This window comes from Bufo gargarizans, chromosome 3 (genome assembly GCF_014858855.1).
Source record: "Bufo gargarizans isolate SCDJY-AF-19 chromosome 3, ASM1485885v1, whole genome shotgun sequence".
NCBI classification, from domain to species: Eukaryota; Metazoa; Chordata; class Amphibia; order Anura; family Bufonidae; genus Bufo; species Bufo gargarizans.
Window position 1 is genome coordinate 18527899 of NC_058082.1, and position 72089 is coordinate 18599987.

A 72089-nucleotide genomic window follows, 5' to 3' on the forward strand; every position below is an offset into this window, starting at 1 on the left:
TACAGCAAGACTTAATTTCTTATTAAAACATTTTCCACATTCAGAACATGAAAATGGCTTTTCCACTGTGTGAATTCTCTGATGTTGAATAAGATTTGAGCTATAGGTAAAACATTTCTCACATTCTGAGCATGAAAATGGCTTTTCCCCTGTGTGAATTTTCTGATGTTGAATAAGATTTGAGCTATAGGTAAAACATTTCTCACATTCTGAGCATGAAAATGGCTTTTCTCCTGTGTGAATTTTCTGATGTTTATTTAAATAATATTTCTGTGTAAAACATTGTCCACACTCTAAGCATGAAAATGGCTTCTCTCCTGTGTGAATTCTCTGATGTCCAAAAAGAACTGATTTGTGGGTAAAACATTTTCCACATTCAGAACATGAAAATGGCTTCTCCCCTGTGTGAGTTCTCTGATGATTCACAAGCTTTAATTTATGAATAAAGCATTTTCCACATTCAGAACATGAAAATGGCCTCCCTCCTGTGTGAATTCTCTGATGTCTTGAAAGAGCTGATTTGTGGGAAAAACATTTCCCACATTCAGAACATGAAAATGGCTTTTCACCCGTGTGAGTTCTCTGATGATTCACAAGCTTTAATTTCTGAAAAAAACATTTTCCACATTCAGAACATGAAAATGGCCTCTGCCCTGTGTGAATTTTCTGATGTCGAGAAAGAGCTGATTTCTGGGTAAAGCTTTTCCCACATTCAGAACATGAATGTGGCTTTTCCCCTGTGTGAATTCTCTGATGCTCTCCATCTCTTTGAATTTTCTCATTTACAGAGAGATTAGAATTATTTTTAAAATACTTTCTGTGTTCGGAATGTTCATACATGTTCTCCGATCTGTCTAGTTCCATTTTTCCCCAATCATCAGAGGCAGATATAAGATAATGTTCTTGGGAGCCTCTCGTACTGTCTTCACCTGGAAAAAGAAGCACAAATTTTTCCAAGAAGACTATTGATATTCTAACATATGAATGCAGAAAATCTATACAATGTTCAAGACATATCAGGATACAGCCAAGAAATCAACACGAGAGATTCTCTTTTTCCTAATTACAAATAAATTACTATCCCAAAAAGAGTTATTTATAAAAAAAAGCCAATAAACATGGCAACATACATTAATTAAAACTGTCCGCAGATTCTGTTTGCCACATTTATTTGCCACTATGAAATGGCATTTAATGTTCCCCAAGTCCTTAGAAACTCTATCACCATCTAGAACTAAAGGGAATGTGTCATCAGAGACATCCCCTTTTGGAGCCATGTCTACCACCCATCGCAAACAGCAAGGTCAGGGCTCCAGATGGCGACCAAAATGGTCGCCAATGCGACTTAGAATTTACAAATGGCGACAAGACTTTTTAGTCTTGTCGCCATTTGCGACTAGACCGGCCGCCGCAGCTCTGCAATTGAATACAGCGGCGGGGCACAGGAGATGATAGTTCTCTGCCCCGCCGCCGATGTTCTTCTCAGCAGCGCAGTGGAGAAGGAGTCTCTCCCTCCCCCCTGTGCTGCTGCTGCCTGCGCCAATAAGAAGAGACGGGAGGAGGAGGAGAGGGGCCGTGGCCACTGCGCCACCAATGAAGAAAACTGACCTGTAATACAAATACAGGAGGCGGGTGCCGGAATCAAATAGCCGGCACCCGACCTCTATGACAGGGAGCTGTGATCAGCGGCAGTTGAGTTAACCCTTCAGGTGCGGTACCTGAGGGGTTAACTGCCGCTGATCGCAGCTCCCTTTCATAGAGGTCGGGTGCCGGCTATTTGATTCCGGCACCCGCCTCTTGTATTTGCATAAGAAACATTGGTGGCACAGTGCACCCCCCCAACACCCCAGAATAAGAAACATTGGTGGCTCAGTAGGAAGTGCCAATGAGGGTTAAAAAATAATAAAAAAAAATTAACTCACCTCCTCCAGTTGATCGCGTAGCTGCCGGTCTCCTGTTCTTTCTTAAGGACCTTTGGTGACGTCACTGAGCTCATAACATGGTCCATTACCATGGTGATGGATCATGTGATGTATCATGTGATGAGCACAGTGATGTCACCACAGGTCCTTTGACAGGTCCTGAAGAAAGAACAGGAGACGATCAATTGGAGGAGGTGAGTTAATTATTTTTTTATTTTTTAACCCTCATTGGCACTGCCCACTGCGCCACCAATGTTTATTATATTGAGGGGGGGCGCACTGCGCCACCAATTTTTATTATATTGAGGGGGGGGGCACACTACGCCACCAATGTTTATTATACTGGGGTGTTGGGGGGGTGCACTGCGCCACCAATGTTTATTATATTGGGGGGGCGCACTGCGCCACCAATGTTTATTATATTGGGGGGGGGGCGCACTGCGCCACCAATGTTTATTATACTGGGGTGTTGGGGGGCGCACTGCGCCACCAATGTTTATTATATTGGGGGGGCGCACTGCGCCACCAATGTTTATTATACTGGGGTGTTGGGGGGTGCACTGCAGAAAATTCAGGGGTTGGCAGCACTACTCATCCCACTCATTTGGGTACTGACCAGGAAATGGCTTACAAGCCAAATGGTGCGCGCAGATAGGGATCCTGGCTGGGGGTCCCAACTCATCCAGACAATTCAATAATCCGCAGCACTCGCCGGTAAATGATGAAAATAGTGGTGATTTATTCACTCAAGCAGCCAGTATACAGCGACGTTTCGACCTCAGTTGGTCTTTATCAAGCAGTGAGTGACCATATCCCAGTGTCCCAGTACTATTTAAGGCACACTGGGATATGGTCACTCACTGCTTGATAAAGACCAACTGAGGTCGAAACGTCGCTGTATATTGGCTGCTTGAGTGAATAAATCACCACTATTTTCATCATTTACCGGCGAGTGCTGCGGATTATTGAATTGTCTGGGGGGTGCACTGCGCCACCAATGTTTATTATACTGGGGTGTTGGGGGGGCACACTGCAGCCACCAATGTTTATTATATTGGGGGGGGCGCACTGCGCCACCAATGTTTATTATACTGGAGGGGCGCACTGCATTGGCATCCGTGTCCGTGATCCGTGGCCGTAGGTTACTTTCATACAGATGGATCCGAAGATCCGTCTGCATAAAAGCTTTTTCAGATCTAAGTTTTCACTTCGTGAAAACTCAGATCCGACAGTATATTCTAACACAGCGGCGTTCCCATGGTGATAGGGACGCTTCTAGTTAGAATATACAACGAACTGTGTACATGACTGCCCCCTGCTGCCTGGCAGCACCCGATCTCTTACAGGGGGCTGTGATCCGTACAATTAACCCCTCAGGTGCCGCACCTGAAGGGGTTAATTGTGCGTATCATAGCCCCCTGTAAGAGATCCGGGGCTGCCAGGCAGCAGGGGGCAGACCCCCCTCCCTCCCCAGTTTCAATTTCATTGGTGGCACAGTGTGCGGCGCCCCCCCTCCCTCCCTCTATTGTATTTATAACATGGTGGCACAGTGTGCGCCCCCCCCCCCCCTCTATTTTATTTATAACATTGGTGGCCAGTGTGCGTCCCCCCCCCCCCGTCCCCCCTCCCTCCTTCTATTGTATTTATAACATTGGTGGCCAGTGTGCGGACTCCCCCCCCGATCATTGGTGGCAGCGGAGAGTTCCGATCGGAGTCCCAGTTTAGTCGCTGGGGCTCCGATCGGTAACCATGGTAACCAGGACGCTACTGCAATCATGGTTGCCATGGTTAATTAGCAATATTAGAAGCATCATACTTACCTGCTGCGCTGTCTGTGATCGTTCAGGAGCTCCTCCTACTGGTAAGTGACAGATCATTAAGCAATGCGCCGCACAGACCTGTCACTTACCAGTAGGAGGAGCTCCCGGCCGGTCACAGACAGCGCAGCAGCCAGCAGGTAAGTATGATGCTTCTAATATTGCTAAATAACCATGGCAACCATGACTGCAGTAGCGTCCTGGTTGCCATGGTTACCGATCGGCACCACTGTGCCACCAATGTTATAAATGCAATAGAGGGAGGGGGGGCCGCACACTGTGCCACCAATGTTATAAATACAATAGAGGGAGGGAGGGGGGGCCGCACTGGCCACCAATGAAACTTAAAATGGGGAGGGAGGGGGGTCTGCCCCCTGCTGCCTGGCAGCCCCTGATCTCTTACAGGGGGATATGATACGCACAATTAACCCCTTCAGGTGCGGCACCTGAGGGGTTAATTGTGCTGATCACGGCCCCCTGTAAGAGATCGGGTGCTGCCAGGCAGCAGTCATGTACACAGTTTGTAGTATATTATAACTAGAAGCGTCCCCATCACCATGTGTTAGAATATACTGTCGGATCTGAGTTTTCACGATCTAACTCATATCCGACAGTATATTCTAACATAGAGGCGTTCCCATGGTGATGGGGACGCTTCAAGTTAAAATATACCATCGGATTGGAGAAAACTCCGATCCGATGGTATAAAAGGGACTCCTCACTTTACATTGAAAGTCAATGGGGACGGATCCGTTTGAAATTGCACCATATTGTGTCAACGTCAAACGGATCCGTCCCCATTGACTTGCATTGTAATTCAGGACAGATCCGTTTGGCTCCGCACGGCCAAAAATCAAGGAAGACCCACGGACGAAAAAACGGTCACGGATCACGGACCTACGGACCCCGTTTTTGCGGACCGTGAAAAAATACTGTTGTGTGCAGGAGGCCTAACTACATAAAACCTATAGAACTACTCAGACCAGCAATGCATTACGCAAGGTGAACTCTGACAACATTATTAAGTTGTTCTAATATATTACAAACCAAACAGAACAATACAGCGGATTCACCGCTACATGTCTGATTCCCACCGTACATGCGGTATGACAGAAAATCCCAGGAGAAAAATCCCTCGAATTATGATCTTTGGTTTGACCAGCAAATCTCTATAGACATTATTTGGGACATTTGAAGAGTTCTTATTGACTTCTTTTTGTACACGATCTGTTTGTATATTGTTATTATTTCTTATACTCTTTTATTATGATATAGGTACCATATTATATGTGCAAAATAGCATCCAATAAATAGCCACGTTATCGTAGTATATCTGCACGACACTCGATATAGAATGCCTGTCTATACCACTATTCCTACACACAGTACATACCTCACACATATTACATACACACGGTACATACCTCACACATATTACATACACACAGTACATACCTCACACATATTACATACATACAGTACATACCTCACACATATTACATACAGTACATACCTCACACATATTACATACACACAGTACACACCTCACACATATTACATACACAGTACATACCTCACACATATTACATACATACAGTACATACCTCACACATATTACATACAGTACATACCTCACACATATTACATACACACAGTACATACCTCACACATATTACATACACACGGTACATACCTCACACATAATACATACACACAGTACATACCTCACACATATTACATACATACAGTACATACCTCACACATATTACATACAGTACATACCTCACACATATTACATACACACAGTACACACCTCACACATATTACATACACAGTACATACCTCACACATATTACATACACACAGTACATACCTCACACATATTACATACACAGTACATACCTCACACATATTACATACACACAGTACATACCTCACACATATTACATACACACAGTACATACCTCACACATATTACATACACACAGTACATACCTCACACATATTACATACACACAGTACACACCTCACACATATTACATACACACAGTACATACCTCACACATATTACATATATACAGTACATACCTCACACATATTACATACACACAGTACATACCTCACACATATTACATACCTCACACATATTACATACACACAGTACACACCTCACACATATTACATACACACAGTACATACCTCACACATATTACATGTACAGTACATACCTCACACATATTACATACACACAGTACACACCTCACACATATTACATACAAACACGTACATACTTCACACATATTACATACACACAGTACATCTCACCATATTACATACACACAGTAATACCTCACACATATTACATACACACAGTACCTACCTCACACATATTACATACACACAGTACATACCTCACACATTACATGTACAGTACACACCTCACACATATTACATACACACAGTACACACCTCACACATATTACATACACAGTACACACCTCACCATACTACATACACACAGTACACATCTCACACATATACATACACACAGTACACATCTCACACATATTACATACACACAGTACATACCTCACACTATTACATACACACAGTACACATCTCACACATATTACATACACACAGTACACACCTCACACTATTAATACACACAGTACATACCTCACACATATTACATGTACAGTACATACCTCACACATTACATGTACAGTACATACCTCACACATATTACATACACACAGTACACATCTCACACATATTACATAACACAGTACACATCTCACCAATTACAATACACACAGTACACATCTCCACATATTACATACACACAGTACATACCTCACACATATTACATGTACCAGTACATACCTCACACATATTACATGTACAGTACATACCGCACACATATACATACACACAGTACATACCTCACACATATTACATACACACAGTACACACCTCACACATATTACATGTACAGTACATACCTCACACATTACATACACACAGTACATACCTCACACATATTACATACACACAGTACATACCTCACACATATTACATACACCACAGTAACATACCTCACACATATTACATGTACAGTACATACTCACACATATTACATACACACAGTACACCCTCACACATATTACATACCACGGTACATACCTCACACAATATACATACACACAGTACACACCTCACACATATTACATACACACAGTACATACCTCACACATATTACATACACACAGTACTACCTCACACATATTACATACACACAGTACATACCTCACACATATTACATACACACAGTACATACCTCACACATATTACATGTACAGTACATACCTCACACATATTACATACACACAGTACACACCTCACACATATTACATACACACAGTACATCCTTCACACATATTATATACACACAGTACACACCTCACACATATTACATACACACAGTACATACCTCACACATATTACATACACACAGTACACATCTCACACATATTACATACACACAGTACATACCTCACACATATTACATACACACAGTACATACCTCACACATATTACATGTACAGTACATACCTCACACATATTACATGTACAGTACATACCTCACACATATTACATACACACAGTACACATCTCACACATATTACATACACACAGTACACACCTCACACATATTACATACACACAGTACATACCTCACACATATTACATACACACAGTACACACCTTACACATATTACATACACACAGTACATACCTCACACATATTACATACACACAGTACACACCTCACACATATTACATACACACAGTACACACCTCACACATATTACATATACACAGTACACACCTCACACATATTACATACACACAGTACATACCTCACACATATTACATACACACAGTACATACCTCACACATATTACATACACACAGTACACACCTCACACATATTACATACACACAGTACATACCTCACACATATTACATACACACAGTACACACCTCACACATATTACATACACAGTACACACCTCACACATATTACATACACACAGTACACACCTCACACATATTACATACACACAGTACATACCTCACACATATTACATACACAGTACACACCTCACACATATTACATACACACAGTACATACCTCACACATATTACATACACACAGTACATACCTCACACATATTACATATATACAGTACATACCTCACACATATTACATACACACAGTACATACCTCACACATATTACATACACACAGTACATACCTCACACATATTACATACACACAGTACACACCTCAACACTATTACATACACACGGTACACACCTCACACATATTACATACACACAGAACATACCTCACACATATTACATGTACACAGTACATACCTCACACATATTACATACACACAGTACACACCTCACACATATTACATACACAGTACATACCTCACACATATTACACACACACAGTACACACCTCACACATATTACATACACACAGTACACACCTCACACTATTACATATATACAGTACATACCTCACACATATTACATGACACAGTACATACCTCACACATATTACACACACCACAGTACATGCCTCACACATATTACATACACACAGTACATACCTCACCCATATACATGTACACAGTACACACCTCACACATATTACATACACACAGTAACATACCTCACACAATATTACATGTACACAGTACATACCTCACACATATTACACACACACAGTACACACCTCACACATATTACATACACACAGTACACACCTCACACATATTACATATATACAGTACATACCTCACACATATTACATACACACAGTACACACCTCACACATATTACATACACACAGTACACACCTCACACATATTACATACACACGGTACATACCTCACACATATTACATACACACAGTACATACCTCACACATATTACATACACACAGTACATACCTCACACATATTACATACACACAGTACATACCTCACACATATTACATACACACAGTACACACCTCACACATATTACATACACACAGTACACACCTCACACATATTACACACACACAGTACACACCTCACACATATTACATACACACAGTACACACCTCACACATATTACATACACAGTACATACCTCACACATATTAATACACACAGTACATACTCACCACATATTACATACACACAGTACACACCTCACACATATTACACACACACAGTACACACCTCACACATATTACACACACACAGTACACACCTCACACATATTACATACACACAGTACACACCTCACACATATTACATACACACAGTACACACCTCACACATATTACATACACACAGTACATACCTCACACATATTACATACACACAGTACACATACATACACAGCACAGTACACACCTCACACAGGAGCACTTACCTCTGGAGCAGTTCGGGGGGTGCTCTGTGCAGGAGGCTGTAGAATAGTGATGGCGCCGGACACTGAGCCAAAGAGATGAACCGGATTCTTCTAAACTCTTCTTCTCCACCTTAAAAGCAGGAAGAGGGGGCGGGGCAGTGAGGGGGAGGGGCGGTAACTGAGCAGTGGAGCCCCCCCCCTCCATGTCTCCGGCTGCTGAGTTGACAGGACAGTGAGGAGAAGAACAGCTGAGGAAGAGGGAAGATGGAGGAGACACCGGGTTATTAGGAGGGGCCTCCTGCAGCTGTTACCAAGCCCGGGGGATATACATGGGACTGTATGTTCTAGAAGACTGGGGGAGGGGAGTGATGGTATTTACATGGGACTGTATGTGAGAGAAGACTGGTGGGAGGGGAGTGATGTTTTTTACATGGGACTGTATGTTATAGAAGACTGGAGGGAGGGGAGTGATGTTTTTTACATGGGACTGTATGTTAGAGAAGACTGGAGGGAGGTAGTGATGTTATTTACATGGGACTGTTTGTTAGAGAAGACTGGAGGGAGGGGAGTAATGCTATTTACATGGGACTGTATGTTAGAGAAGACTGGAGGGAGGTAGTGATGTTATTTACATGGGACTGTATGTTAGAGAAGACTGGAGGGAGGGGAGTGATGTTATTTACATGGGACTGTATGTTACAGAAGACTGGAGGTAGTCATGTTATTTACATGGGACTGTATGTTAGAGAAGACTGGTGGGAGTGATGTTTATTTACATGGGACTGTGTGTTAGAGAAGATGAGGAGGGAGGGAGTGATGTTATTTACATGGGACTGTATGTTAGAGAAGACTGGTGGGAGTGATGTTATTTACATGGGACTGTGTGTTAGAGAAGACTGGAGGGAGGGGAGTTATGTTATTTACATGGGACTGCATGTTAGAGAAGACTGGTGGGAGTGATGTTATTTACATGGGACTGTACCTTAGAGAAGATGAGGAGGGAGGGAGTGATGTTATTTACATGGGACTGTATGTCAGAGAAGACTGGAGGGAGGGTAGAGATGATATATCCGTCTAGTGATAACATCTACATGTAGTTTGTGTTCTTTCCGTGTTTCTGTGTCTTTCCTCTCCTCCACCATACTGATAGGGATTCTGAGCCGCACTGGGGACACTGGGTGATGACACTGGGGGAATTTTATCAAAACTGGTGGAAAGCAGAACTTATCGCCCACAGCAACAAATCAGATTCCAGATTTCACTTTTTTGCTCCTTATAAAATCTAAGTCAGTTTTTCTTTCCACCAGTTTTGATAAATCTCCCCCAATGTCTGTAGAGCGCCGCGGAATATATAGGCAGGAGACATAACACGTGACAGAACCGGCCACAGCTGAGGACCTTTCTGCAGGACACATGATGCCTCCTTCCATGTCTGTGTCCATTTGATGTTCCCAAAAAAATGTACTGTATGTTTGTGTTTTATCTGTGAAGGATCTGTGTTGGTCCGTGCGTCCTCCGTGTGTCATCTGTATTCCATGGACGCTGCTCAGGTTCGTGCGTCCTCCGTGTGTCATCTGTATTCCATGGACGCTGCTCAGGTCCGTGCGTCCTCCGTGTGTCATCTGTATTCCATGGACGCTGCTCAGGTCCGTGCGTCCTCCGTGTGTCATCTGTATTCCATGGACGCTGCTCAGTTGAAGTGCGTCCTCCGTGTGTCATCTGTATTCCATGGACGCTGCTCAGGTCTGTGCGTCCTCCGTGTGTCATCTGTATTCCATGGACGCTGCTCAGGTCCGTGCGTCCTCCGTGTGTCATCTGTATTCCATGGACGCTGCTCAGGTCCGTGCGTCCTCCGTGTGTCATCTGTATTCCATGGACGCTGCTCAGGTCCGTGCGTCCTCCGTGTGTCATCTGTATTCCATGGACGCTGCTCAGGTCCGTGCGTCCTCCGTGTGTCATCTGTATTCCATGGACGCTGCTCAGGTCCGTGCGTCCTCCGTGTGTCATCTGTATTCCATGGACGCTGCTCAGGTCCGTGCGTCCTCCGTGTGTCATCTGTATTCCATGGACGCTGCTCAGGTCCGTGCGTCCTCCGTGTGTCATCTGTATTCCATGGACGCTGCTCAGGTCCGTGCGTCCTCTGTGTGTCATCTGTATTCCATGGACGCTGCTCAGGTCCGTGCGTCCTCCGTGTGTCATCTGTATTCCATGGACGCTGCTCAGGTCCGTGCGTCCTCCGTGTGTCATCTGTATTCCATGGACGCTGCTCAGGTCCGTGCGTCCTCCGTGTGTCATCTGTATTCCATGGACGCTGCTCAGGTCCGTGCGTCCTCCGTGTGTCATCTGTATTCCATGGACCTGCTCAGGTCCGTGCGTCCTCCGTGTGTCATCTGTATTCCGATGGACGCTGCTCAGGTCCGTGCGTCCTCCGTGTGTCATCTGTATTCCATGGACGCTGCTCAGGTCCGTGCGTCCTCCGTGTGTCATCTGTATTCCATGGACGCTGCTCAGGTCCGTGCGTCCTCCGTGTGTCATCTGTATTCCATGGACGCTGCTCAGGTCCGTGCGTCCTCCGTGTGTCATCTGTATTCCATGGACGCTGCTCAGGTCCGTGCGTCCTCCGTGTGTCATCTGTATTCCATGGACGCTGCTCAGGTCCGTGCGTCCTCCGTGTGTCATCTGTATTCCATGGACGCTGCTCAGGTCCGTGCGTCCTCCGTGTGTCATCTGTATTCCATGGACGCTGCTCAGGTCGTGCGTCCTCCGTGTGTCATCTGTATTCCATGGACGCTGCTCAGGTCCGTGCGTCCTCCGTGTGTCATCTGTATTCCATGGACGCTGCTCAGGTCCGTGCGTCCTCCGTGTGTCATCTGTATTCCATGGACGCTGCTCAGGTCCGTGCGTCCTCCTGTGGTGTCATCTGTATTCCATGGACGCTGCTCAGGTCCGTGCGTCCTCCGTGTGTCATCTGTATTCCATGGACGCTGCTCAGGTCCGTGCGTCCTCCGTGTGTCATCTGTATTCCATGGACGCTGCTCAGGTCCGTGCGTCCTCCGTGTGTCATCTGTATTCCATGGACGCTGCTCAGGTCCGTGCGTCCTCCGTGTGTCATCTGTATTCCATGGACGCTGCTCAGGTCCGTGCGTCCTCCGTGTGTCATCTGTATTCCATGGACGCTGCTCAGGTCCGTGCGTCCTCCGTGTGTCATCTGTATTCCATGGACGCTGCTCAGGTCCGTGCGTCCTCCGTGTGTCATCTGTATTCCATGGACGCTGCTCAGGTCCGTGCGTCCTCCGTGTGTCATCTGTATTCCATGGACGCTGCTCAGGTCCGTGCGTCCTCCGTGTGTCATCTGTATTCCATGGACGCTGCTCAGGTCCGTGCGTCCTCCGTGTGTCATCTGTATTCCATGGACGCTGCTCAGGTCCGTGCGTCCTCCGTGTGTCATCTGTATTCATGGACGCTGCTCATGGACGCTGCTCAGGTCCGTGCGTCCTCCGTGTGTCATCTGTATTCCATGGACGCTGCTCAGGTCCGTGCGTCCTCCGTGTGTCATCTGTATTCCATGGACGCTGCTCAGGTCCGTGCGTCCTCCGTGTGTCATCTGTATTCCATGACGCTGCTCAGGTCCGCGCGTCCTCCGTGTGTCATCTGTATTCCATGGACGCTGCTCAGGTCCGTGCGTCCTCCGTGTGTCATCTGTATTCCATGGACGCTGCTCAGGTCCGTGCGTCCTCCGTGTGTCATCTGTATTCCATGGACGCTGCTCAGGTCCGTGCGTCCTCCGTGTGTCATCTGTATTCCATGGACGCTGCTCAGGTCCGTGCGCATAAGTGTGTCCATCTGTCATGGCTCTCAGGTCGTCCTCGTGTGTCATCTGTATTCCATGACGCTGCTCAGGTCCGTGCGTCCTCCGTGTGTCATCTGTATTCCATGGACGCTGCTCAGGTCCGTGCGTCCTCCGTGTGTCATCTGTATTCCATGGACGCTGCCTCAGGTCCGTGCGTCCTCCGTGTGTCATCTGTATTCCATGGACGCTGCTCAGGTCCGTGCGTCCTCCGTGTGTCATCTGTATTCCATGGACGCTGCTCAGGTCCGTGCGTCCTCTGTGTGTCATCTGTATTCCATGGACGCTGCTCAGGTCCGTGCGTCCTCTGGTGTCATCTGTATTCCATGGACGCTGCTCAGGTCCGTGCGTCCTCCGTGTGTCATCTGTATTCCATGGACGCTGCTCAGGTCCGTGCGTCCTCCGTGTGTCATCTGTATTCCATGGACGCTGCTCAGGTCCGTGCGTCCTCCGTGTGTCATCTGTATTCCATGGACGCTGCTCAGGTCCGTGCGTCCTCCGTGTGTCATCTGTATTCCATGGACGCTGCTCAGGTCCGTGCGTCCTCTGTGTGTCATCTGTATTCCATGGACGCTGCTCAGGTCCGTGCGTCCTCCGTGTGTCATCTGTATTCCATGGACGCTGCTCAGGTCCGTGCGTCCTCCGTGTGTCATCTGTATTCCATGGACGCTGCTCAGGTCCGTGCGTCCTCCGGTGTCATCTGTATTCCATGGACGCTGCTCAGGTCCGTGCGTCCTCCGTGTGTCATCTGTATTCCATGGACGCTGCTCAGGTCCGTGCGTCCTCGTGTGTCATCTGTATTCCATGGACGCTGCTCAGGTCCGTGCGTCCTCCGTGTGTCATCTGTATTCCATGGACGCTGCTCAGGTCCGTGCGTCCTCCGTGTGTCATCTGTATTCCATGGACGCTGCTCAGGTCCGTGCGTCCTCCGTGTGTCATCTGTATTCCATGGACGCTGCTCAGGTCCGTGCGTCCTCCGTGTGTCATCTGTATTCCATGGACGCTGCTCAGGTCCGTGCGTCCTCCGTGTGTCATCTGTATTCCATGGACGCTGCTCAGGTCCTGTGCGTCCTCCGTGTGTCATCTGTATTCCATGACGCTGCCTCAGGTCCGTGCGTCCTCCGTGTGTCATCTGTATTCCATGGACGCTGCTCAGGTCCGTGCGTCCTCCGTGTGTCATCTGTATCCATGGACGCTGCTCAGGTCCGTGCGTCCTCCGTGTGTCATCTGTATTCCATGGACGCTGCTCAGGTCCGTGCGTCCTCCGTGTGTCATCTGTATTCCATGGACGCTGCTCAGGTCCGTGCGTCCTCCGTGTGTCATCTGTATTCCATGGACGCTGCTCAGGTCCGTGCGTCCTCCGTGTGTCTCTGTATTCCATGGACGCTGCTCAGGTCCGTGCGTCCTCCGTGTGTCATCTGCTATTCCATGGACGCTGCTCAGGTCCGTGCGTCCTCCGTGTGTCATCTGTATTCCATGGACGCTGCTCAGGTCCGTGCGTCCTCCGTGTGTCATCTGTATTCCATGGACGCTGCTCAGGTCCGTGCGTCCTCCGTGTGTCATCTGTATTCCATGGACGCTGCTCAGGTCCGTGCGTCCTCCGTGTGTCATCTGTATTCCATGGACGCTGCTCAGGTCCGTGCGTCCTCCGTGTGTCATCTGTATTCCATGGACGCTGCTCAGGTCCGTGCGTCCTCCGTGTGTCATCTGTATTCCATGGACGCTGCTCAGGTCCGTGCGTCCTCCGTGTGTCATCTGTATTCCATGGACGCTGCTCAGGTCCGTGCGTCCTCCGTGTGTCATCTGTATTCCATGGACGCTGCTCAGGTCCGTGCGTCCTCCGTGTGTCATCTGTATCCATGGACGCTGCTCAGGTCCGTGCGTCCTCCGTGTGTCATCTGTATTCCATGGACCTGCTCAGGTCCGTGCGTCCTCTGTGTGTCATCTGTATTCCATGGACCCTGCTCAGGTCTGTGCGTCCTCCGTGTGTCATCTGTATTCCATGGACGCTGCTCTGTTGAAGTGCGTCTCCGTGTGTCATCTGTATTCCATGGACGCTGCTCAGGTCTGTGCGTCCTCCGTGTGTCATCTGTATTCCATGGACGCTGCTCAGGTCCGTGCGTCCTCCGTGTGTCATCTGTATTCCATGGACGCTGCTCAGGTCCGTGCGTCCTCCGTGTGTCATCTGTATTCCATGGACGCTGCTCAGGTCCGTGCGTCCTCGGTGTCATGGATCCTGGACGTGCTCCGGGTCCTCCGTGTGTCATCCTGTATTCCTTGGACGCTGCCTCGGTCCGTGCGCCTCCGTGTGTCATCTGTATTCCATGGATGCTGCTCAGGTCCGTGTGTCCTCCGTGTGTCATCTGTATTCCATGGACGCTGCTCAGGTCTGTGCGTCCTCCGTGTGTCATCTGTATTCCATGGACGCTGCTCAGGTCCGTGCGTCCTCCGTGTGTCATCTGTATTCCATGGACGCTGCTCAGGTCCGTGCGTCCTCCGTGTGTCATCTGTATTCCATGGACGCTGCTCAGGTCCGTGCGTCCTCCGTGTGTCATCTGTATTCCATGGACAGGCCAAACACAGATGTCATCCGTGAATTTTAATGGACCCACAGACTTCAACGGGCGTGTTTGGTCCAAAAGCAGATAAAGCCTAAATTTGCTTACTGAAATGTATCTTTACTTGTGTCTAAAGGCAGCACACACAAAGGGTTAATGTCTTGCTCTTCCCGTCACCCACCAGGCAGACATGTCTTTTTCAGGGAGGGATATACTGTATGTGCTGCCTTTGGACTCGAGGAAAGATACATTTCGGTAAGAAAATTTAGACTTTCCTCAACGTTCTTCAGGCAGCACAACACAAAGGGATCTGAAAAGCAGCATTATATGGGGGGGGGGGGGGGGGGAATCACAGACTTAGGCCTCATGCACACGACCGTTGTCGTGTTCCGTTCCGCAAAATGGGGTTCCGTTGTTTCGTGATCTGTTTCCGTTTTTGTTTCCGTGTGTCATCCTTTATTTTTGGAGGACCACCGGACATAAAGGAAAGTAAAAGAAAAGTCTAAAGTCAAGTTTGCCATGCAAATGAAAGGAAAAAAAAAACGGACGCGGATGTCAATCTTGTGTGCCTCCGCGTTTTTTCACGGTCCCATTGACTTGAATAGGTCCGCGAACCGGTTTCCGTGAAAAAAATAGGACAGGTTATATTTTTTTTACGGACTGGAACCACGGATCACAGATGACAAACGGTGCATTAGCCGAGTTTTCAATGGACCCATTTAAAGTCAATGGGTCCACAGAAAATCACGAAAAACTGAACCGTGAACAACGGACCGCAAAACACTGCCCCCAGCGGCATCCATAGCCATACAGTAATGTGAAAGAGGCCAAAAGGGAGAGATCTGCTCCTGTTCTGTGTTTAGAGCCGCACCTGGTTTTGGCTTAAAATCACTGATGGAAATCACTGACCGAACACTGAAGGTGAAGATGGCCTAAAACAGCATATTTAGTCTAAAAACAGGTGCAAGCACTTTAGTGAATGTGCCGCAGAGTAAGGCCTCATGCACACGACCGTTGTGTGCATCCGTGGCCGTTGTGCCGTTTTCCGTTTTTTTTCGCGGACCCATTGACTTTCAATGGGTCCGTGGAAAAATCGGAAAATGCACCGTTTTGCAGCCGAGGCCGTGATCCGTGTATCCTGTCCGTCAAAAAAATATGACCTGTCCTATTTTTTTGACGGACAACGGTTCACGGACCCATTCAAGTCAATGGGTCCGTGAAAGAACACGGATGCACACTAGATTGGCATCCGTGTCCATGATCCGTGGCCGTAGGTTGCTTTCATACAGACGGATCCGAAGATCCGTCTGCATAAAAGCTTTTTCAGATCTAAGTTTTCACTTCGTGAAAACTCATATCCGACAGTATATTCTAACACAGAAGCGTTCCCATGGTGATGGGGACGCTTCTAGTTAGAATGCACTACAAACTGTGTACATGACTGCCCCCTGCTGCCTGGCAGCCCCCGATCTCTTACAGGGGGATATGATAGCACAATTAACTCCTCAGGTGCCGCACCTGAAGGGGTTAATTGTACTATCATATCCCCCTGTAAGAGATCAGGGCTGCCAGGCAGCAGGGGGCAGACCCCCCCCTCCCCAGTTTGAATATCGTTGGTGGCACAGTGTGCGCCCCCCATCGGGGCCCCCCCTTCCTCCCTCTATTGTTAGAAATCGTTGGTGGCACAGTGTGCACCCACCATCGCCCCCCCTCCCTCCCTCTATTGTAATAAATCGTTAGTGGCACAGTGTGCACCCCCCATCGCCCCCCCTCCCTCTCTCTATTGTAATAAATCGTTGGTGGCACAGTGTGCGCCCACCATCGCCCCCCCTCCCTCCCTCTATTGTAATAAATCGTTGGTGGCACAGTGTGCGCCCACCATCGCCCCCCCCCTCCCTCCCTCTATTGTAATAAATCGTTGGTGGCACAGTGTGCGCCCCCCATCGGCCCCCCTCCCTCTATAGCAGTAGCAACATTGGTGGCAGTGTGCGGCCTCCCATCTCCCCCCCCCCCGATCATTGGTGGCAGCGTGGTTCCGATCGGAGTCCCAGTTTAATCGCTGGGGCTCCGATCGGTAACCATGGCAACCAGGACGCTACTGCAGTCCTGGTTGCCATGGTTACTTAGCAATAGTACAATAGTAGAAGATTCATACTTACCTGTTGGCAGCTGGGATGTTCGTGTCCGGCCGGGAGCTCCTCCTACTGGTAAGTGACAGGTCTGTGCGGCGCATTGCTAAAGAACTGTCACTTACCAGTAGGAGGAGCTCCCGGCCGGACACAGACATCGCAGCAGCAAGCAGGTAAGTATGAATCTTCTACAATTGTACTATTGCTAAGTAACCATGGCAACCAGGGCTGCAGTAGCTTCCTGGTTGCCATGGTTACCGATCGGAGCCCCAGCGATTAAACTGGGACTCCGATCGGAACTACGCTGCCACCAATGATCGGGGGGGGGGGGGGGGAGATGGGAGGCCGCACACTGCCACCAATGTTGTTACTGCTATAGAGGGAGGGGGGGCGATGGTGGTTGGCACACTGTGCCACCAACGATTTATTACAATAGAGGGAGGAAGGGGGGGGGCGATGGTGGGCGCACACTGTTCCACCAACGATTTATTACAATAGAGGGAGGGAGGGGGCTCGATGGTGGGCGCACACTGTGCCACCAACGATTTATACCAATAGAGGGAGGAAGGGGGGGGCCCGATGGTGGGCGCACACTGTGCCACCAACGATATTCAAACTGGGGAGGGGGGGGTCTGCCCCCTGCTGCCTGGCAGCCCTGATCTCTTACAGGGGGATATGATAGTACAATTAACCCCTTCAGGTGCCGCACCTGAGGAGTTAATTGTGCTGATCACGGCCCCCTGTAAGAGATCGGGTGCTGCCAGGCAGCAGGGGGCAGTCATGTACACAGTTCGTAGTATATTCTAACTAGAAGCGTCCCCATCACCATGGGAACGCCTCTGTGTTAGAATATACTGTCGGATATGAGTTTCACGATGTAGCTCATATCCGACAGTATATTCTAACATAGAGGTGTTCCCATGGTGATGGGGACGCTTCAAGTTATGTTCGGGTGTCCGCCTGGCCGTGCGGAGGTGCGCGGATCCGTCCAGACTTACAATGTAAGTCAATGGGGACGGATCCGTTTGAAGATGACACACTGTGGCTCAATTTTCAAACGGATCCGTCCCCCATTGACTTTCAATGTAAAGTCTGGACGGATCCGTCTGAAGCTACTTTCACACTTAGAAATGTGTTCACAATATAATGCAGACGGATCCGTTCTGAACGCAAGTGTGAAAGTAAAGGGACTCCTGACTTTACATTGAAAGTCAATGGGGACGGATCCGTTTGCAATTGCACCATATTGTGTCAACGTCAAACGGATCCGTCCCCATTGACTTGCATTGTAATTCAGGACGGATCCGTTTGGTTCCGCACGGCCAGGCGGACACCAAAACGACTTTTTTTTCATGTCCGTGGATCCTCCAAAAATCAAGGAAGACCCACGGACGAAAAAACGGTCACGGATCACGTACCCCGTTTTTGCGGACTGTGAAAAAAAACTGTCGTGTGCATGAGGCCTAAGGCTACATGCACACAACCATTGTGTGTTTTGCGGTCCGCAAATCGCGGATTCGCAAACCACGGATGGTGTCCGTGTGCGTTCTGCAAATTGCGGAACGGCATGGACAGCCTTTAATATAACTGCCTATTCTTGTCCGCAAAGCGCGGACAAGAATAGGACAGGTTATATTTTTTTTGCGGACCACAGAGCAACGGATGCGGACAGCACGCGGGGTGCTGTCCGCATCTTTTGCGGCCCCATTGAAGTGAATAGGTCCGCATTCGAGCCGCCAAAACTGCGGCTCGGATGTGGACCAAAACAATAGTGATGTGCATGAGGCCTAAGGCGTCTTGCACACAAATGTTTTTTTTTCTGTTTACATTCAGTTTTTTGCGTTCCGTATTTTTTGCGGATCGCAAAATTCTGAAAAAGCCATACGGTTGTGTGCAAGAGGCCTTAGGCTGTGGTCGCAGCTGTCCGACACGCGGTTCTTCACAGGTCTGATGACTATGGGACGAGGACAGGTGGCATCTCATTAGGTTTCCAGTAGAGTCCACCATGTGACATCGTGACTTGTCTTCTAAGACCAGTGATATGGACACTGGGGAACAGATCGGATCTTCCAGATCATGTGAAGGACACGGAAGAGTTAGAATTAGGTCCCCAGTGGATCCCTATGTGAGCTGACAATCTAGCAGCCCCCAGTAGAGGCGGGGGAGGGGGCACAGCCGGAGTTCTGCTCCTGTCCGCCCTCCTCACCCTCCACCTGTGTGAAAAACGGACGACATCCGGATACAGTGCTGCTTGGAGATGTCAATTGTTTTCTTTACACACAGGAAAAACACATCCTGCACAATCCGGACAGAGAGAAACGCACGCACTGAACGCAGGCGCAGGAAAATAATTAATTAAACTTGTGTGCAAAATCATCAGTTTTCCCTGAACAGATCCTGACGCCGGCCTCTTTCACACGGTCAGTATTCGGTCAGTATTCGGTCAGTATTTGTAAGCCAAAGCCAGAAGCCGGTCCGAAACACAGAAGAGGCGCAAATCCTTCTATTCTACCTTTTCTCTGTAGGATCCACCTCTGGTTTTGGCTTACAAATCCTGACCAAATACTGACCATATACTGACCGTGTGAAACCGGCCACAACCCGTATCGCTCGTGTGAATGAGGCCTTAGGTCTGTATCACATACAGTGGGGAAAATACGCATTAGATACAGCGGAGATTTCGCACGTTTTCCCGCCTACAATGAATGGAGAGTCTGTAATGTTTATTGTACGTGCAGTTCATCTGTGAGAGACAGAATCTACACAACATCCAGAAAATCTCATTGAATGAATATACCGCCACACACTGTTCTCCTAAATATACCGCCACACACTGTTCTCCTAAATATACCGCCACACGCTGTTCTCCTAAATATACCGCCACACGCTGTTCTCCTAAATATACCGCCACACGCTGTTCTCCTAAATATACCGCCACACGCTGTTCTCCTAAATATACCACCACACACTGTTCTCCTAAATATACCGCCACACACTGTTCTCCTAAATATACCACCACACACTGTTCTCCTAAATATACCGCCACACGCTGTTCTCCTAAATATACCGCCACACACTGTTCTCCTAAATATACCGCCACACACTGTTCTCCTAAATATACCGCCACACGCTGTTCTCCTAAATATACCGCCACACGCTGTTCTCCTAAATATACCGCCACACGCTGTTCTCCTAAATATACCGCCACACGCTGTTCTCCTAAATATACCACCACACACTGTTCTCCTAAATATACCGCCACACGCTGTTCTCCTAAATATACCACCACACACTGTTCTCCTAAATATACCGCCACACGCTGTTCTCCTAAATATACCGCCACACACTGTTCTCCTAAATATACCGCCACACGCTGTTCTCTTGAATATACCGCAATGCACTGTTCTCCTGAATATACCGCCACACACTGTTCTGCTGTATATACCTTCACTTGCAGTGTTCTCCTGAATATATCACCACACACAATTTTCTCCTGAATATACCGCCACACATTGTTCTCCTGAATATACCGCCACACACACTGTTCTTCTAAGTACACCACAACACACTGTGCCTCATCACAGTATAACGAGGAGAAATGTGTGTGAGGCGGTATATTCAGTAGGACAGTGTGAGGCGGTATATTCAGGAAAACATTGTATAGTTTTATTTATACAGTGTGTGTGGCGGTATATATACTGTATAATTTTTTCCTGCGATTGCGTTCAGTGCATGCGTTTTTCTCTGTCCGGATTGTGCAGTATGTATATCCGGATGTCGTCCGTTTTTCACACGAGCCCCATTCACTTCTATAGAGCCGGACCTGGTGAGAAACGCACAATACAGAAGATGCTGCGATTCTTCTGGACACAGAGATGGCGAGTGAGAAGTGATGTGCACAGACCTGGCGCGATGAATGGTCAGGACGCTACGTGTTCACAGCGCGCATCACGTCCGGACAGAAAACTCACTTATGTGACAGAGGCCAAAATGTCCACATCACTAAACGCTGCCATTAGAAAGTACAACTTGTCCGCCAATAAGAACGAGCCCTCATCCGGCTGTGAGGCGAAAAATAAAAACGTTACGGCAAATACAAGACAAATATAGAATAAAAGAGTCAGAACAGCGAGAAGAAGAAAGGTGAAGAGGAAGCGGAGCCGGAGCCGTGTCCTCATGTGTCACACATAGTGGAGGGTGAGGAGGGCGGACAGGAGCAGAACTCCGGCTGTGCCCCCTCCCCCGCCTCTACTGGGGGCTGCTAGATTGTCAGCTCACATAGGGATCCACTGGGGACCTGATTCTAACTCTTCCGTGTCCTTCACATGATCTGGAAGATCCGATCTGTTCCCCAGTGTCCATATCACTGGTCTTAGAAGACAAGTCATGATGTCACATGGTGGACTCTACTGGAAACCTAATGAGATGCCACCTGTCCTCGTCTCATAGTCATCAGACCTGTGAAGAACCGCGTGTCGGACAGCTGCGAACACAGCCTTAGGCTGGGTTCAGACCTGAGCGTCCTGACCTGAGCGCTGTGTATGCGCGATTCTCCGGCGTCTCACCTACGCGGCTCCAGTAGTATGCGAACGCCCATTGTCGCGCGTTCCCGGAAGTCTATGTACGGGAACGCGCGACAAGACGCCCCAAAGAAGCTCCTGTACTTCTTGGGGCGTCGGGCGTTTTACAGCGCGATCGTACGCGCTGTAAAACGCTCAGGTGAGAACCATTCCCATAGGGAATCATTGGTTCTTGCCTGTTGAGCGTTTTACAGCGCGTAGGAACGTGCTGTAAAACGCTCAGGTCTGAACCCAGCCTAAGGCCTCATTGAGACGTCCGTGTTCGTGCTCAAATCTGTGAGCAGGTGTTCAGTGACAGTGATGGTCGGTTCACAGTGTTCGCCATCTTTAGTAAGGTAGACTCACCCGTCCGGCGATGCACAGGTAAGCCCTTACCTGTGCCGGGAGCTGGTCTGAAATCAAACGCAGTCACCGGGAGCAGGCAGTTCCGAGAACAGCCCGATGAAGACCCCCAGCGGCATCCATAAAGCTGTCTGTGAAGGATCCGTGTTGGGTCCGTGTGTCCTTTTTTTGCTGTCCGTGTTGCATCCGTGTTTCACTGACACTGAACAGCTGAAAAATAATTTTCAAAGCATCTCTTCTTATTGATCCATGAAACACGGATGAAACACGGATGGCATCCATGGTTTTCACGGACTCATTGACTATAATGGGCGTGAGGGATCCGGGAACACAGATTAAGATGGGACATGCATCCGTGATGAAAACACACATTAAAATGAATAGGGAGGTGTGCGGTCCGTGGAGAACACGCACAGCACACGTCAGTGAAACACTGACGTCTAAATGAGGCTAAACTCTGCGGCACCTTCACATTGCAGCTGTTTTTAGTCTAAAAATGCTGTTTTATGTCATCTTCACCTTCAGTGTTCGGTCAGTGATTTCCATCAGTGCGGCTCTAAACACAGAACAGGAGCCGATCTCTCCTTACACCTGATGTCTGTGGCGGCTCCAATCCTGGTTTAGGCCTCATGCACACAGAAGTTTTTTTTTGCGGTCCGCAAAAACGGTTTCCGTTGTTCCGTGATCCGTGTCCGTTTTTTCTTCCGTGGGTCTTTCCTGATTTTTGGAGGATCCACGGACATGAAAAATGAAAAAAAAGTCAAGTTTGCCTTTGAAATGATAGGAAAAAACGGATGCGGATGACAATCTTGTGTGCATCCGTGATTTTTTACGGACATATTGACTTGAATAGGTCTGTGAACCGTTGTCCGTGAAAAAAATAGGACAGGTCATATTTTTTCACGGCCTGGAAACATGGATCACGGACGCGGATGCCAAATGGTGCATTTTCCGATTTTTCCACGGACCCATTGAAAGTCAATGGGTCCGCAAAAAAAACCTGAAAACGGAACGGCCGCGGATGCACACAACGGTCGTGTGCATGAGGCCTAAGGCTCACAATCACTGATGGAAATCACTGACCAAACACTGAAGTGTGAACGAGGCCTTAGACAGTCTTATTTTGTAGTCGCATTCACACTTTTCGGATCCGCAATACACCCGGCCGGCACCCCCATAGAACAGCCTATTCTTGTCCACAGCGGAAGTTTGGGGGAGAACTCCAGAAATGCGGATGCATTCCTGCCCTATAGAGAATGAATGGGTCCGCACCCGTTCCGGATAATTGTAGAACGGGAGCGGGCCCATTGTACGGACGTCTGAATGGACCCTTACTGCTGAAATTGCACCGGTTTTGGAGGCTTTTGCTATTTAGATTTTTTTAGACTATATCAGAAGTTTTCTGCCTTTTGTGACTTTTTCCGACCTATTTATGTAGATGCACCTTTTTTTACGCCTGAATTTGTCACGTGAAGTGAACACCTCGCCCCCGCACTGAATCCTGACCGGTCAGTTCTCTGGGTCTGTGCAGATGAGCGACGTTTATTATGTATCATTTCTGCGTTCAGGAAACATGGCGGCACGTTCTATGTTCTAGGTTTTCCACGCAGCCCCGGCCCCACAGAAGTGAAAGGGGCTTTAATGAAAAACACATTACATACATTATCACATCATATTCAACAATTACACAGAAAAAAACAAGACAAAAAGTAAGTAAAGTAAAGACGGAACAGAACAGAACAGCGCTCGCCAACTCTGACTGCGACATATACAATACAGAATGTACGGTAATAACTAATATCACATTTGATACGATAAAAGATATAAGGTCCTTAGCAAATATATAGAGATGAGCGAATCAAAGCTGACGAAGTGGAATTTGATCAGAATTTCAGGAAAAATTTGATGCGCGCCGAATGCGAATTTCCTCGCGCTTTGTGGTTGAAAATTGCATTTTTTCCTAAAATGGCTGCTAGTGCTGCTACACGTGCGAGGACATGGGGCATGGAACTCTGGGAAGGCGGGATGACCCATAATGCCATGAAAACCGCAGGTGATTGGAGGCATGGAACAAGAGAGTACAAGCCCCGACAATCCTTTTTCCTCACATAATAAAAATCCCACCCAAACATGGGTAAATATATTTATATATGAAAACTAGAATATGTAAAACACAATTGTCAATAAAGGGAAAACCTGTCAAATCTAGAGAAATATTGAATAAAAGCGCTGTGTAATAAGGAATAATAAACGCTGTGCGCACTTCTCGTTATAGTAGGAAAAAAAGAAAAATAGAAAGGAAGGGAAAACGGAACAGTGAACCTGGAAAATGGGAGCAAATGAGAAAACGTAGGTAACGTCAGACTCAAGTAAAACCCCATAATTCCAACAATAAACCAGACACCGGCAAATATAACCAAAAACACTTATGTTTGAAGAGAATAATTAACAAAAATGCATAATTTCCTTTTTAAGGCCAAATGCACATGGCCGTGTTCCGCGGCCGAGAGCGGTCCGTGGTATGGCGGGCTGGATTCCTGTTCAGAGCAGGAGCGCACGGCGTCATTGGTTGCTATGACGTTGTGCGCTTCATGCCGCCGCTGGACTACAGTAATAAACTATACGAGTGTATTACTGTAGTCCAGCGGCGGCATGAAGCGCACGGCGTCATAGCAACCAATGACGCCGTGCGCTCCTGCTCTGAACAGGAATCCAGCCCGCCATACCACGGACCGCTCTCGGCCCCAGAACATGGCTGTGTGCATTCGGCCTTAGGTTGAGACCACGTGGAACTCTAGTTTGGAGTCGAAAAATCCAGTAGGCTCCCCGTAGTAAAATCTTCTTTTTCATGTCGCCCCCTCTCACCGGTGATTTGACCTTTTCTATACCGTAAGTGCGCAGACCATCAATATTCCGATTATGAGATCTGATAGTGTCGGGCCACATTAGACAGCCCGGGGATTCGAGATGTAATTAAGATGTTCTCTGAATCTTATGTGAAATTGGCGCCTGGTGCTTCCCACATACAGCAGGTCACATACAGTGTAGACAACACCTGAGGTATTACAGGTGATATAATCTTTAATAGAAAATGTGTCAGTATGTGAGGAGTTATCAAACTCCGTCGTTTTGCGGGTAAGTCCACAGGTCTTACAGGGGTGACCCCCACATTTACTGAACCCAACAAATTTGAGCCATGTATCACTAGATGTTGTGGGGGTGCGGGAAAAGAAAGATGGTGATAAAATGTCAGCTACAATTCCTGGCCTCCTAGATACAGTACGACATCCATTCTTGAGATAATGTTATCGTTATAGAGTATGGGAAGGCATTTTCTAATTGCTTGCTGTAATTCAGGATATTGGCGACTAAATGTAAGTACCAGGGTGGGTATATCCTTCTTGTTGGTCTCGGTTGTTATACACCTGATATTTTTGCTTTTACTTTTGCTGGCATTAATGGTATTGGCCAATCGACTTGGATATTTTCTGTCTTTTTTAAAAAGTAAATCCTCCCTATTTTTGGTGACAGCAATATTATAGGCCCTTCGTAGGGATAACCCCTACTACCCAGGCGGTCCCCGAAGGTATTGCACTCCGAGGCAAAAGCCGCAGGAGTGCTGCAATTGCGACGGGCACGAATAAATTCGCCAACGGGGATCGCCCTGATAGTATGAGGAGGGTGGTGACTAGAAGCCTTGAGAATGGTGTTACCTGACATAGGTTTATGGAAAGTTCTAGTATTTATAGCTAAACCCGGAATACCAGTCAGATTAAGATTTAGAAAGGAAATAGTGCGTGGATCGGTATAGTAAGTGAACCTTAAATTATAAGGGTTGTCATTGACAGTCTGGTATGGCAGACACATCGGCACACCATACAAGTAGCAGTATCTGCCATACCAAAACACGCACTCCAAAAATGGAGGAAAAAATAAAACGCTCCTCCCAATAAGCCATGACAAGGTTCGCTAGAGAGGGGGAGTATTTAGCCCCATTGATACACCTCTTATTTGCAGGTAAAATTTACTGTCAAACCAAAAATTATCATGGTTCATAAGAAAAGTGGTAACTTCAGAAACGTAATCAACATATTCTGTCGTATAGCCGGTGTATCTATGGAGGTGGTACTCCAAGGCCCAAATTGCCACCCTATGGGGGATGGAGGGATATAACGAGACCACAGCAAGTGTGAGCCACGAATGACCGTTGCACCATTCCTTGTTGTAGAACGCTCGCAATACGTCCGCAGTATCTTTGATAAAACCCGGGAGTCTCCTAACCAAAGGCTGGAGGAGCGAATCGAGCCGCTCCCCCAGACGTTCAGTAAGAGAACCAATGCCGGTAACTATCGGACGTAATGGAGGCGGGTTTAGGTTTTTGTGTGTTTTGGGAGCGCATGTATAGTTAGGGGTAATGAGTGACTCCACACACAAAAAATCATATTCCCTCGCACTGAAAAAAACTGAATCTCTACCCTTATTAATAATGGACATGTACTCCTGTTTAAATTGAGACAAAGGGTTTTCTGGGAGTTTTCGGGATGTGGAGTCATCAGACAGCATAGAATTTATTTGCTCACAATACAAATCCTTGCTCATAACAACCACAGAACCCCCCTCGTCAGACATGTTAATGACAAGGTCGGATCAGTGGTTAAGCTGTATCAGAGCGTTGCGTTGTCTACGACTGAGATTGGAATGTACATGTTTAACTGAACCAGTTCCCCTTTTGATACTATCATGGATGTTAGTGAGCTCCTTCTCCAAAGTTTCTTGGAACACATCCATACTACGGGTGCGCGAATGCACAGGATAATAATTGGGATTTCTAAATTCGAATTCATGCGCATGAACAGTGCAATCTGAGTTTGGATCAGGTGACTGGAGATCTAATTTACCAGGGAAACCTGTTCCCGGAATGTAAAGTCAGCGAATTCATTCACTACAATGGAAGACACTGTCATGCGCAGAAATCGGATCAGAAGTGAGATTCCTGACAAACTTATTCACATTCAAAATAGAACCAAACAAATCAAAATCATTGATGGGAGCAAAATTCAAACCAAGTGACAAAATCTCTAACTCTTCATTAGAAAAAACAACATCTGTCAGATTAATAACATCTAGAGTTTGGTCGGGCAAAGTGGAAGCCTCCAGGTCTTGTGAACTCTGGTAGTCATAGGATGATGTTTATTTCTTATGTTTGCGTCCAGCTCGTCTTGGTTGTTTTTTGGAACATCATTATCCTTTTTATTGTTCTTATTGGTATTTTTGTTTTTTGTTTTTCTGAAATACGACAGATTAGTATGTGAAATCTCATGGGAATCAACAGGCAGTTCATCCGCCGATTCCTGGGAATCACTGGTCATTCGTGAGTCATCCAAATCTGTGGAAGTAAAGCTGACCCTTCGTGTGGCTCTCGATTTAGAATATCTCCTCCGTGATCCACCTGTGCGATTTTTCTGAATGGATTTCGGCGTGCAGTGAGGATTCTCCCACCTGCCCCACTCATAGACCCGATTGATGGAATAGTCAAATAAATCTCGCTGAAACTTTCTGTGTTTAGAGTCCATAATATTATCATCTTAATTGTTGTTAACATATTCTCCTCCAACATTTTGTATTCCGGCATATTATCATACTTTGCAAGAAAGTTATATGTGGTAAAACCTTTAATGACGTATTTCAGCAGAAAATGAAAAATATATTCAGCGTTCAGCGCTGCAATTATATGTGGTAAAGCCTTTAGTGGCGTATTTCGGTAGAAAAACAAAAGATATTCAACGTTCAGCATTGCAGTTATATGTGGTAAAACCTTAGGGATGTATTTCAGTAGAAAACAAAAAATATATTCAGCGTTCAGCGCTGCAGTTATGTGTGGTAAAGCCTTTAGTGGCGTATTTCGGTAGAAAAACAAAATATGTTCAGCGTCGCAGTCACAGTGGATATAAAAAGTCTACACGCCCCTGTTAAAATGTCAGGTTTCTGTGATGTAAAAAAATTAGACAAAGATAAATCATTTAAGAACTTTTTTCACTTTTAATGTGACCTATAAACTGTACAACTCAATTGAAAAACAAACAAAATCTTTTAGGTGGAGGGAAGAAAAAAAAAACTAAAATAATGTGGTTGCATAAGTGTGCACACCCTCTTATAACTGGGGATGTAGCTGTGTTCAGAATTAAGCAATCACATTCACAATCCTGTTACATAGGAGTCAGCATACACCGGCCATCATTTTAAAGTGCCTCTGATTAACCCCAAATAAAGCTCAGCTGCTCTAGTTGGTCTTTCCTGAAATTTTCTTAGTCGCATCCCACAGCAGAAGCCATGGTCCACAGAGAGCTTCCAGAGCATCAGAGGTGTCTCATTGTTAAAAGGTATCAGTCAGGAGAAGGGTACAAAAGAATTTCCAAGGCATTGGATACACCATGGAGCACAGTGAAGACCGTCATCATCAAGTGGAGAAAATATGGCCCAACAGTGACATTACCACGAACTGGACGTCCCTCCAAAATTGATGAAAAGACGAGAAGAAAACTGGTCTGGGAGGCGACCAAGAGGCCTACAGCAACATTAAAGGAGCTGTAGGAATATCTGGCAAGTACTGGCCGTGTGGTACATGTGAAAACAATCTCCAGTATTCTTCATATGTCTGGGCTATGGGGTAGAGTGGCAAGACGAAAGCCTTTTCTTACCAAGAAAAACATCTAAGACAGGCTACATTTTGCAAAAACACATCTGAAGTCTCCCAAAAGCATGTGGGAAAAGGTGTTCTGGTCTGATGAAACCAAGGTTGAACTTTTTGGCCATAATTCCAAAAGATATGTTTGGCGCAAAAACAACACTGCACATCACCAAAAGAACCCCATCCCCGCAGTGAAGCATGGTGGTGGCAGCATCATGCCGAGGGGCTGTTTTTCTTCAGCTGGAACTGGGGCCTTAGTTAAGCTAGAGGGAATAATGAACAGGTCCAAATACCAGTCAATATTGGCCCAAAACCTTCAGGCTTCTGCTAGTAAGCTGAACATGAAGAGGAACTTCAGCTTTCAGCATGACAACGACCCAAAGCATACATCCAAATCAACAAACAAATAGCCTCACCAGAAGAAGATTAAAGTTTTGGAATGGCCCAGCCAGAGCCCAGACCTGAATCCGATTGACAATCTGTAGGGTGATCTGAAGAGGGCTGTGCCCAGGAGATGCCCTCGCAATCTGACAGATTTGGAGTGTTTTTGCAAAGAAGAGTGGAGAAACCTTGCCAAGTCAAAATGTGCCATGCTGATAGACTCAAACCCCAAAAGACTGAGTTCTGTAATAAAATCAAAAGGTGCTTCAACAAAGTATTAGTTTGACCCTGCTTTCACACCTGAGCGTTTCCCAAACGCGCGTCAGACGCGCTTTTTGACGCGCGTTTCTGACGCGCGTTTTTTGTAATAGTAAACGCGCATTTGACGCGCGTTTGTGTCATTGACTGCAGTGTCCTATGGCCACAAACGCGCGTCAAAACGCCCCAAAGAAGCTCAAGTACTTGTTTGAGCGTCGGGCGTTTTACAGCGCGATCGTACGCGCTGTAAAACGCCCAGGTGAGAACCATTCCCATAGGGAATCATTGGTTTCTCCGTGTTGAGCGTTTTACAGCGCGTAGGAACGCGCTGTAAAACGCTCAGGTCTGAACTTAGGGTAAGGGTGTGCACACTTATGCAACCATAGTATTTTATTTTTATATTTTTTTCTTCCCTCTACCTAAAAGATTTAAGTTTGTTTTTTTAATTGAGTTGTACAGTTTATAGGTCACATTAAAGGTGGAAAAAGTTCTGAAATTATTTATCTTTGTCTAATTTTTTTACAGCACAGAAACCAGCCTTTAGTGGCATATTTCGGTAGAAAAACTAAATATGTTCAGTGTTGCAGTTATATGTGGTAAAGTCTATAGTGGTTTATTTAGGTAGAAAAACAAAATATGTTCAGAGCTTCAGTAATCTGTTGAAAAGCCTTCAGTGGCGTACATCGGTAGAAAAAGAAAAATATATTTGGCGTTCACTGTTGCCGTTATATGTAGTAAAACCTTTAGTGACGTATTTCAGTAGAAAACTAAAAGTATATTCAGCGTTCAGCGCTGCAGTAGTTATATGTGGTAAAGCCTTTAGTGGAGTATTTCAGTAGAAAAACAAAATATATTGAGCGTTGCAGTTGTATGTGGTAAAGCCTTTAGTGGAGTATTTCGGTAGAAAAGCAAAATATATTCAGTGTTCAGCATTGCAGTTATATGTGGTAAAGCCTTTTAATAGCGTATTTCGGTAGAAAAACAAAATATATTCAGCGTTGCAGATATACACTCACGTAAAGAATTATTAGGAACACCATACTAATACGGTGTTGGACCCCTTTTTGCCTTCTGAACTGCCTTAATTCTACGTGGCATTGATTCCACAAGGTGCTGATAGCATCTTTAGAAATGTTGGCCCATATTGATAGGATAGCATCTTGCAGTTGATAGAGATTTGAGGGATGCACATCCAGGGCACAAAGCTCCCGTTCCACCACATCCCAAAGATGCTCTATTGGGTTGAGATCTGGTGACTGTGGGGCCATTTTAGTACAGTGAACTCATTGTCATGTTCAAGAAACCAATTTGAAATGATTCGAGCTTTGTGACATGGTGCATTATCCTGCTGGAAGTAGCCATCAGAGGATGGGTACATGGTGGTCATGAAGGGATGGACATGGTCAGAAACAATGCTCAGGTAGCCCGTGGCATTTAAACGATGCCCAATTGGCACTAAGGGGCCTAAAGTGTGCCCAGAAAACATCCCCCACACCATTACACCACCACCACCAGCCTGCACAGTGGTAACAAGGCATGATGGATACATGTTCTCATTCTGTTTACGCCAAATTCGGACTCTACCATTTGAATGTCTCAACAGAAATCGAGACTCATCAGACCAGGCAACATTTTTCCAGTCTTCAACAGTCCAATTTTGGTGAGCTTGTGCAAATTGTAGCCTCTTTTTCCTATTTGTAGTGGAGATGAGTGGTACCCGGTGGGGTCTTCTGCTGTTGTAGCCCATCCGCCTCAAGGTTGTGCGTGTTGTGGCTTCACAAATGCTTTGCTGCATACCTCGGTTGTAACGAGTGGTTATTCCAGTCAACGTTGCTCTTCTATCAGCTTGAATCAGTCGCCCATTCTCCTCTGACCTCCAGCATCCACAAGGCATTTTCGCCCACAGGACGGCCGCATACTGGAGGTTTTTCCCTTTTCACACCATTCTTTGTAAACCCTAGAAATGGTTGTGCGTGAAAATCCCAGTAACTGAGCAGATTGTGAAATACTCAGACCGGTCCGTCTGGCACCAACAACCATGCCACGCTCAAAATTGCTTAAATCACCTTTCTTTCCCATTCTGACATTCAGTTTGGAGTTCAGGAGATTGTCTTGACTAGGAGCACAACCCGACATGCATCGAAGCAACTGCCATGTGATTGGTTGACTAGATAATCGCATTAATGAGAAATAGAACAGGTGTTCCTAATAATTCTTTAGGTGAGTGTATATACAGCACCAGAACCAAGCTCAGCACATAAATACAGCACCAGAACCAAGCTCAGTACATATATACAGCACCAGAACCAAGCTCAGTACATATATACAGCACCAGAACCAAGCTCAGTACATATATACAGCACCAGAACCAAGCTCAGTACATATATACAGCACCAGAACCAAGCTCAGTACATAAATACAGCACCAGAACCAAGCTCAGTACATAAATACAGCACCAGAACCAAGCTCAGTACATATATACAGCACCAGAACCAAGCTCAGTACATATATACAGCACCAGAACCAAGCTCAGTACATAAATACAGCACCAGAACCAAGCTCAGTACATAAATACAGCACCAGAACCAAGCTCAGTACATAAATACAGCACCAGAACCAAGTTCAGTACATATATACAGAACCAAGCTCAGTACATAAATACAGCACCAGAACCAAGCTCAGTACATAAATACAGCACCAGAACCAAGCTCAGTACATAAATACATCACCAGAACCAGGCTCAGTACATATATACAGCACCAGAACCAAGCTCAGTACATAAATACAGCACCAGAACCAAGCTCAGTACATATATACAGCACCACAGAGCCGTGGTGCCTATGTTTGGATGCTAATCCCTGGTAGATATCCCTGCATATTCCTCTATGTATACTACTTTATGCAAGTGTAATATCAATGTGTTTAGCCCCATAGATGTTCTCCCAATTGACCTGATGTGATTTATGTGACTGTTGTTCTGCTTGTGATCTGTAGTGATTTTATGGCCCATCCAGATCCTTAGCTCTGTTTGTTTACCTACATAGAGCATCTCTTCTCCTGTGTCTTGTTTAAGTGATTAACCCTTTCAAGACCAAGCCATTTTTCACCTTCGTGACCACGTCTAATTTTGCAAATCATCTAAATCTTTTATACTAGACACCACCAATTTTCTCACAAAACTGAAGGGAACAACTATCACACCAGGAAGCATCCTCCTAACCCTAGCTGTTAATAGCCTTTACACATCTATAACACATGACAAGGGGATACAAGCCACAGCAAGGTTGTTACAAAACCAGTTTACTCTGGACAACTTACAACAAGAACTTTAGAGATCATACTCACTAAAAATGTCTTTTTGTTTGGGGACACATTTTATGGCCAGAAAAGGGGTACCACGATGGGGTCCAACGTGGCCCCGCCCTATGCAAATGCATTCATGATTGCGTTTGAAGAGGACCACGTATACACGAACCCCTTGTTCCAACAATATGCTGACATTTGGTATTGTTTTATAGACAATATTTTTTGTATCTGGAGAGGACCCATGTCCACTATACAACAGTTGGTAACTGATCTAAACCAGATCTACGATGAATTAGACTTCACCTCCCATACCAACATGGAGGAGATAAGTTTCCTTGACACACTGGTCAAAATTGACCCAACAGGCCAACTATCTATAGACTTGTACAATAAACCAACCGACCGTAATAGCTTGCTCCATTACAAGAGCTGCCATCCCAGGGCCACAAAACAGTCTTTACCCCGATCTCAGTACACACGTGTCGACCGCATCGTTAGCAACGACATGATAAAAGACACACAATTCAAGGCCATGACGAGAAAACGACACAACACATACGGGACTGTATAAGCAAGCACAAGCCGACCATCAGACTTGGGCACACTTTTTTACCCATACCACATAACTTCATTGACAAAAAACATCAAATCTCACAACTGAGTTTCCAAATTTTGGACCAAATTGACCCATCCAGGAGAGGAGGCAATCAGATACTCCTCTTAAGACAGCAGGAGGCATTTTGGATCCACAAACTAGGGACACTTTCGCCCAATGGACTGAACCGCGAATGTGACTTTTTTTTATCAATGTATGAATTAATTAGATGATGATGGTAATATGGTCTTAACATTCCTTTGTTTTTCTTCCTACAGACCCGCTGAGAAAAAATATTATGTCTACATCTGGTGAGGGTGAGATTATCTCTTCCCCTACTCTTCTTTTATTCCCATAATCCATATATCTCTTTCATTTCTTCCCTGTTTGTTCCTGTATTGCTTATCCTTCATTCCCCCTCTCCATGTCCCCCTTTTCTGTCTATAAATCCCCCTCCATTTAATCTCCTATAATGGTTCAGGGCCATATATCACAGAGCGAAATATACACCACTTTTGTCTCCATAGAGAAGTAGAATGACAAGATGATCATGCCTGATATCATAAACTGTACTCCTCGCTATATAAATAGTGCCAAGTATACATTGTGACAGGAGAATCCTACAGTGGAACACATACCGTCCCCTTTCCAATCACGTGATGCCCCTGTGGAACGCATACTTGTGTCCCAGCCGCCACGTGACTTCCGGTCACATGACCGGAACTACAGAGAGCCAATACATTTAGGGCACGGATGGGCGCAATACAGATGCCACACATCCGAGCCCTGATGACCGAATCTCCCCACCAGAACGGGTAAAGAGCTAACTATATGTCTTTTTTAGGTGATGAAAGACCCCGGCATCCTCCCTATAGACACCTGCTATCTAATGAACCTCAGCTTGGGAATTATTATATAATAGAATGTGGCCTCATGTCTGTGGTAATACCGATTGGAGCACTGCCTTTATGTTTATGTTGTTATACCTGGCATATATATACACTCACCTAAAGAATTATTAGGAACACCATACTAATACGATGTTGGACCCCCTTTTGCCTTCGGCCTTCGGCATTGATTCCACAAGGTGCTGATAGCATTCTTTAGAAATGTTGGCCCATATTGATAGGATAGCATCTTGCAGTTGATGGAGATTTGAGGGATGCACATCCAGGGCACGAAGCTCCCGTTCCACCACATCCCAAAGATGCTCTATTGGGTTGAGATCTGGTGACTGTGGGGCCATTTTAGTGCAGTGAACTCATTGTCATGTTCAAGAAACCAATTTGAAAGGATTCGAGCTTTGTGACATGGTGCATTATCCTGCTGGAAGTAGCCATCAGATGATGGGTACATGGTGGTCATGAAGGGATGGACATGGTCAGAAACAATGCTCAAGTAGCCCGTGGCATTTAAACGATGCCCAATTGGCACTAAGGGGCTAAAGTGTGCCCAGAAAACACCACCACCACCAGCCTGCACAGTGGTAACAAGGCATGATGGATACATGTTCTCATTCTGTTTACGCCAAATTCGGACTCTACCATTTGAATGTCTCAACAGAAATCGAGACTCATCAGACCCGGCAACATTTTTCCAGTCTTTAACAGTCCAATTTTGGTGAGCTCGTGCAAATTGTAGCCTCTTTTTCCTATTTGTAGTGGAGATGAGTGGTACCTGGTGGGGTCGTCTGCTGTTGTAGCCCATCCGCCTCAAGGTTGTGCGTGTTGTGGCTTCACAAATGCTTTGCTGCAGACCTCGGTTGTAACGAGTGGTTATTCCAGTCAACGTTGCTCTTCTATCAGCTTGAATCAGTCGGCCCATTCTCCTCTGACCTCCGGTATCCACAAGGCATTCTCGCCCACAGGACGGCCGCATACTGGAGGTTTTTCCCTTTTCACACCATTCTTTGTAAACCCTAGAAATGATTGTGCGTGAAAATCCCAGTAACTGAGCAGATTGTGAAATACTCAGACCGGCCCGTCTGGCACCAACAACCATGCCACGCTCAAAATTGCCTAAATCACCTTTCCTTCCCATTCTGACATTCAGTTTGGAGTTCAGGAGATTGTCTTGACCAGGACCACAACCCTACAAGCATCGAAGCAACTGCCATGTGATTGGTTGACTAGATAATCGCATTAATGAGAAATAGAACAGGTGTTCCTAATAAATGTATTCACATCAGCGAACCTCGGTTTTTGGCGCTATCATGCAATGCGGCTTTGAGCCTGTTATACCCAATAGAGCACTGTCCTTTTGCTGATATACCCGGCGTGTATATATATATAATTTTCAGATATATTCAGAGCATGTACCTGGCATGTATTGTACAATGCATCCAGAAAGTGCAGAGAGCCATTAACTTCCCTTGACCTTGTTGTATGCCGCCGTCCATGGAGGCCATATATACCATTCCGGTACTGCTGTTTGTATATAAGCTATATTTAAAACAAATCTCTTGAATGTACGCCACATGTGATACCTTGTGATGCTTATGTGTCTATATAGCCATCTATTGATATAATGCGACAATATTCTCCTATGTGTCCAGCAGATCCCATCCAGACGCTATTACTTACCCATATATGACAGACTCTGTATAGGATACACGGATAGACGTGGTCAATAACCCAGTATATACACAATTGCGCTAAGTGCATACACTAAATCCACTCATGACCAAGATGGATGTCACTAACATACCCTATTGAGATACCCTATATGGGATTTTCTGACAACATCTATCTGACCATATTCTGTACAGAAACACCTCCGTGCACTTTCTGTTCTATATATCCTGACTCTCATCAACTCTGCATGATTTAACTCCCCTCCATAACTCCCCTCCCCTCCATTTTTTTTTTTATTTCAGTTTTTTCATCCCAACTCATTTTGTACTATATATTGTTACAGATAAAAAATGTGACCACTGATGAAGGTCTGAAAGGACCGAAAACACCTGGTCGAAATACTCTGTTTGTACTAAGGATAAATATTGGGCTATTGGCTGAAACTACTGCAAAACTTAAAAATAAAAAGTTTGATTGCAACACTTTAAATCTGTGGGCCTCAATTTTTGCTATATGTACATTGGCTGTTCTCAGCCCTTGATTGGCACCAGAATCTACTGAATTGAGTGCGGTTCTCCATTCTACTAGTTACTGTTTACCTACATATAGCATCTCTTCTCCTGTGTCTTGATTAAGTATTTAACCTTTTCAAGACCAAGCCATTTTTCACCTTCGTGACCACGTCTAATTTTGCAAATCTGACTTGTCACTTTATGTGCTATTGTTTTCTCGTGACACACTGTACTTCATGTTAGTCATAAAATTGAGTCAATATATTTCACCTTTATTTATGAAAAAATCCCAAATTTACCCAAAATATAAAAAAATTTGAAATTTTCAAAATTTCTCTGCTTTTAAAACATAAAGTGATACCTCGTAAAATATTTATTACTTAACATTCCCTATATGTCTACTTTATGTTGGCATCATTTTCTAAATGTCATTTTAATTTTTTGGGACATTAGAAGACTTTGAATTTTAGAAGCAGATCTTAAAATTTTTTAGAATTTCCAAAACCCACTTTTTTAAGGACCAGTTCAGGTCTGAAGTCACTTTGTGGGGCCTACATAGTGGAAACCCTTATCAATGACCCCATTGTAGAAACTACACCCCTCAGGTTACTCAAAACTAATTTTACAAACGTTGTTAACCCTTTAGGTGTTCCACAAGAATTAAATGAAAATGGAGATTAATTTTTGAAATTTCACTTTTTGTCAGATTTTCCATTTTAATCCATTTTTTTCTTTAACACATCGAGGGTTAACAGCCAAACAAAACTCAATATTTATTACTCTGAATCTGCGGTTTACAGAAACACCCCACATTTGGTTGTAAACTGATGTAAGGGCACACCGCAGGGCGCGTAAGAAAAGGAATGCCATAAGGTTTTTTGAAGGCAGATTTTGCTGGACTGGTTTTTGTATGCCATGTCCCATTTGAAGCTCCCCTGATGCACCCTTACAGTAGAAACTCCAAAAAAGTGACACAATTTTAGAAACTAGGGGATAAGGTGCCAGTTTTACTATTTTGGGGTACATATGATTTTTAATTGCTCTATATTACGTTTTTTGTGAGGCAAGGAAACCAAAAAATGGCTGTTTTGGCACTGTTTTTTTATTTTTTACAACATTCATCTGACAAGGTAGATCAGGCATGCTCAACCTGCGACCCTCCAGCAAAACTACAACTCCCACGGTGCCCTTCTGTAGGATGATAGCTGTAGGCTGTCAGGGAATGATAGGAGTTGTAGTTTTGCAACAGCTGGAGGGGCGCAGGTTGAGCATGCCTGGGGTAGATCATGTGCTATTTTTATACAGCAGGTTGTGTACGGACGCAATGATATCAAATATGTCTACTTTGTTTGTTTGTTTCAGTTTTATATAATAAAGCATTTTTGTAAAAAATTATTATGTTTTTGTGTCTTCATTTTCTGAACGCCATATTTTTTTTATTTTTCAGGAAGAGTTGACGTTTTTATTGGTACTATTTTTAGGTACATATGATTTTTTTAATCATTTATCACACTTTATGGGCAAGATGACAAAAAAATTGGTTGTTTTCAAACAGTTTTTATTTATTTATTTTTACAGCGTTCACCTGAGGGGTTAGGTCATGTGACATTTTTATAGAGCAGATCGTTACGGATGTGGCAATACCTAATTACATTTACTTTTTCTTATTTATTTTTTAGGTAGGGTCTCATTTTTTGCGGGATGAGGTGACGGTTTGATTGGTACTGTTTTGGGGGACATATGCCTTTTTGATCAATTGGTGTTGCACTTTATGTGATGTTAGGTGACAAAAAATGTCTTTTTCGGCACTGTTTTTATTTTTTAGGGTGTTCACCTGAGGGGTTAGATTATGTGATATTTTTATAGAGCTGGTTGTTACGGATGTGGCTTTTTTGACACAGTTTTTATTTATTTTTTCTATGGTGTTTATCGGACGGGGTGTATCATGTGATATATTTAGAGAGCTGGTCGTTACGGACGCGGTGATACCTAATATGTGTAATTAATTTTTTTCTTCATTTTTTTTATTTTATATAAGAAAAGGCAATTTATTTTATTATTAAATTACATTTTTATTTGTTTTTTTAACTTTTTTTATTTTCACACTTTTTTATCAAGTCCCACTTGGATCTTGAAGATCCAGTGGGGCTGATGGCTATACTAGACTTTGCAATGCTCTTGCATTGCAAAGTATAGTGGTATCAGGTTTCCTGATATATGGCAATACTGGACGCCTTTGCAAAGCATCCGGTTGTCATGGCAACCATCGGGCCGCTGCCATCGCGCGGGCACGGCAGCCCGATGGTTGAGAGAGGGAGCCCCCTCCCTCTATTAACCCCATGGATGCTGCTGCCGAGGCATCTAAGGGGTTATACCAGAGTGCCAGCATACAACCGACACTCACTGCTGATGTCGGAGGCTCTGGAACTGGGGCTTGGGGCAGGGGGCTTATATGGGGGCAGGGGGCACAGAACAGCACAGTTAGGGACACTGGCAGCACAGTTGCAGACAGGGGCCGGCGTGTGAAGAGCACGGCCGGCAACATTAACAGTAATGTGCACAGATTGCGCACAGGGTACAGACCGGGGAGGCAGGAGATATTAGGGCACACATCAGGGGGCACAGATCGGGGAAGAGGAGAAATCAGGGGGCAGAGATTAGCTAATGCCTGATTTCAGGCTCTGATCTGCAGAGTGCAGATCAGAGCCTGAAATCAGCATTTTAACACTGCCACGCTCTGATTGGTTAGTCTACACAGACTAACCAATCGAAGCAATCGTCGGCAAGGGACCACTCTAATTGGTCCCTTGCCGGCATTACTGGGCTCTGCACTGTCCATGACGGCAGCAGTGCAGGGGCAGAAACTTTAATCCAAGTGTTTTGCAGCGCTTGGATTAAAGAGCTGTCATGACGTTTATGCATGTGCTAGCTGCACGGGGTATGTGCAGATAGCACGTATATAGCCATATGGCAGTCACGAAGGGGTTAATTAGATAGTGAGCTAAATTCCCCCTACTTCAATAATCACACTCCTAATAAATGTAGACACAGTCTAAGGGGAAGCACTCGCAGGGGTCAGCACAAGCCAAAAAGCACCATCCTTGCCATATTGCCTAAGTGCCTGGTAGTTAATCATGTCTGTTAGACAGGGCAGGAGACGGAGATGCAATGTGATCTACTTAAACTTAAAGGGGTTCTCCGGAAATTAAGAAAATGAAAATACTTAAATATTACTTCATTATAAATATATTCCCAAATACCTTACATTAGTTAAAATGGCTCATTTTGTATTCAGAGCAATGATTAGGAAAAACAAAATGGCCGCTGTCCTAATAGTACATACGAAACCTGTCCTAACCACACAGGAGGACAAGTTACTTCACAACACTGCGGTAAAGAGCTGCCTCATTCTCTTCTCTGCTTGTCAGTGAATTGAGTTCATGAGCAGATGTGGTAATGAGCAGCAGCACTTGTCTACAGTCTCCATTACCACAGTCTCTCCTGTCCATCCTTTCTGTACTGCATGTCTCCTCATGAACTCCATTCCCACAAAGATTCAGCTAAATATCATATTAAACTGTATTCAGGATCATAATCCCTGAGAAGCAGAGCAGAGAGGAGGAAGCTTTTTTCCTCAGTGTCGTGAAGTAACTTGTCCTCCTGTGTGATTAGGACAGGTTTTGTGTGCACTAATAGGACGGCGGCCATTTTGTTTCTCCTAATCATTGCTTCTTAGACAAAACGAGCCATTATAACTAATGAAAGGTATTTGGGAATATAATTATAATAAAGTAATTTTACGAATTTTATTTTTCTTAATTCCTGGAGAACCCCTTTAAACATAGCATAGGTATGTTACAGTATTGTTTCACTCAGTTTATTTTCACTATCATAACTCCTAGGCAACACGTCCGCTCTCTTGGGGCCATGTTTGACTCGGATCTTTCCTTTGTTCCCCATATCCAATCACTTGCTCACTCTTGTCATCTGCACCTCAAGAATATCTCCAGAATCCACCCTTTTCTTACAGTGGAATCGGCCAAAACTCTTGTTGTTGCTTTGATTCATTCTCATCTTGACTAGAGTTGAGCGAACCCGAACTGTAAAGTTCCGGTTTGTACCGAACTTTAGGTTTTTCGGCACCCGAACATTTACGAAAAATGTTCGGCGATTTTTATGGCGCTTTTTGAAAGGCTGCAAAGCAGCCAATCAACAAGCGTCATACTATTTGCCCCAAAAGGCCATCACAGCCATGCCTACTATTGGCATGGCTGTGATTGGCCAGAGCACCATGTGACCCAGCCTCTATTTAAGCTGGAGTCACGTAGCGCCGACCGTTACTCTGCTCGGATTAGTGTAGGTTGAGGCTGCAGCTGCTGTCAGGGAGAGATCAGGGAGAAATCTTATGAAGAACTGCTTCTTTACTCAGCGATCTACAGAAAAAGTGTTTTGTGGGTGCAGTGCGCAATTGTTTTAAGCCTGCCCTGAGCCAACTACTACTGAAAACAAACTTTTTTTCCTTCAGTTAGTCAATATCAATACATAATCGGCAGCCATTTTATGCAACGATAGTGCACCAGCACATGCTATCTGCTTGTCTGCAAGTCCAGAAATACAGCTTTGAGACACTGGGGTTAAAAAAACCCTTTTTTTCATATAGTGCACATCTAGGATTATCGCTGCATAAGTGACTGTGAAATTTAGGCCAGAAATACGGCTTTCTCATACTGGGGCGAAAAAAAACCATCTGTTTCATATAGTGCACATCTAGGATTATAGGTGCATAAGTGAGTGTCACATTTAGGTCAGAAATACAGCTTTTTGCTTACTGGGGTTAAAAAACCCTCTTATATACTGCACATCTGGGATTAGACGTGCATAAGTGACTGTGAAATTTAGGCCACAAATACGGCTTTCTCATACTGGGGCATACTGGGGCGAAAAAACCCCATCTGTTTCATATAGTGCACATCTAGGATTATAGGTGCATAAGTGAGTGTCACATTTAGGCCACAAATACGGCTTTTTGGTTACTGGGGTTAAAAAACCCTCTGATATACTGCACATCTGGGATTAGAGGTGCATAAGTTACTGTGAAATTTAGGCCACAAATACCGCTGTCATATAGAGTTTTAAAAAAATGTTTTAGTGCATCAGGGTTTTTATTGGTGGTTAATTATTTTTAACATACTTAACCACTTTTTACTTTGCTTGGTGAACGCTAACTATGAGGCAAACATCTAATAAGGGACGCGGTCATGGTCGTGGTGGTGGTGTTGGTGAAGCCTCTGGTGCAGGGAGAGGACGTGGCCGTTCTGCCACAGCTACACCTCCTACTGAACCTACTACCTCAGGTCCCAGTAGCCGCCAGAATCTACAGCGATATTTGGTCGGTACTAATGCCGTTCTAAGGATGGTAAGGCCTGAGCAAGTACAGGCGCTAGTCGATTGGGTGGCCGACAGTGGATCCAGCACGTTCACACTATCTCCCACCCAGTCTTCTGCAGAAAGCGCACAGGTGGCGCCTGAAACCCATGCCCATCAGTCTGTCACATCACCCCCATGCATACCAGGGAAACTGTCTGAGCCTCAAGTTATGCAGCAGTCTCTTATGCTGTTTGAAGACTCTGCTGGCAGGGTGTCACGGATGGTGTTGCAGAAAGCTGGAACTTATAAATAAACATCCGACCGGCTTGATCCCAAACTAAGGAGCATATGGATGAGCCCTATAAAACCCCTAGAGCTCTCCCTGACTGCTATGCTCATGCAAAGGTCTTTATGGTAGACAATTGCATGTCCACGTACAGAATACTATGTAACCCCTGAAAACCCTATAATAGTGAGGGGACACGACCACCGGCTCCCTGCACTTAATACGGACGGAGTCAGGGTCACCTAGAATCAAGCCAGCAAGGAAACACAAATAAAGGAAACAGACTTATCTGAGGAATCAGCAGAAGCAGCCTTCAGCAGTGAACACAATCCAGGAAGAAGTATAAACCGCAAAGTGAGGCAGTATGGGAGGGAATATAAAGGAAAGAGGATTAGTCTAAATAGGTGACACCTGGGAGAAGGAAATGAGATGAGAAAGTGAAGCCAAAACAAAGAACATCATGCAATAGGTAGAGAAGGATGTATGTCAGACCTTCTCACAGAGGTGGCTGTGACACAGGGTTTCCCAAGGGCATCCACCTAGCTCTTCCCCAGGGTTGGAAGACATAGAATGCACTGACGCACAACCACTTATGTTTCCTGATGAGGACATGGGAATACCACCTCAGCACCTCTCTGATGATGACGAAACACAGGTGCTAACTGCTGCGTCTTTCTGCAGTGTGCAGACTGAAAAGGATGTCAGGGAGGAAGACTGGGTGGAAGACGATGCAGGGGGCGATGAGGTCCTAGACCCCACATGGAATGAAGGTCGTGCCACTGACTTTCAGAGTTCAGAGGAAGAGGCAGTGGTAAGACCGAGCCAACAGCGTAGCAAAAGAGGGAGCAGGGTGCAAAAACAGAGCAGCCGTTGCCAAAACAGTTCGCCTGCTATTGGCCACCGTCACCAGGGACCGAGCACACCAAAGGCAGCTTCAAGGAATTCCCTGGCATGGCACTTCTTCACACAATGTGCTGACGACAAGACCCAAGTGGTTTGCACACTGTGCCATCAGAGCCTGAAGCAAGGCATTAACGTTCTGAACCTTAGCACAACCTGCATGACCAGGCATCTACATGCGAGGCACGGGCTGCAGTGGAGTAAGCACGTTCAAAACCAAGAAAGGGCTCAGGCCCCTCCTGCTCCCTCTTCTGCTGCTGCCTCGGCCTCTTCCTCCGCCTCTGGAGGAACGTTGGCACCTGCCGCCCAGAAAACAGAGGATGTGCCACCAACACCACCTCCGTCACCAAGCATCTCCACCATGTCACACGGAAGCGTTCAGCTCTCCATCTCACAAACCTTGGAGAGAAAGCGTAAATTCCCACCTAGCCACCCTCGATCCCTGGCCCTGAATGCCAGCATTTCTAAACTACTGGCCTATGAAATGCTGTCATTCAGGCTGGTGGACACAGACAGCGTCAAACAGCTCATGTCGCTTGCTGTCCCACAGTATGTTGTTCCCAGCCGCCACTACTTCTCCAGGAGAGCCGTGCCCTCCCTGCACAACCAAGTAGCGGATAAAATCAAGTGTGCACTGCGCAACGCCATCTGTAGCAAGGTCCACCTAACCACAGATACGTGGACCAGTAAGCACGGCCAGGGACGCTATATCTCCCTAACTGCACACTGGGTAAATGTAGTGGCGGCTGGGCCCCAGGCGGAGAGCTGTTTGGCGCACGTCCTTCTGCCGCCAAGAATCGCAGGGCATCATTCATTGCCTCCTGTTGCCTCCTCTTCCTACTCAGCTTCCTCCTCCTCTTCTTCCACCTGCTCATCCGGTCAGCGACACACCTTCACCACCAACTTCAGCACAGCCAGGGGTAAACGTCAGCAGGCCGTTCTCAAACTGATGTGTTTGTGGGACAGGCCCCACACCGCACAGGAGTTGTGGCCGGGTATAGAACAACAGACCGACGAGTGGTTGCTGCCAGTGAGCCTAAAGACCGGCCTGGTGGTGTGCGATAATGGGCGAACTCTCGTTGCAGCTCTGGGACTAGCCGGTTTGACGCACATCCCTTGCTTGGCGCATGTGCTGAATTTGGTGGTGCAGAAATTCATTCACAACTACCCCAACATAGCCGGAGAGTCAGAGCTGCTGCATAAAGTGCGGCCCGTCTGTGCGCGCTTCCGGCGTTCTCATCCTGCCGCCACTCGCCTGTCTGCGCTACAGCGTAACTTCGGCCTTCCCACTCACCGCCTCATATGCGACGTGCCCACCAGGTGGAACTCCACCTTGCACATGCTGGAGAGACTGTGCGAGCAGCAGCAGGCCATAGTGGAGTTTCAGCTGCAGCACGCACGGGTCAGTCGCACTACGGAACAGCACCACTTCACCACCAATGACTGGGCCTCCATGCGAGACCTGTGTGCCCTGTTGCGCTGTTTCGAGTACTCCACCAACATGGCCAGTGGCGATGACGCCGTTATCAGCGTTACATTACCACTTCTATGTCTCCTTGAGAAAACACTTAGGGCGATGATGGAAGAGGAGGTGGCCCAGGAGGAGGAGGAGGAGGAGGAAGAGGGGTCATCTCTAACACTTTCAGGCCAGTCTCTTCGAAGTGACTCAGAGGGAGGTTTTTGGCAACAGCAGAGGCCAGGTACAAATTTGGCCAGCCAAGGCCCACTACTGGAGGACGAGGAGGACGAGGATGAGGAGGAGGTGGAGGAGGATGAGGATGAAGCATGGTCACAGCGGGGTGGCACCCAACGCAGCTCGGGCCCATCACTGGTGCGTGGCTGGGGGGGATACGGAGGACGCAGAAGATACGCCTCCCACAGAGGACAGCTTGTCCTTACCTCTGGGCAGCCTGGCACACATGAGCGACTACATGCTCCAGTGCCTGCGCAACGACAGCAGAGTTGCCCATATTTTAACGTGTGCGGACTACTGGGTTGCTACCCTGCTGGATCCCCGGTACAAAGACAATGTGCTGTCCTTAATTCCCTCACTGGAGCGTGATCGGAAGATGCGCGACTACAGGCGCACGCTGGTAGACGCACTCCTGAGAGCATTCCCGACTGACGCCGGGGGACAGGTGGAAGCGCAAGGCGCAGCACCTCAGAAGGCAGGGTTAGCATGGCCGACATGTGGAAAAGCTTTGTCACCTCGCCGCAACAACCGGCCCCAACTGCTGATATGGAACGTATTAGCAGGAGGCAGCATTTGAACAACATGGTGGAACAGTACCTGTGCACACGACTACACGTACTGACTGATGGTTCTGCCCCATTCAACTTCTGGGTCTCCAAATTGTCCACATGGCCAGAGCTTGCCCTGTATGCCTGGAGGTGCTGGCCTGCCCTGCAGCCAGTGTACTCTCTGAACTTGTATTCAGCACGGCAGGAGGCGTCATTACAGACAGACGCAGCCGCCTGTCCACAGCCAACGTGGACAAGCTCGCGTTCATTAAAATGAACCAGGCTTGGATCCCACAGGACTTGTCTGTACCTTGTGCAGAATAGACATTTATACCACCATCAAACTTACATTCTTGTACTCAAGTCAAGTGCAATGATCCTTTTTTTTATTTTATTTTATTTGTCCCAATAAAAAAAAACAAAAAAAAACACTGTTGGCTACCACCTCCTCCTCCTCCATTGCTGCCTCCACCTACAACACCACATTCACCGCCTCCTCAACCTCCACCTCCTTCTCTGAGTTGCAGGTTAATAATTTGTAATTTTTAGTTATTTTATTTCATTTTAAGTTATTTCCCCATCCACATTTGTTTGCAGAGCAGTTACCGTGCTCTTCAGCACATTTTACTGCCTTTTACATCCCTCTAGCCTTTTCAAGGACTATTTTAGAGCCATTTTAATTTAAAAAAGTGCCAATTTTAGTGCCCTAAATTGAAAAAATTCTTATTTTCAATTGTCTGGTGACATTTTACCATTTTTGGCGCATACAAACCCCTGCTGTGCCTGGGTGACAGGGGCCTAAATCTCTCAAAATCCTCTGTTGTATTGCTGGGTGACATGAACCCCCTTTTGCCGTGAATGAACCCCTGCTCTGCCTGGGTGACAGGGACTAAATTTAGTGAAAACATGCTATAAATGATGATGATACTGCGCTCTGGGACTATAGGTGCTTTAATATTTAATGTGGGAATGGCACAATGGAGGCCTATGTTATTTGCAATGTGGCACATAAATATACACCAATCCACGAGTATCTTTCTAGCCTGAACAGTGTACCTGTAATGTAGACTCCTGTTCAATGCTCTGATGCTCGATGCGGTGGTGCGCCTTCCTAGAGTCAGGGATTGCCGATTCCACAGATGTACAGGGAGTGCAGAATTATTAGGCAAGTTGTATTTTTGAGGATTAATTTTATTATTGAACAACAACCATGTTCTCAATGAACCCAAAAAACTCATTAATATCAAAGCTGAATATTTTTGGAAGTAGTTTTTAGTTTGTTTTTAGTTTTAGCTATTTTAGGGGGATATCTGTGTGTGCAGGTGACTATTACTGTGCATAATTATTGGGCAACTTAACAAAAAACTAATATATACCCATTTCAATTATTTATTTTTACCAGTGAAACCAATATAACATCTCAACATTCACAAATATACATTTCTGACATTCAAAAACAAAACAAAAACAAATCAGTGACCAATATAGCCACCTTTCTTTGCAAGGACACTCAAAAGCCTGCCATCCATGGATTCTGTCAGTGTTTTGACCTGTTCACCATCAACATTGCGTGCAGCAGCAACCACAGCCTCCCAGACACTGTTCAGAGAGGTGTACTGTTTTCCCTCCTTGTAAATCTCACATTTGATAATGGACCACAGGTTCTCAATGGGGTTCAGATCAGGTGAACAAGGAGGCCATGTCATTAGATTTTCTTATTTTATACCCTTTCTTGCCAGCCACGCTGTGGAGTACTTGGACGCGTGTGATGGAGCATTGTCCTGCATGAAAATCATGTTTTTCTTACCTTGCAGACTTCTTCCTGTACCACTGCTTGAAGAAGGTGTCTTCCAGAAACTGGCAGTAGGACTGGGAGTTGAGCTTGACTCCATCCTCAACCCAAAAAGGCCCCACAAGCTCATCTTTGATGATACCAGCCCAAACCAGTACTCCACCTCCACCTTGCTGGCGTCTGAGTCGGACTGGAGCTCTCTGCCCTTTACCAATCCAGCCACGGGCCCATCCATCTTGCCCATCAAGACTCACTCTCATTTCATCCGTCCATAAAACCTTAGAAAAATCAGTCTTGAGATATTTCTTGGCCCAGTCTTGACGTTTCAGCTTGTGTGTCTTGTTCAGTGGTGGTCGTCTTTCAGCCTTTCTTACCTTGGCCATGTCTCTGAGTATTGCACACCTTGTGCTTTTGGGCACTCCAGTGATGTTGCAGCTCTGAAATATGGCCAAACTGGTGGCAAGTGGCATCTTGGCAGCTGCACGCTTGACTTTTCTCAGTTCACGGGCAGTTATTTTGTGCCTTGGTTTTTCCACACGCTTCTTGCGACCCTGTTGACTATTTTGAATGAAACGCTTGATTGTTCGATGATCACGCTTCAGAAGCTTTGCAATTTTAAGAGTGCTGCATCCCTCTGCAAGATATCTCACTATTTTTGACTTTTCTGAGCCTGTCAAGTCCTTCTTTTGACCCATTTTGCCAAAGGAAAGGAAGTTGCCTAATAATTATGCACACCTGATATAGGGTGTTGATGTCATTAGACCACACCCCTTCTCATTACAGAGATGCACATCACCTAATATGCTTAATTGGTAGTAGGCTTTCGAGCCTATACAGCTTGGAGTAAGACAACATGCATAAAGAGGATGATGTGGTCAAAATACTCATTTGCCTAATAATTCTGCACGTAGTGTAGATCACCGAATCACCGATGCTGGATAACGGGATGTAAACCAGTCAATGTTCCGTATAGTTTGGCGTGCTGGTTCGCGCCCCGGCCGGTGGCGCGATGCTGAAGCAGGTAGGGGTTGGTCAAAGTTTTGCGCTCACTAGGAGCAGCGAGTGACGTCACTACCGCGGTTGTCAGTGACCACAGGTGCCAAATTTAGTGAAAACATCTGTTACTGTGCGGAAGATGCGCGACTACAAGCGCACGCTGATGATGATGGCATTCCCACCTGACAGCGGGGGCACGGTGGAAGCACAAGGCGAAGGCAGAGGAGGAGGAAGAGGTCGCCAACGCAGCTGGGGCACCGCCAGCACCTGAGATGGCAGGGTTAGGATGGCCTAAATGTGGACAAGCTTTGTCAGCCTTGGAGGTGCTGACCTGCCCTGCAGCCAGTGTATAGTGTGAACGTGTGTTTAGCCGGCAGAGAGCATTATCACAGGCCGCAGCCAATGTGGACGAGCTTACGTTTATTAAAATAAACCAGGCATGGATCCCACAGGACTTATCCGTACCTTGTGCAGAATAGACATTTATACCGGCCTCAACCATCCATTCTTGTACTCAAGTGCACTTATTCTTTGTTTTATTTTGTTATATGTCCCAATATTTTGGGGGATACCCCAATTTAATAATAAAAAATAACACAAATCAGTGTTGGCTACCTATTCCTCCTTCACCGCCACTTCCACCTACACCGTACAACCTACACCACCACATCCACCCATCCACCGCCTCCTCAACCTCCTACTCCTAGATCCAGATTGTTATTTTAAATTTTTCTGTATTTTATGTTATTTTAAGTCATTTCCCTATCCACATTTGTTTGCAGAACAGTCGTCGTGCTCTTAAGCACATTTTGATGCCTTTTGCAGCCCTCTAGCCCTTTCCAGGACTATTTTAGAGCCATTTTAGTGCCCAAAAGTTCGGGTCCCCATTGACTTCAATGGGGTTCGGGGTCAAGTTCGGGTCCCGAACCCAAACTTTTTTTTCAAGTTCGGCCGAACCTGCCGAACCCGAATATCCAGGTGTCCACTCAACTCTACTCAGGATCATTTAAGAAATTCCAAATGACTGTCTTACTGCGTCCCACCTCAGCAGCGATGGCGCGCTGTGAGAGACCCTGCTTATACAGTTCAACAACCCGACCACGTTCAAAAAGGGAGTTTTTTTGCCTTTGCCATCGCAACGTGTGACTACCTGACAGAAAATGACAATGAATCCACATCTTTGCACAGATTTGGCCTTTTAAAGGCATGTGGTCCTAAAATTTGGATCAGCTGAAAAACAGCCTGTTTCAGTTTAATCGTTATTTTCAATTAATTGAATGCTCAAAAAATGTTCTGTCTCACTCCCATCTCTTCTTGTTGCATTTTGAAGCTCGACTTGGAACCTTGTTAAGATCAAGCCATGCTACATAGGATTTTTTTGCAATTTTTCAAGTGGTCTTAAACTTTTGATCAGGACTGTATATGTACTGAGCTTGGTTCTAGTGCTGTATTTATGTACTGAGCTTGGTTCTGGTGCTGTATATATGTACTGAGCTTGGTTCTGGTGATGTATATATGTACTGAGCTTGGTTCTGGTGCTGTATATATGTGCTGAGCTTGGTTCTGGTGCTCTATTTATGTAATAGGCTTGGTTATGGGGCTGTATTTATGTAATTGGTTGGGTTCTGGTGCTGTATTTATGTACTGAGCTTGGTGCTGGTGCTGTATTTATGTACTGAGCTTGGTTATGGGGCTGTATTTATTTAATGGGCTTGGTTCTGGTGCTGTATTTATGTAATGAGCTTGGTTCTGTATGTATGTTATAAGCTTGGTTCTGGTCCTGTAATTATGTACTGAGCTTGGTTCTGGGGCTGTATTTATGTACTGAGCTTGGTGCTGGTGCTGTATATATGTACTGAGCTTGGTTCTGGTGCTGTATTTATGTAATGAGCTTGGTTATGGGGCTGTATTTATTTAATGGGCTTGGTTCTGGTGCTGTATTTATGTAATGAGCTTGGTTCTGTATGTATGTTATAAGCTTGGTTCTGGTCCTGTAATTATGTACTGAGCTTGGTTCTGGGGCTGTATTTGTGTAATGAGCTTGGTTCTGTATGTATGCAATAAGCTTGGTTCTGGTCCTGTAATTATGTACTGAGCTTGGTTCTGGGGCTGTATTTGTGTAATGGGTTTGGTTTTGGGACTGTATATATGTAATGGGCTTGGTTCTGGGGCTGTATTTATGTTATAAGCTTGGTTCTGGTGCTGTATTTATGTACTGAGCTTGGTTCTGGTGCTGTATTTATGTACTGAGCTTGGTGCTGGTGCTGTATATATGTACTGAGTTTGGATCTGGTGCTGTATTTATGTAATAGGCTTGGTTATGGGGCTGTATTTATGTAATGAGCTTGGTTCTGGTGCTGTATTTATTTAATGGGCTTGGTTCTGGTGCTGTATTTATGTAATGAGCTTGGTTCTGTATGTATGTTATAAGCTTGGTTCTGGTCCTGTAATTATGTACTGAGCTTGGTTCTGGGGCTGTATTTGTGTAATGAGCTTGGTTCTGTATGTATGTAATAAGCTTGGTTCTGGTCCTGTAATTATGTACTGAGCTTGGTTCTGGGGCTGTATTTGTGTAATGGGTTTGGTTTTGGGACTGTATATATGTAATGGGCTTGGTTCTGGGGCTGTATTTATGTTATAAGCTTGGTTCTGGTCTTGTAATTATGTACTAAGCTTGGTTCTGGGGCTGTATTTGTGTAATGGGTTTGGTTTTTGGACTGTATATATGTAATGGGCTTGGTTCTGGTGCTGTATTTATGTAATGAGCTTGGTTCTGGTGCTGTATTTAGGTACTGAGTTTGGTTCTGGTGCTGTATATATGTATTGAGTTCAGTTCTGGTGCTGTATTTATGTCCTGAGATTGGTTCTAGTGCTGTATTCATGTAATGAATTGGGTTCTGGTGCTGTATCTATGTACTGAGCTTGGTTCTGATGCTGTATTTATGTAATGGGTTCAGTTCTGGTGCAGTAGTCATTTAATGGGCTTGATTCTGGTGTAATAAGCTTGATTCTAATAGTGTACACTAAACATGGTGGCTCAGTAGTTATAATTGTTGCCTGGCTGTACTGGGTTTGAATGTGACCAGGGCATCATCTGCATGGGGTTTGTATGTTCTCCCCATCTGTGATTGGGTTGCCTCCGCTTTCTGACTGCAGAAAATCACACTAGATGACTGTATTTCATGTAGAGGTGACACCAAGTCGGTGGCCCCTGGCTCCCTGCTCCACAGCTCTCCATATAACAAGAATCTCCAGGCTGAGCACAAATGCCTGATGTTGTATTGTGTCAAAAAGCCAGAAGACTGGCCGCTCTGCAACCGTCTCACAGGCCCAATAAATGGTGTGGCCCTGGCCCAGGTGCAGAATGTGCACATATCGGTCTGTATGTAATGGGGGGGGGGGGGGGGTCATAAAGAGGACCGTTCATGGGTTTATCATCTCACCAGATAGGGCGGCCCCTACAGATGACAGCACTTTTTTCTAAAATGCCCCTCTCTTCCGGCCGCTGTGTCCCTCGCTGTTTTTGGGGTCTGATATGTTCATTTAGACCAGCGGTGCACAACCTGCGGCCCGGGGGCCACATGCGGCCCTTGATACCATTCTGTGCGGCCCCCAACCATCTGGGAACTGACATGTATGCCTATGTCTTGTGGCTGCTCACATGTATTTTTCATGTATTTCTCCCATTAGATGGGAGTCCTGGAAGTGTAACTAGACATTCATGGTATATAATGTGTTCAATATGCCATAAGTACAATATTTCAGTTGTTAATACACCTTTAAATTTTAATTTCGGCCCTCGTCATTGGTTCAGTCTGGCAATGTGGCCCCCAACCTGGAAACGTTGTGCACCCCTGATTTAGACCATCGGTACAGGGAGGAGGAGGCCAGGTTTCTCAATGGGCGTCTCTTTATCCCTGGCTGTAGCGCGGTACAATCGCAACGGAGAGCGGAGAGTCATAGCCAGGGAGAAGGTGAGCTGTTTTTTTGCTCTCCGCTGCGATTAGACTGCGCTACAGCCAGGGAGAAGGAGACGCCCATTGAGAAACCTGGCCGTCTTCTCCTCCCTGTACCGATGGTCTAAATAAACATAGGTGCCAAAAACAACGGTGCATCTGTAGAGGCCGTCCTATCTGGTGAGCATAGCAGTAGGTAACCCATAATCCCATGAACGGTCCTCTTTATTGTGGCTAGTGTCTATGTATGCCTCAGTAACATATGTAGTGTGGAAAGACATGGGATGTAGAGCCCACCTTAATGTACAGTGTATGGTAATGCTAGTTCTAAATTAACCCCTTCAGGACCCTGACATTTTTTACCTTAAGGACCAGGCCATTTTTTGCAAATCTGACCTGTGTCACTTTATGTGGTAATAAACGCTTTTACTTATCCAAGCCATTCTGAGATTTAGTTTTCTCGTCACATATTGTACTTCATGACAGTGATAAATTTGAGTCAAAATATGTCATTTTTATTTATAAAAAAAATACCAAATTTACCAAAAATTGGGAAAAATTCACAATTTTCTAAATTTTTATTTCTCTGCTTTTAAAACAGATAGTGATACCTCCTAAAATAGTTATTACTTTACATTCCCCATATGTCTACTTCATGTTTGGATCATTTGGTAAATTACATTTTCTTTTTTGGGACGTTAGACGACTTAGAAGTTCAGAAGCAAATCTTAAAATTTTTAAGAAAATTTCCAAAACCCAATTTTTAAGGACCAGTTCAGGTCTGAAGTCACTTTGTGAGGCTTACATAATAGAAGCCACTCATAAATGACCCCATTTTAGAAACTACAGCCCTCAAGGTATTCAAAACTCATTTTACAAACTTTGTTAACCCTTTAGGTGTTCCACTAGAATTAAAGGAAAATGTAGATGAAATTTCTGAATTTCACTTTTTTGGCAGATTTTCCATTTGAATCCATTTTCTTCCGCTAACAAAGCAAGGATTAACAGCCAAACAAAACTCAATATTTATTACCCTGATTCTGTAGTTTACAGAAACATCCCATATGTGGTTGTAAACTACTGTACGGGCACACGGCAGAGCGCAGACAAAAAAGCGCCATGTGGTTTTACAATGTTCATCTGACAGGTTAGATCATGTGGTATTTTTATAGAGCAGGTTGTTACGGACGCAACAATAGCGGAATATGGTGGCGCTACATAAATAAATATTATTATAATGATTATTATTCTGACACTGCTTCCCCTGCCGTCTTATCTTATGGTGGACTTCACTTCTCCCATACCCCCCGACCTAATGACAGGGATGGTGGAGAAGTAGGCAGACTACCTTCTCCACAGGTCATTCCCTCTGAACCCTCTCCCTTTCCCCTCTTTTCCCCTCTTTTGAAATCCATACCATCAGACTCTTCCACCCAATCTCCCTGCGAGTTGCAGTTGTTTATCGTCTCCCAGGCTCCCCCCACCAATTCCTGCATCACTTTGCTGCTTGGCTTCCTCATCTTCTGAATCATTAACTGTTATTATGGGTGCTTTTATTATCCCCATTGATGATCCTATCTCCCCACCAGCCTCTCACTGTCTTTCTATAACCTCCTCTCTTGGTCTAGCACAACTTAGTTCCTCTAAATTGTAAAGCGCTGCGGAATAGAAGTAAATATTATTAATAGATCCTTTTCATCTTGCAGATCTTTCACATGCTGTGGAGAACAATAGCCATATGGGAGATACCAGCACAAAGCTACCAGCAGCCAAGTTTGGCCTGGGTCTGGAAAATGTTGAGCCTGTGCCCATAGTAATAACGGAATCACCAGTAACCAAGCTGACCAGAATGGAAGCATATGTACCGTCAGGTTTTTTATATGTTTCGGTCAGACGTTGGCTCTCCTCTTTATTGCTGCCCTTCTCCTCTAATGTAGAGAAGAAATTCATGGCACTCGGAAGTATGATGCAACTTAATATAGAATATTTATTCCATCCATGTATGATTTACAACGAATAAGGCCAACGTTTCGGTCCGTCTCGACACACAGTACGCCTCTAGTTGCCTGGCCGTGATCAAGGTCTGGGATGGACCGAAACATTGCACTGTGCTAATGTCACCAGGAATACCAGTGCCCCTACCGCCATTACTCTGGCTACAAATGAAACTACTACCACCACCAAGACGGATATTCATTTGAGTCATTAGGTCCACTGCCCCTGCTTGAACCTCATAACAGTCCAAACACTGACTGTTCTCGAGTATCTTCCATCGCACATGAGGTGTTGTTGGCTCTTCTTAGGAAAAAGAAGGTGCATCACTAGAAGGGGGCAGGGAAGACAGAGATGATGTACAAATTAAAATGAATGGTGGTCTGCTAATACTATGCTTGCTGAACAGCTGTAAATCACAAATTCTAGGAGCCAGGAATAAAATTTGCTTGACATGGCTTAGGATATGATATCTCTATATCTATATACTTATTGTTATATTTAATAGAATCACATTATCAGCTTTCATTTGGAGTGTAGTTGTGTGGTGGTCACCTTCATGTGAAGTTGTAGTTAAGAGTCTCCGAATCTAAAGTCTTGCTCTCATCAGCAAAACACTGGGGGCACAATAGGGGGGCCTTATTTCTACTAGGGGCGCTATGGGGGCATGATTAATACTGGGAGAACTTTGGGGGTATGATTGGGCACAGTATGGAGGGCATTGCTACTAATGGGGGGACTCTTGGGGGGAATTGCTATTGGGGGTACTGTAGAGGGTATCATTACTAGGCAGTCTGGGAGACAGTTATGGAGGATTGCTTTTCCCCTGTGTGAATTCTCTGATGATTAACAAGACTTGATTTATGGGCAAAACATTTCCCACATTCTGAGCACAAAAATGGCTTCTTTCCAGTGTGACTTCTCAAATGTGTCATAAGATTTGATTTCTGGCTAAAACACTTCTCACAGTCAGGACATGAAAATGGCTTCTCTCCTGTGTGAGTTCTTAGGTGCTTTGTAAGATTTGATTTTTGACCAAAACACTTCCCACATTCAGGACATGAAAATGGCTTCTTCCCAGTGTGACTTCTCAAATGGGCCATAAGATATGATTTCTGGCTAAAACACTTCTCACAGTCAGGACATGGAAATGCCTTCTCTCCTGTGTGAGTTTTTAGATGCATTACAAGTTGTGTTTTTTGACTAAAACACTTTTGACATTCAGGACATGAAAATGGCTTCTCCCCCGTGTGTATTCTCTGGTGATTATTAAAATGTGAATTATGGGTAAAACATTTCCCACATTCTGAGCATGAAAATGGCTTCTCTCCTGTGTGAATTCTCAGATGACTTATAAGATATGATTTCTGACTAAAACACTTCTCACATTCAGGACATGAAAATGGCTTCTCCCCCGTGTGAATTCTCTGGTGATTATTAAAAACTGACTCATGGGTAAAACATTTTCCACATTCTGAGCATGAAAATGGCTTCTCCCCTGTGTGAATTCTCTGGTGATTATTAAAAGTTGAATTATGGGCAAAACATTTCCCACATTCTGAGCATAAAAATGGCTTCTCTCCTGTGTGAATTCTCAGATGACGTACAAGATCTGATTTCTGACTAAAACTCTTCTCACATTCAGGACATGAAAATGGGTTCTCCCCTGTGTGCGTTTTTACATGTTCTTTAAGTTTCGAATTATAACTGAAACATTTCCCACATTCTGAGCATGAAAATGGCTTCTCCCCTGTGTGAATTCTCTGATGTTGAACAAGACTTGATTTCTGGGTAAAACATTTCCCACATTCTGAGCATGAATATGGCTTTTCTTGTGTGTGAGTTCTCTGATGATGCACAAGATTTAATTTCCAAATAAAACATTTCCCACATTCTGAGCATGAAAATGGTTTCTCCCCTGTGTGAATTCTCTGATGTTGAACAAGACTTGATTTCTGGGTAAAACATTTCCCACATTCTGAGCATGAATATGGCTTTTCTTGTGTGTGAGTTCTCTGATGATGCACAAGATTTAATTTCCAAATAAAACATTTCCCACATTCTGAGCATGAAAATGGCTTCTCCCCTGTGTGAATTCTCTGATGTTGAACAAGACTTGATTTCTGGGTAAAACATTTCCCACATTCTGAGCATGAATATGGCTTTTCTTGTGTGTGAGTTCTCTGATGATGCACAAGATTTAATTTCCAAATAAAACATTTCCCACATTCTGAGCATGAAAATGGCTTCTCCCCTGTGTGAATTCTCTGATGTTGAACAAGACTTGATTTCTGGGTAAAACATTTCCCACATTCTGAGCATGAATATGGCTTTTCTTGTGTGTGAGTTCTCTGATGATGCACAAGATTTAATTTCCAAATAAAACATTTTCCACATTCAGAACATGAAAATGGCTTCTCCCCTGTGTGACTTTTCTGGTTTTCAGCAAGACTTGATTTCTGGGTAAAACATTTCCCCAGTGTGAATTCTCTGATGCTCTCCATCTCTTTGAATTTTCTCATTTACAGAGAGATTAAAATTCTTTTTAAAATACTTTCTGTGTTCAGAATGTCCAAACATGTTCTCCAGTCTGTCCAGTTCCGTTTCTCCCAAACATCAGAGGCAGATATAAGATAATGTTCTTGGGAGCCTCTCGTACTGTCTTCACCTGGAAAAAGAAGCAGAAATTTTTCCAAGAAGACTATTAATATTCCTAACATAGGAATGCAAAAAATCCATACAATGTGCAAGACATATCAGTATACAGCCAAGAAGTCAAGATGAGAGAGTCTCTATTTCCTAATTACAAATAAATAACTATCCCAAAAAGAGTTATTTTTTAAAAGAAGCCAATAAACATGGTAACATACATTAAAGGTGTTGTCCGGGATCAAATACATTTTTTTTTTAAAGTGTACTTTTAAAGTGTACTCCTTATTAACAGCTGAATCAAGGTCCCCTCATATGTTTTTAGGGATTTTCACCATTTCTACATGGCTCCGACGGTCCCCCACGCGTTGTTTACATCTATGTTTATTTTTTCCTACCTTCCTGCCGCACTGCACTGTGGTTCCCAGCGGCATCACGTGGTTTCAAATGAATATCATCTCCGCCCCCTCATTAATATTCCGTGCTCTGCCTCCCTCATTCATAATGAAGCGCCCTGCCCGGTGACGTCACCTGACCAGATGGGCGTGGCTTAGCACAGTTGGTTGCCGCCTTGTTACCGCCCATCCAGGCACTTTGAATAATTAATGTGGCTGAGGGTGACGTCAGCGGGCTTCCTGCAAAGCGGAAGAAGAGGCTTCGCTCGGCAGAAAGGCACCCGGTACGTCACCGAGTCTTGGAAACACAGCGCTTCCGGCTGAGAGTTGGAGATTTAAAACTGGGCATTAGAAATGTCGGGTAAAGGTAGGACAGGCACGATTGTAACATTTAGGGCATTGTTGTACACATACTCCAATCTTCCCAATCCCAGACAACCCCTTTAATTAAAACTGTCCGTAGATCCTGACACATTTATTTGCCACTATGAAATGCCATTTAATGTTCCCCAAATCCTTAGAAACTTTACCACCTCCTAGAACTAAAGGGAATGTGTCATCAGAGACATACCCTTTTGGAGCCATGTCTACCACCCATCACAAACTTCGAGGTTTGAAGCTTCGACCAGCCAGACATTTCATCAGTATTGGCTACTGTAGAGTAAATATGGTATGACAACCATTCACATAAATGGCCATCTATACTGGGATAACTGGAGTCTGCCAGAATGTGAGCAGCACTTAAACATCAGTTCTCCAGTATATGAAGTCCATGTGTCCTAGTAGGGTGTGTGAACAGGGGTTGTCTTGTCTTCAATTCTCTCAAGCTTTGTGAATACTGCATTTTTGCTTAATCCACTAAGTACAGTATTCCACTTCTAATTCCTTCTCTGTTTGGCCACCTTCAGTCACAATTCTACTTAAACCACAAAACCGGGCATCTTGTCATGTCTATGACTCTTTTGATAAATCCCATAAACATCTCACTTATTCGTCTTGGCAGCAGCTGCCTGGCATTGGTTGATAAAGCTAAGCTTGATGTCCACCAATATCTCCAATCCTCTTTTTCCCAGTGTTATACTATTTTATACATGCTTGTAAAATGTGTTTCCTCTGCCAAAGTGCTTAAAGAGGGATTTCCAAGACTTTTTAACTGACCTTTCCCCTGCCGATCAGCTGTTTGAGAAGGCACTGGCACTGGTGTTCCTGTGAGCCCCATGGCCTTCTTGCAGCTCACCAAGCACAGCGCCTTTTATTTTTATGTGTACGGAGCTGTGTGAAAGCTCATTATTAGTGGGACGATGTGTACATTTCATTGATACCATTTTGGGGTGTTTACGAATTTTTGATCACTTTTTATTCATTTTTTTGTGGGTGGTGAAGCAACCAAAAAACGGTGAATCAGCCATTTTGACTTTTTTCCATTTTGCCGTATGGAATAAGTATTTTTATACTTTACTATTACGGGAATTTTCACACGCGGTGATGCCCATGATGTGCATTTTTTATTTATGTATTTTTATTTTCATTTTGGGGAAAGGGGGGTGATTTGAATTTTTATATATTTTTTCTTTTTTTTACACCCTGTTTCTCACTGTTCCACTCCTTGAGAGCATGGCGAGTATTAAGGACCTAGGGAAGCCATTGTCTGCCTTTTATGGATATACAGCTCTGAGTTTTACACCCATGCAAGATAAAATACTACAGAAATGGCGAGGAGACATCCTGGATCTGGATGAGGATGATAGATCTGGATGAGGATGATTGTAAAGCTCTCTTCACCGCTTCAGGTTCCCTGCTGATTAGTGCTAGAGCGTTAATATCACATATAGGATTTATTATACCCCTCATAGACTTTATGTTATGGGAGCTTTGCCCTCGGCTGAGTGCCCCAGGTGCCGTTGTTAGTTTGTCTGTCTTGTATGCTTTCATTTTCTTGCTGGCCAGCAAACCTATCTCTCTGTCCACTATTACTTCTGCAGACAGACTAAGGCATTGTTCACACTATCATCCAGCATTATCACCCTGCCTGCATTACAGAGTGTAAAATAACATATTAACACTTTTTAGTAGGATAGGGTATTTTAAGGACCATGAAAGGTCAGCACTTGTGTGAAGTGTCAATTTTGACAGTTCTTGAGACGACAATAGTATTTGGAAAGATTAGGAATCCTCCTAACTCAGCATATCATTATTAGCTTTACAAATAAGGAAACTTAGAAAACCATGATATAAGGGGTTTTACTTGCTAACCATATATGTCTGTTAGAATGGTAAATTTAGGATACAATGTAACTTTATGGAGAGTCAACCTATAAAAAGGCTTTGTCCCATGACATTGGCAGAGCATTCTTTGACAAGACACCTGTTGCTCTCTACACACACACATTCACACATACACGTTACTTTAAAGGAATTACTTTTTCTTCACTCATTTTGGTTTATTGCTTGCTTGTTACCTTTTGAGATTCATCTGCTGTACTTTATATTTTTCTCTTCCTAAACTTTGTAACTGTTTCTTTTTATGCGAATTAAACTCTTTTAACTTTTATCTTTCATCAAGAACTCTCCATATTTTGTTGGCTCCTTCTGAAGCATCTCTTACAAAATTAAGAAATGCTGGACGATATTTAACAAATGGCGAGCCACCGATCAGATCTTTTTCTCTGTTTTCCTTCTGCTTGAAAAGGAGGGTCTACTAAGTAATTATTATTACAAGCTTCAGGAAATCAACAAAAACGAACTTATACAAGAAGGAGTGAGCCATCCATCTGTTGCACGTGTTCAAAGTGTCACTTCCCAGATGTATTACAGACGGAGGCCTGTGAAGAAACTACACAGGGATCCTTCTATAGACTATAGAACAAGACGTGAAGAGGACATCGAGGACATTGTACCTGAGTAAGTAATGGAATTTCTTGATTCTTATTCTGATAAAAGTAAATTGGAGTTTAGAGTTGTGAGTAGTCATACTAATGCACAACTATGGGCAAGTTTATATAGTCAATGTGAAGAGGAGAACAAAAGAATTGATAACAAGTTGCTATGTATAGATAAATTACAGAAGAAACTTAGTGTTACATATGGTCAAAATATTCAATATATTAGTTCTTGAAGACAGGCAGCCACAGAATCAGACACATAGTATATGTGTGAATAATAAGGATACACCGTAGGCGTGCGCACGGGGTGTGCCGGGTGTGCCTGGGCACACCCTAATCACACCTCCGTGCTCAGCCTCCTGCACTGCTGCGCTTAAGCCCCGGCTGTCCCGCACAGCCAGAATGACACACATCTTCAGACTGCTCCGCTCCCGTGCTCCCATGCTGCGTGTCACTCACTCTGACGTCATACGCCTGCTCCGCCTTCTTCTTTAGAAAAGTGGGAGGAGTAGGCGCGTGCGGCGTGACGGAGTGAGTGACGTCTCGTTACGCTTCCGCCGGCCTTGTTTGGATGTGTGAGAGCCTGACCAGGACCCAGTGATTGTGGAATACCAGCTGAAGTCTCCCAGTAAGAAGTACAAGTTCACAAGACTTTACATAAGACCCCGGCAGCCTCCACCCCATGTTGGGGGTCACTGTCAGAGACACTGTTATGGGGGGGGGGAGATCTGTGGATGATGACACATATATAGCACAAGATGCTGCTATATATATGTCATCCACAGATCCCCCTGGCCCCACATAACAGTGTCATCCACAGACCACAGATCCCCCTGCATCTGTGTCAGATTCCACAGAGATACCCCCATAACAGTGCAATCCACAGATATCCTCTTAATAGACTGTTAAGGGGATATCTGTGGATGACACTGTTATGGGGGCATCTGTGTGGAATATGATACTGTTATGGGGGATCTGTGTATGACACTGTTATGGGGGGATCTGTGGATGATGCACTGTTAATAACAGTGAGTCATCCACAGATGCCCCCATGACAGTGCCATCCACCAATATCCCCTTAACAGTATGTCATCTACAGATGCCCCCATAACAGTGCATCATCCACAGATGCCCCCATAACCGTGCGTCATCACAGATGCCCCCATAACAGTGCATCATCCACAGATGCCCCCATAACCGTGCGTCATCCACAGATGCCCCCATAACAGTGCGTCATCACAGATGCCCCCATAACAGTGCATCATCCACAGATGCCCCCATAACAGTGCGTCATCCACAGATGCCCCCATAACAGTGTCATCCACAGATCCCCCATAATAGTGTCATCCACTGATGCCTATAATAGTGTCATCCACAGATCCCCATAACAGAATTATCCACAGATCCCCCATAATAGTGTCATCCACAGATGCCCATAACAGTGCGTCATCCACAGATGCCCATAACAGTGTCACCCACAGATCCCCCATAACAGTGTCATCCACAGATGCCCCCATAACAGTGTCACCCACAGATGCCCCCATAACAGTGCGTCATCACAGATGCCCCCATAACAGTGCGTCATCCACAGATGCCCCCATAACAGTGCGTCATCCACAGATGCCCCCATAACAGTGTCATCCACAGATCCCCCATAACAGTGTCATCCACTGATGCCTATAATAGTGTCATCCACAGATGCCCATAACAGTGCGTCATCCACAGATGCCCATAACAGTGCGTCATCCACAGATGCCCATAACAGTGCATCATCCACAGATGCCCCCATAACAGTGTCATCCACAGATCCCCCATAACAGTGTCATCCACTGATGCCTATAATAGTGTCATCCACAGATGCCCATAACAGTGTGTCATCCACAGATGCCCATAACAGTGCGTCATCCACAGATGCCCATAACAGTGCGTCATCCACAGATCCCCCCATAACAGTGAGTCATCCACAGATCCCTCAAAACAGTGCGTCATCCACAGATCCCCCCATAACAGTGTGTCATCCACAGATCCCCCATAACAGTGTGTCATCCACAGATCCTCCATAACAGTGCGCCTGCACACTGAGGAGAGACAGAAAGGAGGGGAAACAATCCGCGGAAGCAAGCGGAGGACGGCACAGCAGACGACTGAATAGCTTCTTTTGTAAGTACATTGTTTTATTTTTTAGTCTTTTATTATATTCTGGCTTTTGCTTAAAGGGACAGTAAAAAATGTTTGTTTTTTTAGCTATGTATTATGCTTTTTGATAATAAGTAAATGTAGTGGTGCTGTAATGTGGACCCCAGGCCTCTCTGATGTCCTGCAGGCTGGCGCTGTGGCAGCATATACGGTTGGTCAGGCAGCAGAAAGGCTCTGGGGCTGTCATTGTGTGCTCTGGAAATTTTCCCTTCAGAGCCACTGCTATCTCTCTCTCGTACAGTGCAGACTCTGCAAGAGGCATTCCGTTTGCTCTCCGTCCTAATAGAAGTCTATGGGAATCAAAACGGATCCATCTGGTTCCCGTTATGCAAGACAGAAAACAAAGTCCTGTCGACAGGATAACAGCATAAGGGGACCCAGACGGATCGGTTATGCTTTCTCATAAACTTTTATTAGGACAGAGCAAAACGGAATGCCTCTTAAAGGTTTCCGTTTTGCATTCCATCTGGCCATTCCGTTATATTCCGCTTGAAACAGAACCTATAACGAAATGGCATAACGCAGATGTGAACCCACCCTTAGGAATAGATTGTTTCTGAAAACTCAAGCGTACCGAGGAAGAAAGGAAAACTCTTGAAAGCTTGTCTTTTAAGTATTAGTACAATAAAAATTGACACACTGTTATGGAGGATCTGTGGATATAATATATATATATATATATACACACATACATACACACGCGCACGTGCGGCGTGTGTGTTTCTGCTTTAGGGTGCACACCCTAATGCAATAGGCTGCGCACGCCTATGGGATACACATAATACTGACACACAAGAACATTTAGAGGAGGTTGATTTTAATGATTGTCTAAATTGTCACATTTTGGCACAACACATAGAAGATCTGGAAGATCAGATGGAAACTAGGACACAACTAATATCAAAATTACGCCATAGTATGAAAACAGTTTCCGTTCTTACAAAAAGTGGCAAAGATACGGGTGCGTCCTACCTTCCAGACACTAGTCCAGCTGATGTAGATGAAGACATAGAGACTGAGGAAGTCAAGAGGAGGAAGTTACATGATAGGGCAGCCAAACTAAATTTAAAAATACATGATCAGTTAATGAAAATTACTAAAGATATCCCAACTTATACTGATAAGATGGATGCATTTCACAAGGCTGATATCTTTGAATCTAATACTGATAAGTTTAACCTTAATAATGAACAGAAAAATAAAGTATTTAAAGTATGGATTCCCTCACATATGGCAAGGAGATTAGAGACCACGCCAAGAACAAATGATGAGCGAGAAATAATACATAGTTCCCCAGCAGATCGATTGAGGCAACTACTTTTATTTACTACTGGAGAATCTACTCCTACATCTGAAATCCTTGACATGTTAAAGCCAACTTTACAGGATGACCCATTTGCATTCTTAATAAAATTTGAACAGGCTTATAGAATGGTCATGGAAATTGAGGATGATTCTGAAGCCACCTCAATGATAAAGTCATTTGTAAAAAGATTCAAATACCTTGACCCAGTCTCCAGGGAGTTAGCATTAGGAAAGCTTAGTCTACAAGAGGCAGCGACATTTACTGATCAGATTAGGAGATCGATGAAACAAAGTAGTGTAAAGGCCAAAGTTATTGCTGTCCAAAAAAAGGATGAAGAACAGGTAACTAATTCAAATCATCTTAAATCAAACCGTCCCATGAAAGGGGAATATTCCAAACAGAAAGGAAAGGTGTCATTTCACAGAGGACAAGTTACTTGTTATCATTGTGGGAAAATAGGACATTTAAAATGGCAATGTAGGAAATTCTTTAGTGAGACACAAAATTCAGGGAAAGAAAATGGTTTTGTGCCGACAGCTCCTTCTCCAGAGCAGGATCAGTCACAGTCACCGTATGCACCTCTAATGCGGCAAATTAGGGAATTAACATTGAATAACACAACGTACAAGGGGAAATCTTATGGTGATAAGATTGAGGAGACAACTGGTTTGTTACCTTCCCCATGACTAGGAAGAACTCTGACCTCTCGTCCTTTGGAACCAGTAGCTCCAGTTTCACTAGATGAGTGTGGGAGACCTTTTGTAAGGGGATCTTTACAGGGCAAAGAGGTGACATTTCTCATTGACACAGGAGCTCAATTAAGTGTGACTAATCAGGATTTACCACTAACTCCAAATGCACCGGTTTGTACAATTGTTGGGTTTAGTGGAAAGAGCGGTATTAAAGCGATTTTAGCTCAGAATGCGGGTTTGGAAATACCTGGCTATCTGAAAACTGAAATTGACATTTGACATAGTACTAACTCTGAAAACATCATAGGAACTGACATCATGAAGAAATGGGGTTGGGTCATTGACTTAGGGAATAAGGTGATCTGGAAAGATGTTGACTGATCTAAACTTGTAGTCATTGATCCCACTGAATACAGTCAGATTGGGACTGTTTGCTTAACAGAAGTTGTTTCTTCAGAACATTTGTGGCCAGACACTGGTGATGATGAAGTTTTAAAAAGGAATTGTACAATGTACTCCTTCGTTGTGGGCACAATTCAGAAATGAGGTGGGCACAATGACGGAAGTACTTGTGAATGTCGAGGGGAGAGATCCTCCTCCCCAAAAGCAGTACAAATTGCCACCTGAATCAATTGCTCCCATGTCTAAAATCATACAGGAACTGCTTGATCAGGGTGTCATTAGAAAAGCTAATTCAGTAACGAACAATCCTTTGTGGTGTACCGTGAAGCCTGATGGTTCATACCGAATGTTATTGGACCTAAGACTGCTGAATAAGTATACCCCAAATGTGGCACCCATCTTTGCAGATACTCATGACATGATGGCACGACTGAATGCTAAGGCAAAGTTTTTCTCTGTTTTAGACATCAGTAATGGTTTTTTCAGCATTCCTCTTGCAAAGAGTTGTCAATACAAGTTTGCATTTTCTTTCAAGGATGAGCAATATGTATTTTGCAGATTGCCTCAAGGAGCTCATTTATCACCTACCATATTTCATTAGGCAGTTGCAAAAGTATTGTCCAAATTCTCAAGACCCGATTGTCTGTTGCAATATGTGGATGATATTCTTTTAGCCACTGAGGATAGAGAGTTGCATTTATCTCTCTTAGCAGAATTGTTTTCATTGTTGCACGAAGCAGGTTTGAAATTGAATACCCAAAAAGTAAAATTATTACGGAATGAAGTGAGATATCTTGGAGTGTTAATCAGTCCAGGAAAGAGACAACCTCTTCAAGAAAGGATTGAAGCTATTGCTTCTCTTCCCATTCCATCACACAAGGCTCTAAGACATTTCTTGGGTCTGGTAAACTTTTCCAGAGAATTCATAGAAGGGTTTGCAGAAAAAGCTAAGCCTCTTTATGATCTTTTAAAAAATAATAATGATGACTCTTTTGGACCATGGGAAGAGGAACAACAGAAGGCATTTGAACTTTTAAAGCGAAATATGCAAACCTCTCCAGCATTATCAACGGTTATGCCTCTGGCACCTTTTGCTTTGCAGGTTCATACCTCGGACACGGCTGTGTCAGCTGTACTCTTGCAGTTGCAAGGGGGAGAATGGTGGATTTTGGGCTATTTCTCCAAGCTTCTCACACCTGTGGAAAAAGGGTTTGAAACTTGTGCAAAACATTTTGTGGGTGTTCATTTTGCTGTCAAGGCAATAGAACACAAAGCTGGATTTAACAAAATCATTCTGCAGACTCCTCACTCCACATTAAAACTTCTCCTTGAGAAAAACATCCCGGGTGTGTCACATCAAAGATTTGCACATTGGTTGTTGTCTTTATCATCAAAGCAAATTGAGATTGATCACAAAGCCAAGTATGTACTTCCTCAACTAATGCAGTATGAAGGGAAAGTGCATGAGTGCTTAGAGACATTTTGTGAACCAAATTCATCTCTTTTTAGAAGAGATGCAGAGATCGTTGATGAACCAGTGTTCATAGACGGCTCCAGATTCTGGTCAGAGGGAAAATACTACTCAGGTTATGCTCTCTGGTATCCTGAGAGGGGTTATGCGGTTCAGCATAGGCTACCAGGACACTATTCAGCTCAGAGAGCAGAGTTAGAAGCTGTCAAGACAGTACTGACAATTGATGAGAAAGAAAACAAGAGTCCCTTGGTTATTTATAGTGACAGCTCATATGTCGTGAGATCACTGACAGACTATTTACCAGTGTGGGAGAAGAGAGGTTTTGTAGAGTCCTCTAACAAGGTCCTGGTTCATAGTGATACACTCAAGGAAGTATTCAAGTTAGCTACTAAAAATCCAAATGGGTATGCTATAGTCAAAGTTCCCGCACATAAAAAAGGCAAACATGAGCTAGTTATTGGAAACAATACTGTAGATGCATTGGCTAAGGAAGCAGCTAAGACAGGAAAGTTGGAGGGAGAAACTGAATCTTTGAAAGCTTTACCAGTTAGGAAAACAGACACAGAAGAACAAGCGAAGGATTCGTCCATTGCTACTTCTCAGGTTGATCCAAAACCTCCCTTTGTTTGTGAAAATGGGGTTTTGTGTCATAACTGTAGGGGGGAATTGCGTCCTGTTGTCCCAAAACACTTACAAATTGAATTCACCAAATACAATCATGAGAGTTTAGGTCATTTGGGTCAGGAAAAATTGTTAGGAGTTCTCAAAGAGAAATTTTACTGGGACAAAATGGAGAAGACTGTCCAAGATGTTGTTCAGTCATGTCTCATTTGTGCTCAAGTCAACCCGTTACCTAAAGGACAAAAGCCTCCACTTTTACGAATTGCACCTGCAGATGGTCCTTGGTCTACATTACAGATAGACTCCAAAGGTCCTCTACCTTCAGGTAAACATGGACTCAGGTATGCATTAGTGGTGGTGGATGTATTTTCAAAATGGGTAGAGATCTTGCCTGTCAGGAAGGATGATGCTCTGTCTACAGCGAGGGCATTGATGAATCATGGGTTTTGTATTTGGGGGATCCCAAGAATGATTACATCTGACAGAGGAAGTCATTTTACAGGTAAAATCATGCAAACAGTTTGTGCTATTCTAGGCGTAAAAGAACAGTTCCATGTATCGTATCACCCACAATCTGCAGGCATTGTGGAAAGAATGAACAGAACAATTAAGACAAGGATTGCAAAAATGTTATTAGACAAAGGGAATACATGGGTTGATGCAGTACCCTTTGTACTGATGAGTATAAGAGGAACTGTTTCCTCTACGACACAATATACTCCATTTGAATTGATGACGGGAAGAATAATGCCATTAATTTTCCCAAATGAACCATTCTTGTCTACTCCTCAAAAAGATGCAGTAGCAAGGTCCAGGTGGTTACAGTTATTACAAGAGAATTTAAGTACAATTCTTCCATATGCTGCATCCAAAATGCAATGCATGATACCACCTCACTCTTCTAAATTTGTGAAAGGTACTTTTGTAATGATTAAGACCTTCAGGAAGAGTGGACCTTGGGAAAGTAATTGGGAAGGTCCCTTTGAAATCATTGATACTATGGGACAAGTAATGATTTTGGTTCAAAGAGCACCGAATGCTTTAAAGAATACTCGCAGACAACATAAATGGTGGGTACATGTTGATCAATGTAAATTGTATGTACCAAAATAATGATACTGCTTTTCTTCATTAGGGAATGAAATTCTTCATGGAATATGAAGTCTACAACGGAAAAAGATGTCTTCAGAAAAACAGTTTCATGATGAGAATGTCATTGTTGATGATGATGTTCACAACTACGTTCGCAGAATTATTTCATGATAAAAAGAGTGACCATGATACAGAGACTTCAATCCTTACACGAAGGAGAAGAGGATTTCATCTTGAGGATTTTCTGGAAGAACAAATTCAAGATAATTCCAGAGACATTTCCGGAAGTCTTTGCATGGGTTATGGCGTTAACTGTTGTATTGAAGTACACTTCAGACATGATACACACATTGAATTACATGCAACAGCAGGACCAAGTTCACTCAATGACAAGGAACATTCACACATAACAATAGAACAGGTACATGGGAGTGTACATCGATAGATGTATTATACTGGAGTATCGTGATAAAAGGAAATGAGTCAGCTACATGGTCTGGAGACCTCACAAATGATAAGATATTATTTGGAAGAGTGGGAAAATCTCGAGAGGAAATTTGGTTTCAAACCCAGAATTATTTAAAAAGAATGGATTCATCAATTTTTACCATAACAGGAAAAGTTGATGAAGATTGGGTGGAAAATTGGAGACAGTATGAGACATATAGATTTATGGGTAAATAAGTGGTTAGGATGTAATGAGAACACATGTACAGCGACCTCATCGATTCCAGTAGCTGGAAGAGAACAAATGGTCGTTCCAATAATTGTTTTAGGAATTCCTGTGAGTGAAACACAGTTGATTTATTATCAATTGCAATATACAGAATTTGCATATGATGGCTCTCATATAGAACAATTGGATCTTTCTTCATGTCTACACTTTGTTTCTAAAATAATCTGTTTACAGGAGCAAGATAAGGCGATTCATCATTCTTGTTTCCATAATCAATCTTCTTGCCATGCACGGATTGAGAATGTGCACTCAATTCATGATTTGGTAACTCAAGTTGGTTTAAACAAAGTTTGTGTACAAGTGATGTCTGAGAAAGAAAAGGTCGTAGCATTCCTTTCTTCTTGTATACATTACGAGAATTTGACAAGAGGTCTCCATTGTTTGGAAGGAGATTTGAAAGCTATTTCTATGAATTTAGGAAGACTTAATATTTCTTCCATAAATACAAATCAATTGAAAACCCTTCCAGTACAATTCAATCTCACTCAAATTGATACATTTCCGTGGGATAAGTGGACAGAAGAAATTAAAAAGGATAAAGGTCTTTTAAAAATATTAAACAAACAAGTAAAAGAAGCTGAAATTGCATTTAATCATCATCAGGGACAATTATCAGAAATAGAACATGAATGGAATACTATGTCTGGAACATCTTGGTGGGGAAAATTTAAGAAATCTGTAAATATGTGGACAAAATCTTCTGCACAAACAGCAGTTGGGAATACTTTGTCCCATCCTATTATTATTATATTTATTGTGATATTTTTGTGTGTTATCTATCAAATTTTTATTATGTATAAGATTAAGAAAACATATAGGAATATAAAGGAAGAAATTAATAAGGGAGACAACATTTTAAAAGAAATGTTAAAAAGAACTCAGTATTCCAATTCTATATTGAATACCAAAAATTGATCAATCAACCAAGTGCTATAACATAGTCAATGAATGAATGTGATACGAATGTGATACTAATGGTGAATAATTGAGAAGGTTATGATTGAAAAATTAGATTTAAAATCATAATCAGGGGGAAATGTAAAATAACATATTAACACTTTTTAGTAGGATAGGGTATTTTAAGGACCATGAAAGGTCAGCACTTGTGTGAAGTGTCAATTTTGACAGTTCTTGAGACGACAATAGTATTTGGAAAGGTTCGGAATCCTCCTCTTCAGCAGATTATTATTAGCTTTACAAATAAGGAAACTTAGAAAACCATGATATAAGGGGTTTTACTTGTTAACCATATATGTCTGTTAGAATGGTAAATTTAGGATACAATGTAACTCTATGGAGAGTCAACCTATAAAAAGGCTTTGTCTCATGACATTGGGAGAGCATTCTTTGACAAGACACCTGTTGCTCTCTACACACACACATTCACACATACACGTTACTTTAAGGGAATTACTTTTTCTTCACTCATTCTAAATTGGTTTATTACTTGCTTGTTACCTTTTGAGATTCTTCTGCTGTACTTTATATTTTTCTCTTCCTAAACTTTGTAACTGTTTCTTTTTATGCGAATTAAACCCTTTTAACTTTTATCTTTCATCAAGAACTCTCCATATTTTGTTGGCTCCTTCTGAAGCATCTCTTACAAAATTAAGAAATGCTGGACGATATTTAACACACATATTACATACACACAGTACATACATCACACATATTACATACACACAGTACATACCTCACACATATTACATACACACAGTACACACCTCACACATATTACATACACACGGTACATACCTCACACATATTACATACACACAGTACATACCTCACACATATTACATACACACGGTACACACCTCACACATATTACATACACACAGTACATACCTCACACATATTACATATACACAGTACACGCCTCACACATATTACATACACACAGTACACACCTCACACATATTACATACACACAGTACACGCCTCACGCATATTACATACACACGGTACATACCTCACACATATTACATACACACAGTACATACCTCACACATATTACATACACACAGTACACGCCTCACACATATTACATACACACAGTACATACCTCACACATATTACATACACACAGTACACACCTCACACATATTACATACACACGGTACATACCTCACACATATTACATACACACAGTACATACCTCACACATATTACATACACACGGTACACACCTCACACATATTACATACACACAGTACATACCTCACACATATTACATATACACAGTACACGCCTCACACATATTACATACACACAGTACACACCTCACACATATTACATACACACAGTACACGCCTCACGCATATTACATACACACGGTACATACCTCACACATATTACATACACACAGTACATACCTCACACATATTACATACACACAGTACACGCCTCACACATATTACATACACACAGTACATACCTCACACATATTACATACACACAGTACACACCTCACACATATTACATACACACGGTACATACCTCACACATATTACATACACACAGTACATACCTCACACATATTACATACACACGGTACACACCTCACACATATTACATACACACAGTACATACCTCACACATATTACATATACACAGTACACGCCTCACACATATTACATACACACAGTACACACCTCACACATATTACATACACACAGTACACGCCTCACGCATATTACATACACACGGTACATACCTCACACATATTACATACACACAGTACACACCTCACACATATTACATACACACAGTACATACCTCACACATATTACATACACACAGTACATACCTCACACATATTACATATACACAGTACACGCCTCACACATATTACATACACACAGTACACACCTCACACATATTACATACACACAGTACACGCCTCACGCATATTACATACACACAGTACATACCTCACACATATTACATACACACAGTACATACCTCACACATATTACATACACACAGTACATACCTCACACATATTACATACACACGGTACATACCTCACACATATTACATACACACGGTACATACCTCACACATATTACATACACACAGTACATACCTCACGCATATTACATACACACAGTACATACCTC

General features: G+C 44.3%; 2 protein-coding genes across 2 annotated transcripts; both read right to left on the bottom strand.

The window, feature by feature from the left end:
• Window positions 1-228: 228 nt before the first annotated feature.
• On the bottom strand, window positions 229-9334 carry LOC122930865 (gastrula zinc finger protein XlCGF71.1-like; the record flags this gene model as incomplete). The annotated part of the gene is made up of 2 exons (XM_044284532.1): window positions 9245-9334; window positions 229-929 (listed from the first exon to the last, which is right to left on the bottom strand). A coding segment is annotated over exon 2 (636 nt), but the record flags the coding sequence as incomplete, so codon positions are not given.
• Window positions 9335-56435: 47101 nt separating this feature from the next.
• On the bottom strand, window positions 56436-57172 carry LOC122930923 (gastrula zinc finger protein XlCGF71.1-like; the record flags this gene model as incomplete). Its single annotated transcript, XM_044284635.1, has 1 exon — window positions 56436-57172. A coding segment is annotated over exon 1 (609 nt), but the record flags the coding sequence as incomplete, so codon positions are not given.
• Window positions 57173-72089: the final 14917 nt, after the last annotated feature.